The 72,089-nt window shown below is 35.5% G+C and overlaps 2 protein-coding genes across 3 annotated transcripts; both read left to right on the top strand.

Annotated features, from left to right (window-relative positions):
• Window positions 1–4,132: 4,132 nt before the first annotated feature.
• On the top strand, window positions 4,133–4,966 carry LOC125825372 (uncharacterized). The gene has a single exon (XM_049504713.1). It carries the CDS (start codon window positions 4,133–4,135, stop codon window positions 4,964–4,966), a length of 834 nt encoding a protein of 277 aa, XP_049360670.1.
• A 22,124-nt stretch (window positions 4,967–27,090) lies between these two features.
• Window positions 27,091–46,619, top strand: LOC125825327 (ferrochelatase-2, chloroplastic). Of its 2 annotated transcripts, XM_049504671.1 has the most exons (9): window positions 27,092–27,499; window positions 27,744–27,887; window positions 28,266–28,367; window positions 33,671–33,774; window positions 33,865–33,991; window positions 34,645–34,797; window positions 38,369–38,469; window positions 38,572–38,773; window positions 45,760–46,619. In XM_049504671.1, the coding sequence occupies exons 1-9, from the start codon at window positions 27,161–27,163 to the stop codon at window positions 45,982–45,984; spliced, it is 1,497 nt and encodes a 498-aa protein (XP_049360628.1). In that variant the 5' UTR covers window positions 27,092–27,160; the 3' UTR covers window positions 45,985–46,619. The 2 variants fall into 2 exon arrangements, with proteins under 2 accessions (XP_049360629.1, XP_049360628.1); XM_049504672.1 differs by lacking the exons at window positions 33,671–33,774; window positions 33,865–33,991 and having other exon boundaries at window positions 27,091–27,499.
• Window positions 46,620–72,089: the final 25,470 nt, after the last annotated feature.

Raw genomic sequence — 72,089 nt, 5'->3', positions numbered from 1 at the left:
CCCCTTCTTACCAAATCTCATAAAACCCTTCATGGGTGAAATCTTCAAGTATACCCAATCATCTACTTCAAACTCTAAGTCTCTTCTCCTAACATCCATATAGAATTTCTAACGACTATGCACTATTTTCAACCTTTCTTGAATAACTCTCACTTTCTCCATAGCTTGATGAACTAAGTCTGGTCCTATCAACCCAGCTACACCAACTTCAAACCATCCAATAGGAAATCTGTATCTTCTCCCATAAAGAGCTTCATAAGGAGCCATCTAGATGCTAGAATGGTAACTATTGTTGTAAGCAAACTCAATGAGAAGTAGGCGATCATCCCAATTTCCTTTGAAATCAATCACACAAGCCCTCAATATATCTTCTAAAAGTTTGAATACTATGCTCTGTTTGACCATTTGTCTGAGGATGAAAAACAGTACTCAAGTTCACCTTTGAACCCAAGCCTTTCTGAAATGACTTCCAAAACTGCGCAGTAAATTGTGCACCTTTATCTGAAATAATGGAAATTGGAACTCCATGAAGTCTTACTACCTCTTAAATATATAACTTGCCATAATCCTCTGTTGAGTGGGTAGTCTTTACCGTTAAAAGTGGGTTGATTTTGTCATTCGGTCCACAATCACCCAAATCGAATCATGTTGCCTACGAGACCATGGAAAGCCAGTAATGAAATCCATATTGATCATCTCCTAATTCTATTATGTAAGTTCTTTCTGAACCATACCACCGGGCCTTTGGTGCTCTACTTTAACTTGTTGACAATTTGGGCATTTAGCAACGAACTCAGCAATACCTTTCTTCATACTATTCCACTAATATACTTCCCTCAAATCACGATACATCTTTGTGAAACCCAGATGGATAGAATACCTAGAGTTATGAGCTTTCTCCATGATCCGCTCTTGGGGTTCATCCACCCTTGGTACACATAACCTACCTTGATACCCCAATACACCATCTCCCCCTTGTTCAAAAGCCACTAATTTTTTCTTAAGAACATTTGTCTTCAATTCAAGCAAAATAGTATCTTGGTCTTGTTTCTCTTTCACTTCTGACACTAATGATGACTCAGCCCCATTCATAGATATATCGTGAGATTACGGTATTTTTGATACATTTCACTTAAGAGTTGTGTGTGTCTAGGGCCATATTGTAGTAGGAATTAATGTTTTTGTGTCATATTTGCAGGAAATAGGGTTGGACGTGGAAGTGTGAGATGACAACTAAAAATCTGTAGAATGAGCCACCCATGGAGGTGACCTATGGACTGTAGGTCCAGTCACGGTCCGTAGATGGGTGGCGTAGATGGAGCATCAGGGAAGTCTTGACCAAGTGTGGAACTACAGCTGCAAGTGATGAATTATAGGTCGATCCACGGACTATCCTGCACATTAGTCAAATGATTCAGAGAAGTTGAAGTTCTAGTACTTGATGAAATTCCTAAGTGTGGAGCCACAGAAGAGGACCCACGGACCGTAGGTTGTCCCATGGTCCATAGGTCGAGTCGTTGATCAAAGCCGCATCCAGAAAGTTTATTTTCTTATTTTGTTTCCTTTTTATGTAGGACATATTTTTCTATAAATAGGGTATGTAAACCTCATTTTTGGTGGGTGAGACACCATTGTATACTTTTATTTCTTGGTATTTTCTTGGGAATTAAACTTGCAAACTTTTGTAATTTGATTTCCTAATTTCGGTTTATAAGATTTTTGCTTTGAATTTCAATAGGAGATTGCGGGTTTCTTCTACTCAATACGTAAGTTCATGAATTCTTCTTCTAAAGATATGAATTGTGTTCTTTCAAGCATGAGTAGCTAAATCCACAACTAGGATTGTGGGAACCATGAGCAATTAACAACGTATGAATAATAACTAAGTAAATCTTGAATAGTGTTGATGCATACATTGGTAATTCTTTTGTTTAGAAGTCTTTTTAACGGTGGCCAACATTAGAACTCGCCTTATTGCTACTTGTCGGACCAAGGAGGTAGTAATAAGAAAAGAATTATCAACAGCGATTTAGTGTGATACTATATAATAGTCTAATGTCAATTGGTGCGAGGGTGAAAATTAAGCCATACATTAAGGTAAGGGTTAGTAAATTATACACACGTAGCCGGACCAAGGTGTGGAGTGAAATTCTCTATTTGGCGGACCAATCTTAGGGATACATATCTTACCACTTTGCATGTGATACACTAGGAAAGGACTACTATTATTAGGATTAGCGCGTTAAGAGCTTATGGGGAACACATACACCCTAGTTTCTCTCTCTCATTGATAACAACAAAGTTCAAATCTTGCTCACTTGTTACTTGACAACATTCAGTTATTTGTTTCACAACCCCCCCCCCCTTTACTTAATTGTCTCGGCAATAACTTGACTAAATAGATATAATAGTAAGTTAAGTTTAAGTCTAAACCATATTCCTCGTTGGATCAACCCCAACCTACAAGTTGGGTTCTTTATTTGACAATGATCGCTTCTACTTCTTTAGGGAGGTGTAATTTGAGCATATCAAATTTTGGCGCCGTTACTGAATAAGGCTTTTGGATTAAGTTTAACTACATTATTGAACTTTAGTAAATTATTTCCTAATTTTACATTTTTTTGTTTTAGTTTTCTTCGGGTTTCCACTCTAGTTATGCCAAATACACGGAGTCGAGGCGAACCATTGACCCCATACGATCCAGAGTTGAGCAAACCTTTGAGAAATATGAATAATCAAGGGGTCCGTGACAATCCACTCATAAAGGATCATGAGGAACAAGTGAATAATGAGAATGCTCAGGTTCATGGTGATAAACTACTTGGAGATGCATTGAGGGTGCAGGATCTTCTAGAACCAAGACTGTGTGATAATTACAGGGTCGAATTCAACACTGTCGAATCTGAAGGACCCATTGTTCTCCCTCCTCTACCTTCTGGGCATACATTTGTGGTGACTAGCAGTTTGATGCAGATGCTTACAGCGAGAGGTTTGTTTTCTGGTATGGCTTCGGAAGATCTGCATGGACATATGGCCAAGTTGAGGAGTGTCTGCAAGATTTGTGTGGGGCGACCGGAGTTGGATATGAATAACATCGGGTTGAGAGACTTCCCTTTATCATTGACCGGTGATGATGTTGTATGGTTTTCTGAGCTTCCGTACAACTCAATTCATACATGGGACCAATTGCACAAGGTGTTCATGGCCAAGTATTTCCCGTTGTCAAAGAAGCTGAACCACAAAGATAAACTCAACAACTTTGTGGCACTACTTGGAGAGTTTGTGATTAGTTCATGGGACAGGTTCACTGCATTCATAAGAAGTGTTCTGAACTACAGTATTGATGATGAGTCACTAAAGGAGTATTTCTACAGAGGTCAGGATGACAATGGTAAAGTTGTGCTTCATACTATCACCGGAGGATCATATGGTGAGTGTACTTTTGAGGAGATCGCTGAGAAATTGGAGAAGATTTGCCAAAATAATAAAGCATTGAGCACTAGAAAGTCAGACACCGAAAGAAACACTTTTGAAGTTCAAGCTGCAGCTAGTCAATCTGTCGATGACATTCGTGAGGAAATGGCTCATATGAGGACATAACTTGGGTTGGTGTTGAAGTGAGCGGAGGTGCAGAAAAGGTGAATGCGGTAAACTACTTGACTAGAACTCCACCACCACCAGTTGAGGAATGCTACTATGATGAAGATGCTTATTTGGTGAATGATCAGACAGGGGGTTTCCAAACCAACGCCCAAGGTTCCAACTAGGATAATTAGCGCCAAGGTCAAGGAAACCAAGGTCGGAACTATGGAAACTATAACAAAGAAGGAAACTATGTCCGGGATGGGAACCACAACCATGATAACAACTACAACCGGAATAACTATGGTAATAGGAATGAGAGGGCTGGGCCCTACATTCCACCTAGAATAGGGAATCTGGTAAAAGAGAAGTTGGGGGTAGTATGTCGCGCGTTGAGGATATGATGCAAAAGATGATGAAGAGGTTTGACGCTACTGATCAAAATGTGAAAGAGATGTGCACTGAGTTGTCCGAAATTGGTCAGAAAGTTGATGCTCACGCAGTGTCAATAAAGCAACTTGAGCAGTAGTTTAGTCAGTTATCTGCTACTATGAATACACGCCAACTGGGCACACTTTCCAACAACACCATCCAGAATCCGAAAAATGATGGGCATTGTATGGCAATTACTACTCGTGGAGAAAAGCAAACTATTGATCCCCCCATGCCATCTGATATGGAAAAAATGGTAGAAATAGAGGATGATGAGATTGAGGTTATTGGAGAGTCTAAAAATGCTACAAAAAAGGAAGCAGAGGTAACCCAAAAGGTTGTTCCCATGCCTAGACCTCTACCTCCATTCCCACAGAGGTTAGTGCAAAAGACCGAAGAAGGAAAATATCACAGGTTTATAACTATGTTGAAACAACTTTCCATCAATGTCCCGTTGATAGAAGCTTTAGAGCAAATGCATGGGTATGCAAAGATCATGAAGGACTTGGTGACCAAAAAGAGGGTTGTCAGTTGTGAGAATAATGAGAGGTTGCAGCATTGTAGTACCATTTCTACGAGATCATTGGTGCAAAAGAAAGAGGATCCTGGAGCATTCATTATTATGTGCACCATCGGTAAGATTCACTTTTCAAAGGCCTTATGTGATTTAGGAGCCAGCATTAATCTGATTCCATTGTCTATCTACAAGAAGTTGGGTTTAGGGGCTCCAAATTCAACTGCGATACGGCTACTCATTGCCGATAGAACTGTGAAGAAGCCCATTGGTGTTCTCCAAGATGTCCTTGTAAAGGTGGGGTCATTCATCTTACAGGTGGACTTTGTGATACTAGATTGTGAAGTTGACTTTGAGGTTCCCATAAACTTAGGGAGACCATTCCTTGCTACTGGGCGTGCCTTAGTTTATATGGAGAAAGGGCAGATGAAGTTCTGACTGAATAAGAAGGAGGTGAACTTTAACATCTGTAAGTCTATGAAGAAGGAAAGTGATCTTAAACCGGTATGTTTGGTGAGTCATATTTTTTAAAAAGCTGTTGAAGTGTCTAGTAAGGAGAAGTTAGGTGCAGCCTTGTGCACAGAGAAAAGCACCAGGATCAAAAGACAAAAAAGCGCAAATTAGCTCCTCGGGATCTGGTGTTGTTGTTAAATCAATGTTGCACTAGTTTCCTGGCAGATTTAGGTCTCAGTGGATCGGACCATTCAGAGTGACTCAAGTGTCCCCACATGAAGTGGTTGAGCTCGAGAAAAAGAGGGGAACAAGGTTGAAGGCCAACCATCAGAGGATAAAAGGCTACATGGGAAATTCTGAGAGTGTAAATGTAGTGATAAAGGCATGGAATCTTGACGAAGTCTGAGTAATCAAGGGGTCTGCGTCGTGTCACGACGTTAAATCAAGCGTTGCTTGGGAGGTAACCCAAGATGTACAATCTAGCCAACTATAGGGTTTTCTTTTCGATATAGGAGTTTTCTTCTTTTATTTTGATTTTTGTCACTCTTTAGATAGGTGTTTTATTTTGTATTAGTGTTGGCTAGATATAAATTAGGGTCTGTGTCTAAAAAGTGTCCAGAAAATGTAAAAAGAAAGTCCTAATGGTTGCTATGTGTTCAGGGACGAAAGGCAAAATCTACAGAAAAATAATTGTGCAGTGGCCTACGGAACCTATCGATGGTCCGTAGGTCGACCCATGGACCGTCAACGTGGGTCCAAAATTAGGGTTTGATATGAGCACTACTGATGGTGCTGAGATAGTTGATGGGAGAGCTACTGATGGCGTTCCTAATGTTGATCCAGCGAGTTTTAGGAAATCAGACCCACCCGCTTCTTGAGTGGTCTTCGGCGCATATGCGCCACAGGTTTGCTTCACCTGATCCTTTGCTTTTTACTGTTTGTGCATTGGGGACAATTGCATTGTTTGGGGTGGGGTAAAAGGATTGTGAGTGATAGAGTGGAGTCTGAGTAACCCAACTCATAATCCTCTCTTGGGGTTTTCTTGCATGTGTTCTTTTCCCCCAAAAGATTGTTTAATTTTTGTTGAACCAACATGTTTAGGAATGTATGTATAGGAGTAAGTAAAAAAAATGATGAAAGCATGATGGCATAAAAAGCATGAAAAAATGATCCCTGTCCAAAAATGTTGAAATGTGCTAGATCGATAGTCTTGATGAGTTGAATGTGTTGGATCCCAATGTGACATGATAACCGATTTGACCTCATGACTTAAGATAAAACTTGAACTGGGTAATCTGATAATCTGATAATGAAACAATGTGCCAAGAGTGTGTGAGAAAATATGAATGTTCAGACAGTGTGTGTCAATCTAGAACTTGCCCCGTTGGTCCTGCTAAGATGATCTAGGCTAGAAGTTGGGAAGTGACCATAGGCCCTTGTTCAAATTAGTCCACTTAAGCCTAAAATGATCCAACCAAATGAAATCAATGTTCCCTTTGATCCGAAAGTTTGAGCCTTAAAAGACCATTTCTTTTGATTCACCTAACTCACCTTCCCTAAAATAATTGTCTTTGCCTCGGTCCCTCCTTGGACATATGCACCTTGACTTAGGCCAAAAGCCTAAGTTGAGGGTGGCTAATGCAAAAATTTACCTGATCTTGGCCCTGGTCCGACATCGGATATTGTGCATCTCAACTAATGCAAAATCCATAAGTTGAGGGTGTCTATGAAAGAGGAAACCAAAAGAAAAAGGGTATGAAAAGAGTTTTGTGTTGGAAAGTGAAAAGAAAGAAAAGATAGAAGAAGATGTGACTTTGTGCAAAAGAAGCAAAAAAAATGATAAATAAAGTGAAATAAAAAGAAGAAAGTGAAAACTAAGAGCCACAAAGTCAAAAGTCACATCCATGTTGAAACGAGTCATGGGAAAGAAAGTAAAATGTAAGTATCTCAAAAATAGGTTGACAAGAGAGGTAAAAAGCCAATGTAATGTGAAGGAGGGCAGAAAGTTACTAAAAAGTACCCAAATGTACCACACCTGACCCTGAGCCTATGTTACAAGTTAAGAAAGTCTTATAGTGATCCTAGCAACTAGTTTGGAGAGTCTAAGCAGTGAAAATAAGGACAAGCCTATGGTATTGAGCACTAACTGTACTTTAAGTCGCCTCTGAGCGTGAGTGTTGCATCAATCCTAAAATTTAAAATTCATACTTCTGTGTGGAAAGGATTTCATTTGAAGTGAGGGCACTAGTTATATTGTCGGAAAGTTGGTACCTTGGTGATTATAAAAGTGTATGTTGTGGTGTCTGTTGGTCGATCTTTGTCATATCTTGATCCGCATGAGTTAGCTTGTTGAGCCTAAGAGAAGAGATTTGCACTAATAAAATGGAATGGATTGAAATAGCCATGTGATTGCTTGAGTTTGTATGTGTGCTTCTACACAAGTGTCGTTTAGAGTTTTAGTGTGTTGCTTGAGGACAAACAACGAATTTAAGTTGAGGGTGTTCATATACCGTGAGTTTACGCTATTTTTGATACATTTCACGTAAGAGTTGTGTGTGTCTAGGGACATATTGTAGTAGGAACTAATGATTTTGTGTCATATTTGCAGGAAATAGGCTTGGACGTGGAAGTGTGAGATGACAGCTGAAAAACTGTAGAAGGAGCCACCCACAGAGGTGACCTATGGACCGTAGGTCCAGTCACGGTCCATAGATGGGTGGCGTAGATGGAGAATCAGAGAAATCTTGACCAAGTGTGGAACTACGAATGCAAGTAACAGATCGTAGGAGGACCCACGGACCGTAGGCAACCTACAATCCATGTTGCACGTCCGTCGATTGTATCTGGGAGTGAAGGTTCCAGCTTCTACAAGAAAAAGTTTAAGTGTTAACCCACGGTCCGTAGGTCGAGTCGTCGATCAAAGCTGCGTCCAAAAAGTTTATTTCCTTATTTTGTTTCCTTTTTGTTTAGGACATGTTTTTCTATAAATAGGGTATGTAAACCTCATTTTTGGAGGGTGAGACACCAGTGTATACTTTTAGTTCTTGGTATTTTCTTGGGAATTAAACTTGCAAACTTTGGCAATTTGATTTCCTAATTTCGGTTTATAAGATTTTTGCTTTGAATTTCAATTGGAGATTATGGGTTTCTTCTACTCAATACATAAGTTCATGAATTTTTCTTCTAAAAATATGAATTGTGTTCTTTCAAGCATGAGTAGCTAAATCCATAACTAGGGTTGTGGGAACCATGAGCAATTAACAATGTATGAATAATAACTAAGTAAATCTTGAATAGTGTTGATGCATGCATTGGTAATTCTTTCGTTTAGAAGTCTTTTTAACGATGGCCAACGTTAGAACTCGTCTTGTTGCTACTTGTTGGACCAAGGAGGTAGTTAATAAGAAAGGAATTATCAACAGAGATTTAGTGTGATACTATCTAATAGTCTAATGTAAATTGGTGCGAGGGTGAAAACTAAGCCATACATTGATGTGATGTCTAATATGAGGTAAAGGTAAGGGTTAGTAAATTATACACACGTAGCCGGACCAAGGTACGGAATGAAATTCCCTATTTGGCGGACCAAGCACTTAGGGATACATATCTTACCACTTTGCATGTGATACACTAGGAAATGATTACTATTATTAGGATTACCGTGTTAATAGCTTATGTGGAACACATACACCCTAGTTTCTCTCTCTCATTGATAACAACAAAGTTCAAATCTTTCTCACTTGTTACTTGACAACATTCAGTTATTTGTTTCACAACCCCCCCCCCCTTTACCTACTTGTCTCGAAAATAACTTGACTAAACGGATATAATAGTGAGTTAAGTTTAAGTCTAAACCATACTCCTCGTGGGATCGACCCAACCTACAAGTTGGGTTCTTTATTTGACAACGATCACTTATACTTCTTTAGGGAAGTGTAATTTGAGCGTATCATTCATCACCACTACTCCTCCTTCTGGGGAATCCATTAGTCGAACTCCTAATCGTGCAAGTCTGTGCACATCTTTCGCTAACTCTCTCTTTTCTTTGTCAACATGGGCGGTACTACCCATGGACAACATGCTTAAAGCATCAGCAACCACATTAGCCTTACCTGGGTGATATAAAATACTCATGTCATAATCCTTGAGTAACTCTAACCACCTCCTCTGTCTGAGATTAAGCTCTTTCTGACTAAACACATATGGGAGACTTTTGTGATCGGTGAACACATCCACATGAACACCATAAAGATAGTGACGCCATATTTTCAAAGCAAATACTACGGCAGCCAACTCTAGATCATGGTTTGGGTAATTCTTCTCGTGAACTTTCAACTGTCTGGAGGCATAAGCTATAACTTTACCATTATGCATTAACACACAACCCAGTCCAACTCGGGACGCATCACAATATACAACAAAACCTTGTGTACCTTCTGGTAAGGTTAATACTGGAGAAGTAGTCAACCTAGTTTTCAATTCCTAGAAGCTTTCTCACAAGCTTCAGACCATTGAAACTTTACTATTTTTTTAGTCAACTTGGTCAAAGGGGGCGAAATAGATGAGAACCCCTCGATGAACCTTCTATAATATCCAGCCAACCCCAAGAAACTCCTAATATCAGTTGGAGCTATGGGTCTAGTCCAATTCTGTACTACCTCTATTTTCTAAGTATCAACTCAAATTCCATCACCGGGAACAATGTGGCCTAAGAATGCCACAGACTCAAGACAAACTCACACTTAGAGAATTTAGCATACAACTCTCTATCCTTAAGAGTTTAGAGAACTACTTTGAGATTACTAGCACGATCTTCCTCATTCCTCAAATAGAATAGTATGTCATCAATGAATACGATAACAAACATATCTAAATAAGTCTTGAATACTCTGTTCATAAGGTCCATGAATGTTGCAGGAGCATAGGTCAAACCAAAGGACATAACTAGGAACTCATGATGACCATAATGGGTCCTGAAAGTTGTCTTTGGAATATCACATTCCCTTACTCTCAACTGATGGTAGCCTGATTTGAGGTCTATTTTCAAAAAGCAAGTGGCACCCTGAAGTTGATCGAAGAGATCATCAATTATTGAAAGAGGATACGTATTCTTGATAGTAACCTTGTTCAACTGATGGTAATATTTACACACTCTAAGAGAACCAGCCTTCTTTCTCACAAATAGGACCGAAGCGCCCCAAGGTGAGATACTTGGTCGAACGAAACTTTTCTCTAGGAGATCTTTCAACTGCTCTTTTAACTCTTTCAACTCTGCTGGTGCTATCTTAAATGGCGAAATAGATATAGGACGAGTATCGGGAAGAAAATCGATACCGAAGTCTATTTCTCTCTCAGGAGGAACTCCGGAAAGATCATTTGAAAAGACTTCTTAAAACTCTTTTACTACTAAAACTGACTGAATATGAGGTATCTCAACACTAAATTCATTAGCTCGGACTAAGTGATAGACACACCCCTTGGAAACTAACTTTCTCGCCTTAAGGTACGAAATAAAACGACCCTTAAGCACTGTTGAACTACGCTTCCACTCTATAACTGGCTCATTAGGTAACTAGAACTTAACAACTCGAGTTCTACAATCAACTGAGACATAACAGGCATGAAGTTAGTCCATTCCTAGAATGACATCAAAATCTACCATGTCTAACTCAACTAAGTCAGTTATGGTGCTCTTGTGATTGACGGAAATTGTACAATCATGATAGACTCTCTCTGCTAGAATAGACTAACCAACAGGTGTGGAAACACTGAAGGGCTCAAGAAGTTTCTCAGGAAGAACATCAAAATTCATCGCAACATAAGGAGTCACAAAAGATAGACTCGCTCCTAGATCTAGCAAAGCATAAACATCAAAGTTAAAGACTTGGATCATACCAGTAACAACATCTGGCGAATACTCTTGCTCTTGGTGACTAGTGATAGCATAAAGTGGTTTGCTCCTCCTGCCCCTGAAGTAGCTCTTCCATATGCAGCTCTGTCTGGTGGAGCAACTGAAGAAGATTGGGCTCTATTGCCCCCATACCAATACCTTGCATGTTCTTAGGACACTCTCTCATAAAATGAACTTTTTGACCACACTTGAAGCAACCAATTGAGCCATCATGACACACCCCTGAGTGGCTCTTACCATACTTAGCACATGTACGAGTCTTATTACCCCCTTGTGCCATACTACCCTGAGAATGCGCAAGTCTAGCTCTAAAATTATTTGAATTCTGATTATTGTACTCACATTTGTTCCTTGGTACAGGTGCACTAGCAGATGATGGAGCATGTCCCTTTTGTTTCTGTTGGAAAGATGATCGGTTGGCATTACTCTTCTGCTGCCCGGACTCATTCCCTGTCTTAGCTCTTTTGTTTCAAAATTCCTCTCGATCTTTTAGATTCTCTTCCTCAACCTGTTGCACATGGATCATCAGCCTTGCTATGTCCATATCTCCTATCAACATAGTTGTCTTGCCTTTCTTACTTGACAGACGAGACAACCCAGCAACAAACAAACTCATCCTGCCTCTCATGTCCACAACCATCTCCGAAGCATAGCGGGAAAGTTGGTTGACCTTCGGATTGTACTCATGAACATTCATAAATCCTGCTTAAGAGTAAGGAATTCTCGTACCTTGCCTTCTCTTAATTCACGGGGAAAGAAGCGCCGCAAGAAGGCCTCCTCAAACATATCCCAACTCACATTCGGTGCACCTTCAGCCCTGTTCTTTTTCCATTGATCAAACCAAATTCTAGCGGCACCCTTCAATTGGTATGCAGCTAGTTCCATCCTCTCAGCATCAGCAACATGCATAATCTCAAAAACTTTCTGAAGCTCTTCAACAAATTTTTCTGGATCCTCAGTGACACTTGAACCAGTGAAGGTTGGAGGATTCATCCTTAAGAACTCACGGACCCTTGAAGTATTAGCCCACTTCCTATCGAGTCTCTCTCTGTCCAACTTGATTCGTCACAGCTTGACTCAACATCCGGATAGCTTCACAGAATTCAGCATTGGTGACCTCTCCTTGGGGTTGCACTTTAGGTGCATTAGGTACCCCTTGATCCTGTGGTTCATCATTTCTCCTAGCGGGAAGACCTCTCACAGCTCTTCGTGCAGGCATGATCTGAAAGACACGCACAAGCACGAATTAGAAGAAAGTTTTATAGAGATAACTCTATCGCACGAAATGATTATGAAAGAAATGAGATAGTTCTTAAGTGTTGCAGCCTCTTAATTATACATGTGACGCATTTCACACCAATAACTAGGACTCTACAGACATAGCTTCATAGACTCCCTAGGACTTTTGAACTCTGTGCTCTGACACCAAGTTTTTCATACCCCGAGCCTACACCCTGGGCGGAATTGGCACTTGAGAACTATTGTTGGCCCCATGCAAACCTTTGGCCTGTCTTAACTCTTAGCGGAAGACTTACTCATGATTAAAGAAAGTATTGAAATACAATCAAACTAAATTGTCTCAACAAATAACTTAGAATGTTTTAAAGATCCACATTCATCTGGCCAAAATGGCAACTTAAGTCTCAACATAACTAAAATGGAAAAGACTCAAGAACTAGCATCAACTAACTATCTATGAAACCCCTAACAACTGAGATGGACGTCGGGACAAAACCCACAACATCCTAATGAACTAAAATGATAAAGTAATAAAAAGGGGTCTTTCGAAAGCAAGGAGACTCACCAACAACTCTGAAGCTCAACTAGATCAACGATGCGCTGGATGCTGATCCTGGTTACCTGAATCTACATCATAAGAAGATGCAGGTGAACTGACATCAGTACATTGAATGTACGAGCATGTAAGAGGAATACTAAAACAAGATATAAGCTTGAAAGGAACTGAAGGAACATACCTGGTCTCAACTCAACCCAACTTAACTCAATTCAATATAAAGCAATAATATAAATGCAATATAAAGAACAACTTTTAAAACATGGATAACAACTCTATGTATGTAGAAATACAATGATAACTCAGTTTGTATACAAGGATACAATTCAAACTCTGTTATTGTATGTGAAAATACAAATAATATCTGTGTATATGGGAATATAAAATATAATTGTGGGAGTTTCTCTAACCGACAACCATCACTTAAGAGATATGTGATGATACAACATTTTGCCTCACACTGCCAGGGTTGTTCTATACCTTGTCAGGGATATAGAACCTAACTACTAAGTGGATCCACTAGTCTATGCTAAAAAACACTAAGGAATCATCTAAAAAGTATGACCCTTTTCTACCCATGTTGGCTACATGGTTTATGGGGGTTGTGAGTTGTCTGAACTCTCCCCCATATCGGTACTCAATACTACTCCTAAAACATAACTAGCTCATATGTTTAAAAACATAACTATTTTTGTGATTTGAGATAATTGCTCAAAAACTAACCCAAAGGTTCTCTTGGAAATCAGTGTTTCCTCTCTTGATTAAATGTGAAAACATTTACTCTTTACTGAAAATTAGCTCAAAGACTCTTTTGGAAATCGATGTTTCCTTTCTTGATTTAAAGGTGAAAACATTTACTCTATGGGAATACATAGTCCCCAGATACTCTTTTGAAGAAAGGAACTTCACTCTTTACTCTTCACTCAACTCAAAACTCAAGTCTTGAAACACGTTTAAAGCATTTGCAAAAGACTTTTGAAAAGACTCTAAGAACTCTCTAGACTTGGCTCTTAACTTTCCTTGAATTTGAATTTATGGATTCAAGGTTATGATTCATGTTTATGGATGATATCATGATGTTTAGGCATACCTTAGAGTGTAGAAATCAACTAGAAAACATAGGTACGATTCAAGGGAACTCAAACAGAAAGATGTGGAAAACGGTAGAAGGCATGGCGTCCCTGGCGCTCTGAGTGTCGCCGAGCGCCAGAGCCCAAACTTCAAAGTCTAGGATGGGGCGCTCTGAGTGGCGTGGCGCCCCATGTCCCTGCCCAGAAAATCCCCAATTTTTCTTGCTCATTTTTCAATTCTAAACCCTCTAGTTTCAATTGATTTCTTCCCCCAAAACACTTAGATTCGAATACAAAACCAAAATATGCAAGAATCTACTAAATACAACCTTAAATCTCATGCAATTAACTCAAGAACTCCTCCAAAACTCAACAATTAAGATTCAAACGAAACTTTCGACAATATTCATCAAGAACTCATAAACTCTTCTTTCAAGAACACAAACACGCTGAAATAAATCATGATTGGCGCTTGGGTGAACGAACCCAACGCTATGTGATCTCACATACCTCGTAGGGATTAACCCTTGGTGAAATCCACAAACGAAATCTCAAGAACGATGAACTTTGGCTCTTTCTCATCTTGCGTTCTTATTCTAAAAACCCTAGCGTAAAATCTTTGAGTGCGTAAACTGACCCAATTCAGTTTAGACCCCTAAGTAATTACCAAAAATGAAATAAATTAATTGGGTATGGAAAAGTCAAAATACCCCTTCAAAATTTGGTTACTTTCCTTATTCAGACAGTCCGACTTCAAACGGGAATATCTCCCTCATATGAACTCGAAAATGAGCAAACTCGATAGCGATGGAAAGATAATTCCAAGACCTTTCATATGGAATCTTGTAGCCCACCTAATTCATCATGTGCTAGGAGTTATGGTCGTTTGAAATTGACCCAAAACTTATACTTAGCTTGATTTGCCAAAATTTCCAAATTTAATTATTTCGAAAAATGATTTCTTTCTAATTCTAGTTCGTTCAAAAAGTGGGGTGTTACAAAATTTTAGTATTTTAGACGAAGAAAAGTTCCTATGACTTGTAATAACGCTAGTTGAAGTTTGTATTAGTTTAATTTAATTTATTTATTTAATAGATAATTTTGGTGAGATAAATATTTTCATTAATGCAAATACATAGTTATATTTGGGTAGATATTTGTATTTAAATTAAACTATTATATGTGTCACAAATGTATTATCAAGTTAACATGATCTTCTAACTTCAAAATATATTATTTTAAAATCTTCCGAGTCCTTTTTTAGAAAAAAAACTCACAACAAATGTGAAAATATGTGAATATATATGAATCATATGTGAATATGTGTTAAGTATAAAATTTATTAGAAATTAAGTTATTGCACATTAGTTGTTTAATTATAACATTATAAATTCTCTTAGTTATTACTAATTATTGCAAACGTTCTTCACACTCTTTTACATTCTTAGTTATAATATTATAAATTTCATAGTTATTACATTAATTGTTTTTGTCTTTCAACTTTCTCTATATAAACGTTTGACCAATAATTTTCCATATTATTATATTTCCCCTATATATGTGATAATACAGTGCTGTTATTTTTCCTTTGATGAATACTGCTTGGTTGAATAAATTAAAATCATTTACAAGTATATGAATTATATCTTTGTTGAGTGTAAGATGGACATGTGATTATATATACGATTTCACAGATAGAATATATTCTTTAATTTTTATTTTTCATTTTTCCAGTAAAAAAAGGAAACCTATCTTTGATTTATGTACATAGTCAATCGAGAAGTCAAATATGAGAGCCAACAACAAGAACGTCATCTATTATGTTATAACTTATAAAATAAAAATTAATATACAAAAAATAGTTCTAAAAGATAAAATGTAGTTGTTCTCTTCACATGTTCATATGAAATCTAAATAATTTAACGTGGAATACATGTGCAAAGCACATCTGGTTAGATGACAAGAAAAATACAAAACAAATATCGTCTTAAGGTAATATTAGTGAAATACAACTAATTACATGATTGAACCTCATCAAATTGAAATAAATATATACATTATTGCATTTAACTAATAAAATTTTTCATTGACCATCTTCATAGGTTCGCGTGAATAAGAGATATATATGACGATCCACATTGAACATTCACAAAAGAATCTGCATAATTATTTTGTGCTAAGCTTATTATTCAAATCTTCTCTTAAATAAGCAATACTATTTACTATGACATATATTTTCAGAATTGGTAATTACGTGCAACACACGTGTCAAAGAACTAGTTAGATAAAAAGTGTCAAGATATCATTTGATACATCCTTCAAATATCCAAATAAAAACAAAGAAGACAAAAATAAAATAAAAATATCTTTTTGTTGTAAAACTTAAGAACAAAAGAACAATATAAAGATGAAGACAAGAAGAATATAAGACAAGAGGAACAATATAATATAACTTTCTTTCTTTCATGTATTCATCAAATCTTCAAGTGTATACAATATGAACTTTTATGCCTCTATTTATACTGTAACATAGAGACATACAAAAGGTTAGTCATAAACATGACATTAACATGAATATAATGGAGGAGGTTATGGAAGTGAAAAGTTACAAGAATAATGGTTATAAAGTTGGAGGTTATGGAGGTTATGGTTATCTTCATAATGGAGGAAAGTAATAGAGATAATGGGTGAGAGAGTAACTTCTTGGTGTAGTGGACATCCACACTATAATTTTTTATAACTCTCCTTCTTGGATGTGCATAGATAATATGCCTCGTTAAAAACTTAATAGGAAAAAAGAGTACACATATCTTTTAATACGCTTTGAATGTTACCTCGTTAAAAACCTTATCAGGAAAACTCAAGTGGGATAAAATCATGGTTAAGGAAAAGAGTACAACGCGTAATTTTCTCCCCTTGATAAAAACTTTACTTGATATCTCGGAGAGATGCATTCCAATCTTATATCACAACTTCTCAAATATTGATGTTGACAATCCTTAGTGAATAAGTTTACAAGATTATTACTTGAATGGGTGTGAAAAAGACTTTTGGTGAAATATACTTTGTTTGATCTCCTTTGATTGTATCCTCCCTTCAATTGAGTTATATATCATTTTCGTATATGGTGGCTGGAATATTATTTTCAAAAGAAAATCACATATTTTCTTAATATGATAGATCATGATTCCAACCAAACACACTCCCGACTTTCTTTATAGATCAATATTATTTCTGCATGATTTGATTCTTTGAATGCCAAGATTTTGTTGTGCCTCCATATATAAATAAATAGTCCATTTGCGATCGAGCTTTATGCGGATCAAATAAATATTATGCATCTACATAATCAAATTATTTCTGACTCAGAGATTGATCATTTCAATTTTATTGAAGCTCTTCTATTCTTCGCAAAGAAAATCACACATCTTCTATGTGTTGAGTCACTTACTTTGTTAGTTTCTTGTCATAACTTGAATGATAATATGACAATCCTTTCACATAACTTTTGTTATGTATATCAAATAATCTTCTAGCATTTGCATAACCAACAATCTTTAAGTGTACCAATTGCACTAATACATGGCATTTTAAATCATTTTCATGAGATCAAAAAGATTCTTTCTTTGTGTTAAGCAGTCTCAAAATCATTGGGTACTCAATGGAATTGCTTTAAGACCTTTTAAATCCTTCAAGGATTTTCATATAACATTCATCGTCTAGTTAGACATAATAATCATTCATTATACATATTCAAGTATTTCATCTATTGCCAGACTGAAATAAGTCTCATTGCATCCACCACTGGAGAATATATCTCCATTTAATAAGGTCATAATTTTTGCGAAAACTCTTTATGCCCCGAGGCACAAACTGTACTTTATATCTTACGGTTATACTTTCGCACAATGATTCATTTGTACCCACTAACATATATTTTGATCTATGAATTATAAGTTCAAAAAAATCACTTTCTAAGTGAAACAAAATATACTTGAATAGTGCATTTTATTTGGCCAATCATTTATCTGTCACACTATATGACATATTTGAATTTAAGATACTCGTAACCATTTATAGCATTAAGTGCTACTTCATATCAAAGATACAGTCGACTGTCATTTTGATTTGATTCCAATACGACATAACTTATCGAGATCTCTTCATTTTTCATCATTTTCAGGTACCTGAACCTTTTGCCAAGGTTTTATGAAGTGTTATGTCATAGTGATTTTTCAAAGCATTTACCTCATTATCATGACCATTTTGATAATTTGCTCCTCTCCTTCCTCAAGGAGTTTTACGTTTGGAATTGGTCTATCACGCTTCTGGCGTACAATAGACTTTGTCTTTCAAGGACTATTTATTGGAGCATTTGCAGCTTCATTAAAATATTGGCTCAGCAAATACATCTGACATATTATTTGCAACATTTTGCAAATGAATTTCTCTTGAACTTCAAGTTTACATTTTTTTTAACGAGGATCTAGATAATTCACCCCACGCATAATTTTCAGTTGCTAAACATATCTCCCCCTAATGTTAGGAAATCTAACATTTACCCCCAACCTCATTTGGTGATTCATCTTTGTGCGTGGTGGAGCAATAAAATCATATGTATTAAATTTTTATATGGAAATTATTTGGTTCCTGACCCTGAACCAATTGTGATGGGAGAACCTTGTTGGCTTGATGCATACATGTAAAATAAACCCATCTCATACCAAATTTTATTTGAGAGATTTGTTCTCATAATCAATGGTCTAGCTATAATTGGAGGCATACAATTTCTGCTAAACCAACCAGTATTATTAACATGATTTTATAGTTTGGAACTGTGCTCTTAATTTAATAATTCGAGCAAACAACCTTACAAAAACCAATTTGTAAGTTGATACAAATGCACATGTGACCATACCATAGATGCATCTATTAAATTATAATAGTAAACGGTCCACATGGTAGATGAATGAGCCCATATTTACCTTTTATATGTTCCAAATAATTTCAGGGGATACAATCCCAACCTTAGCTGGTACAATGATCATTTTATCACGAGAACAAGATACAAAAGAGAATTATTGAAGAATCTTTTATTTCTTCAACATATAGCCACGTGAATTCTCAATTTCTTTTGCATCTCATTTGAATCAGAATGGCCAACCGATTATGCCAACTGATATTCATTCTAGTAAACTTCTAATTTACTTTTGCATGTGATTCCATCATTATGCTCATGTTTGTATACAACAAACAATAGGGAAAAATGGGTAATCTTATACACAATTATTTATAACCCACTTTGATTGTAGTAATTTGAAGATATTAAATCTTCCCATAATTTATAGTCTCAATATAATAATTTTATTCTTTTGAATTCCTCCGAAACTTAAAAAAATATTCTTTTGAGACTTACTACAATCCCAATATTATGAACAATTTCATTCCTTCGGATAGTAACAAATTAGCCCTTTCGGAACTCTCAATTAATTTTGTGTACAATCACAAATTTCACAACACCATTCTTATGATAACTATCTCCATCAAGGAGAAAATTATTATTATTGTCATAGTTAAAAGATTATTACATGCAAGACTTATTTCTTGACAACCAATGACAAATTTGTGTTGCCACACAACAATATTTATTTTGGTCATGGCCACAACATTTATAGGAAAGAATCATTTCTTTCTTTTGTCCTGCATACCACAATATTTGTGATGTACTCAAAGTATATAACCAAATAATCAGCTATGTCAAAATATTTTTTCAATCTCTCAGACCTCTCGTAGAGGTAAGATGTGACATTTATCCAACAATACATGAACATGTTCTTATCCATACGAACACAAGTCACATTTTCTTCAAGAAATGGACCATAACCATTTGTACATGCTCCATAAATTTTTATCAGAAACTCATTGTCATGCTTTCGCATTTATCAAATTTATGTGACTCACCTCAACATTACTTTAAGAGGTCAAATGTACCAAATGTACAACCACTTTGTATTCCTTTATTTTGATGGAGGATTTACAAAACTTTTCAAATTGGGTTGCACCAACAACAATGTGCCCAATAACTTTTCATACCACTTTGATGGATAAAAATTACCTTCACATTTGAAGGACCATCTTAAGAACCCATAATGTTCTTTCTTTTAATTACCACAATGATGACCATTAACATTTTACCACACCCATATTCATGCATTCAACCACTTGTCATTTTTCAGACATATTATGCACTGCTACCACATTCACATAAGAGAATGAAGCAAATTAATTGGGCAAATTTCATGACTTTCAGTCAAAAGTATACAACTTTGTGTTAGTCATCATCATATCATCACTAGAGTGCATTAGGACTTAAACCCAATGTCTTACCCATATAAAAACGTCTTTGGTCATAAATCAATGGGACTTGAACCCAAATTCTTATTATCATGGTGCACCGAGACTTTAACTTTGTGTCTTACCCACTTTGTGCGGTGACACTTGAATTCACCATCTTATCCTCAATCAATGTCTTGATAAACCAAATACGTTACCAAATTTTTTTTTTATCGAAAACCATAAATATAATCTAAATTACTTAAAGCATAAGAAAAATGAACAAAATCAATTAATTAGAACAACATGTTGGAATCATACAAAAGTCCCAAGTTAAAATAAATTAAAACCTTTTAACATTCCTTCTCAATATTGTTACGAAGATTACATAATTTACTAACCATTTTAAAATAACCACAAAATAAACTTTGTTAGTACAAATAATATATTAATAACTCAACAAGTAAATGTTTAGATAAAGAAAAATAAAGAGGTGCAAAAGTAACCAATAATGATAATCCAATCAATATGTATGCCACATAACTCAATAACTTATCTTTTAATAAAACAAGATCATAAAGAACAATTTCTTTACAAATTATTAACTTACAAAACTAATTTTACTTTTTAAATATATAAGTGATCAAATTAAAAGTTTTCTCAAAGTAAAAGTAACTTGCTGGACTCATATGATTTTGAGATGGTAAGAAAGCTAATGATGCATAATCAAAAGTAAAATATAAAATATATTATATAGTAATTAACCTTGTTTCCGAGAGAAAAATAAACACAATTTATTTTTTTTACCTTTTTTATATTTACTTTGCTTCAATCCTTCAATAATAGAACAATCGTGCTGATAACGTGTTGTAAAACTTAAGAACAAAAGAACAATATAAAGATGAAGACAAGAAGAATATAAGACAAGAGGAACAATATAATATAACTTTCTTTCTTTCATGTATTCACCAAATCTTCAAGTGTATACAATATGAACTCTTATGCCTCTATTTATAGTGTAACATAGAGGCATACAAAATGTTAGTCATAAACATGAATATAATGGAGGAGGTTATGGAAGTAAAATGTTACAAGAATAATGGTTATAAAGTTGGAGGTTATGGAGGTTATGATTATCTTCATAACGAAGGAAAATAATGGAGATAATGGGTGAGAGTAACTTCTTGGTGTAGTGGACATCCACACTATAATATTTTATAACACTTTTGGCCTTTACTCATTTTGAATGAAACTCCTAAATTGCATAAAAAGAAAAAGTATTGTCTGATGGTGTTTCGAATTTCAAAATGCTTATTAAATTTTTGTGTGACATCAAAATCAATTGCCCAAAAAAGAGAGACCATACTAATATCTAAAGAAGAATTTTAACAATTATGATGTTTCCTTGTAATCACAAAAATTGGACTATAGTCTTAACAAACTGTCAGTACTTCATATGGTGTATACAAATAGAGTATATTACTACAATGCAATTAAATTGGATACACAAATTATTGAACAGTTTTCAAAAATATTAAATACATCAAATGATATTTTAATAAGAGTAGACAAAAAGATTTACCTAATATATTGCTCTTTTAAGTACTTCTTCCATTTTTATTTTTATAAGTATGATTTTTAAGAATTTCAATAAGATTAGATGAAACAAATTGGTATTATTTATTTATTGCTTCATAAAGTATCATTTAATTTTTTTAAAAGTTTATTTTGAATATGTCTAAGGAATAATATTTATTAGCAAGATATATATTTATATTTTTATACCAAAATAACATAGGTTCAGTGACAATATTTAAGATTTACATGCAATTTTTTTATTTACATTTTCATTTGTTATTATTTAAGAAATAAGTTATTTAGGGTATAAAGGTTCATCAACTTTTGATGTGTATTTTAGTAATTTAATTTTTAAACTTTATGACTTCTTGTTTATTCACCCTTTATGTAATTTGAATACTATTATTAAATTATATATTTAACTAGGGATCAGATGAATGAAGTCAAAAAAGTTATTACATCTTCATATAATTAAAATGATTGTTTTAATATTCAAATAATTATATGTTTTATACGTACAATTAACACATTTGAATAGCTTACTACTAAAAAAGAATTGAATTTAATAATGGATAAATTTTGTAGCTAAATAACAAAATCATCATTAATCCTAGTTAGCGACAAAGTAGCGATGAATGTTTGTTAACTATAGCGAAATAGCAACGGACAAACAATGAAGTTCATAGCTAATTCCAATATTTTAAGTAATACTCATGGATGGAAATTTTTGTGCATAGAACCTGAAAAGTTGAAATATAATTTAATTAAGAAGCATATTCATATACAATATATATTTGTAATGAAAAAAACTTGTTTACCATATAATATGAATGAGACAAGTTTTCTTAACACAAGCAACGACTTCAAATGATAATAGGCATGAATATATCAAAGGTGCATCCAAAGATCACAAAAAACTTAATCTCTTTATATTTAACTCGAGTTAGTTTCAGATAAACATACAATACTTAAAATTTAATAATGAAGAGATTTTTTAAAAAAATTGTACTATCAATATTTTCAAACAAATGCATATAGGGTTAGGCTCAGATTTGCGTGAAACTCCTCTCTGATAGTGTATTGTCATTGATCAATTGAAACGTTGTTGGCCTACATTTGATAGTCATCCGATACTATGCTTCACTATCCCTTTAATACTAAAAATGATTAAAAAAAAGACATAAAATGAAGACTATAAAGAGGACCAATATAATGTCTGATTAAAGAAAAAACTACTTATTAATAATCTTTGCTTGAATTAGTAGTAAATTTTGTAAGTTTTGGGTCGTGGGTCGCCATGTAGACCAATCGATCTGATCTGACTAGATTTGATTTGAAGTTATTTTTTCTGAAAAAGAGATAAGTATATTTGAAAGGGGTGGGAAGAGTTGCAAAGTAACTGCTCTACCGTAAACTGATTTTCTTTTTTAAATGAGTGTTAAACGTTTTTTAAAGAAGAGAGTGAGGAACACAAAAACAAAAAAATAGAATAACAAAAGTCTATCTTCTTCACTGATATCAACAAAACAAAATTGACACTTAAGGTGTGTTTGGTATGAAGGAAAATGTTTTCCATGAAAAATGTTTTCCTAGAAAATATTTTCTTGAAAACAAGTGGATTTCAAACTTATTTTCTCATGTTTGGTTGGCAAGTAGAAAATATTATCTGGAAAATATTTTTTAATGTTTGGTTGGTGAATGAATAATATTTTTCAGAAAATATCTTTTATTTTTTACTTGAGACTAAAAAACACTCTTTAGAAAAATAATTTTTGATCGAAAATCAACTCTGATAATTGGTCTAGGACCCGATCCCGACACTCAAACTAGGACAAGACCCCGATGACCGTTCCAAAATCTGACCTTGAGATTTGACCCAGGACCTGACCCAGGAATTTTTTTTTCAAAAATAGTTTACTTTTAAAAAAATAATTGATAGCGTAAAAAATGAAAATTTTAAAATTTGAAATAGTTTTCAAAAGTAATTTTTTAAAACTTTTTTTTATGGGAGTGACCTGGGTGGAGGTGGGGGGGGGGGTATGGGGGTTGGTGTAAAAATGAAATATTTCCCAAAAATATTTTTTTTAAAATAAAATAAAATTGACTGGGGTGGCGGGAGATAGGGGTGGCATGGGTGGGTAGGGGGAGTGACGTAAAAATTAAAAAATAAAATTTGAAATATTTTTCAAAGGCATTTTTTTTTGGGGGGAGGGGGGGTATGGAGTAGGAGTGGTAGGGATTGAGTGAGGTAATTTTATTTTTTTATAAATTTAATGTATTTTCAAAAACATCATATAAAATTTTCATTTTTTTTGTTTGGGGGGGGGGGGGGGGGAGGGGGGGGAGGGGAGGGAGGGAGCTGGTTTGGTGGTAGGGTTAAAAATATATTTGAAATTTAAAGAATTAGAAAAATAAAAAATTATTTTTTTATTTTTTTTAATAGGGAGGGTTGAGTACAGGGTATGGGTATGGTAAGAAAAAAAATTAAAGGATGAAGTAGAGTTTTGTAAAATGTTTTCCTTAATTTTGGATGGGAAGTCATTTTCCTTAAATCTGAGGAAAATGAGTTGATTTGAAAAACATTTTTCAAACATTTAAGCCAACCAAACATGGGAAAATTGAAAAACATCTCCACACCAAACACACCCCTAGTTTGTGAAACATAACTTTGATTCCTTGAGACTCAAAATCAGACTTGGAGCAACTCTTTCACTAGATTCGATTATCATTCCGTTGTTGTTAATAGGTAAACAACCTTGTATTTGTTATGAAATTCGTACATTGGTAGCAGAACCATGGATGTTTGCTCTTTGTTTGAATATTGTTTCATGTAATTTGTCAACTACAAATAGTGCTTAACACTTTTTTTGTCAAATTTTGTGGAAAAAAAAATCTTAAAATAAATGATAGAGTATATGTTACTCACTTGTTAGAAAGCATTGGAGAACATATATAGATTAAAAATCGTGAATTTGGAGTTTATTTTTTTTCTCCATGAATTTACATAGAAGTAGAATCCATAGATATTGTAGATCACTTTTTGGATAATATTAAAGAGAAAAATAAGATAATTATTTTAGATTATTCCCTTTCTATACTCATAATCAAAATAAGTATATAACTAAAAGCCAAACATACTGCAAATATAAAAAAAAAACATATTATTTTATTCTATTTTTCTCCTTTTTCTTGACTTTTATTTTTAATTATTTTATTTGAAAAAAGTTATTTTTACAACTCACACATTTTCATCTTCATAACTCAGTTTTCACGGTAAACTAATAATATTTGTAACTTAAATTAAATACCTTAATTGTAAAAAAAAATACCTCCTTCTTCAATCATATAAGAAAAAGTTTATTAATTTTTTTTCCTCAAAATTTCCCATAAAAATTAGTAGAAGGATAACAACAAACAAACTTGATTATTTTAAGGAAAGGATAATGATAATTACAATTTTTTTAAAGGATTGAATAAACAAAAATAAAGAAATGAAAAACGAGTAGGTAATGTTAGAACGTGAATATAAAGAAGCATAAAATTACATAAGAAAATTATTAAAATGAAAAACAGTAGGGAAAAATAAGATGAAAAAAATAGGAAATCAAGAAAATCAACAAAAAGGGGGAAAAATTTCAAAATAAAAGAGGAAAAAGATTTAAAAAATATTAATAAGGCAGTGAGAATATGATCAAATAAAAACAATTTTTATTTTGTTTTTTCTTTATTTTAATTATATTCCTAAAACTATTAAATAAATCTTTCAAACTTTTTTATATTAGAAATCTGCAGAAAATAATGAAGATATGGGGATTAAAATTATGCACAATTATCAAATTAGTGAATAATAGTGTTGTAATTAAAGGATAGAGAAGAAAAAATTGATCAACCAGTAAAGATTGATTCTTTTTATATAAAAAAATAATAATAATTACTTAGTTTTATTTTAGTGACCATGCGAAACGCGGATAAATTCATTAGTTATATAAATAAATCTCAAAAATTAAAATTATTTACTGCTTTGTAATTAAAAAAGTATATGTATATTTTGTTAATTGAAGTCTTAAATAATACATTTTTATAATTTTTACTTATTTTTATTGAAAAAGTTCTCAGTTATATGCCATATAATAAAAGCTCAACTCATTTTACTCTTTTAATCACACTAAATATATTATGTTAAAACTAAGAAAATATTATTTCTTTGACTTCTCTTAATTATTACAACTTTTTTTTTCAAATGCTCTCATATAATTCTCCCAATAACATATCTATGTAACATGATCGAATACATAAATTAGTTTTCTTTATGACATTGTAAATGAGATGTACATATATAATAAAAAAATATTTTATGGTTCTGCTATAACAAATGTGCATATGTGATTAATGTGTATTTATATAATTATTTAAAACAAAAATTATTTATCTTAATTTTTCATATTGAAGAAATAGTTATTTTTTGAAGAGTTATTATCATAGGTTTTTTTTTCAGTAATGACTACAATAATAATTTGATTAATGTTATAAAACTCTTTCATTGCTCTATATGTATTAGGGACAAATATTGATCCAACTCTTGTTATATCTTTTTATAACTTGTCACTATATGTACTCTTAAAAATTTAATATTTTGTCACTCTATGATAAATTTTATATAATTGAGTAGATAAGTAACACATCAAATTACTAATGATATCATCAAAATACTAATGATATCATGTTTTACCATCACAATTTACGACTCATATAATATGCAAGTACACATTAAATGAATTTCAACATGAAAAATCATATATTAAAGAAAATCAAACAAAAAGAAGAAGATCTTAGTAACTTCTTAATTTCGTGTATAACTATGTTGAAACATATTTCAAGTATATATTTTCTTACTTTTATGTGTCACAAATATATTTTTAATTTATTTGTATTAAAAATCAAGTAGTTTAAACAAAAATAAAGTTATGTAATTTTTAATCAATTAAATTTAATGTTACTTTAATTGAACTAATATTATTGTTATAAAATTCATTGAATCTAATAAAAAAATTACGATAATTAGATGGTCAATTATTTAAACTTTTTATGTTTTTCTTCTTTTTATCGACAATGTTAAATGTACATTACAATTTAAAAATATCTTTCTAGCAATTTTTTAAATCGATAATATCAAGACTATGACTTGATTTATATTATTTTCTTTATACTCCTTATTTAAAAATAAAAAATAAAAAATAAATTAGCAATATCAGTTATTCGAAAACATATTTAATTTCGGAAAAGAGCGGATAAGTACACTAGTATAAATATAGACAGATTTTTTCACAATTTTAGATATTTTTTTTACACTGTTGTGAGTTACATAGCATAACTGGGTTGATTATTATCTTGAACTTGTGGAGGAGAGACTAACACTCCAAAAATAAGAAAACAAGCCAAACTATCTACTCGAAGCAAGCATTTCAAACATCACTGTTCCTTGCAGTCCAGCAATGGCGCCGCCGGTGATTTTCTGCCGTGAAATATCTCCGTCGCCGGCCAACTGCACATCCTATTCACCTTTTCTTCAACTGGATACTCAGTGTACTTCATCTTTCGCCGCTTCTTGTTTAAGGCTACCTAAGAATTGTTCATTAGTAGCTAGATGCTCCTTGAAATGGTCTGAGAAGCCATCTATAATGCCTGGAGCATTGCTCACTTCTAACCCTCAACAACTCTCCACAAATCCTGTTTTTGGTGAAGGCAAAATTGGTGTTTTGTTGCTTAATCTTGGTGGACCTGAAACTCTTGAAGATGTGCAGCCATTTTTATTCAATCTTTTTGCTGATCCAGTAAGTTAAATGTTGTTTCCTTTTTTCTGAGATTATTTACCCTTTTGCCATTTAGGTATAGCAAATACAATTTAACCATGTCCAATTCAAAAGGAACTGAACAGCTTAAGTGTATGCTTGAAATTAGTAGTGATTCTAAGAAACAAAATGCAATTTAGAGTGGAACCATCCTTTTGTGGTTTGGAAATAACACCTTCCACTATTTGTTTAATGGTTCTTAACTTGGATTGTTTGGTTTGAATAGGATATTATTCGATTGCCAAGATTGTTTCGGTTTTTGCAAAGGCCACTGGCGCAGTTCATATCTGTTGCTAGAGCACCCAAGAGCAAAGAAGGTTATGCTTCAATTGGTGGTGGTTCTCCTCTACGACGGATAACTGATGCTCAGGCATGAATTTATATGGTTTGATAAAAATTGCTGATTGTTGATTAATTGTTAAGTACTTAAGTAGGAATAAATGAATATGTTGATCCGACTGTGGCTACGAGATGCTTATGATGGTAGATTTCTAGATTTTCTTTGTTAAGTGACAGTGTTATACCATAGTGTTGAAATGTTTTGGACCATGCTGAATTCTAGTGCTTAAGGGTGGAAACACTTGCTAAGGCTATTCTTAGTATGACTTTTGCCATTTATTTTCAACTGAGAGATCTCTTTTGCTGTGGTTGATTTGTATATGAGCAGTACAATGTTTTTCTGCATTTATTTTCATGGCTCCTCTATTCAATTCTTCCTTTTTTTTATTTTATAATATTTGATTTTTAGGCTGAAGCCTTGAGAAAAGCTCTGTGGGAAAAGAATGTGCCTGCAAAGGTGTATGTTGGTATGCGCTACTGGCATCCATTCACAGAGGAAGCCATTGAGCAGGTATCTTGTTTCTTTCCTTTTTATTTGTAACCTTTTCTTTTTCCTTTGACTTCTATGGCTGTTTATGTGTTTTGGGTGCATTTAGCTGTTTTCTTGAGTCTCTGCAATCATCTCATTGAGCAAAATAAGTGGTAGCATATTTACACAACACTCTTATCCCTTGAATTTGAAGTATTAGCTTGCTACAAGTTTGCATAACCCCTTTGCGCCATGGGGATTTTCTGTAGGAGCTGTGTTTACACTACTGTAGAATCATATCATATTGGGTTTAGATGATAGATCGACAGTAATCAAATTTTCCAACAACTATATTGTAGGATCTCTAGAATCTATTGGAGGATTATAATTTTAAAGCTAATTAATAAATAAGCATATATTAACTAGGCATGAATTCACGACTGAGTGTAATAAACAACAACAAAAAATTGTTGCAATGTTCTTAAGTGGAGCTTATGGTGGTACTAAGAAGCAAGACCGGTGGGGAAGGATTACTGCCTTGTTAATTGGAAAACAGTAATGTTAACTAAAGGAAGAGGGAGACTAGGAGTCAGAAATCTCAAACTGCAGAATGAGAGCTTACTTGTGAAGTGGCTATGGAGATACACTAAAGAGAGGACTCTATGGAGGAAAGTAATTGTGACAAAGTTTGGTGACCTTAATCCATGGTGCTCCAACTTTGTATCTGATCCTTATGGTATGGCAGTGTGGAGAACAATCAGAAACTTTTGGCCACTGGTGGAAGCCAATCTTAGCTTTAAGATAGGCAATAGAAACAAGAAATTTTTTGGCATGATGGATGGATTGATCAATTACCATTTCCAGATCTGTGGAAACACTGAGGCTAGAGTAAGTGAGTGCTGGACAACACAGAGGTGGGACATTTCCTTCAGAAGAATGCTTAATGATTGGGAGGTTGATAGAGTGGTTTCATAGCTTGGAAAGCTAGGAGGAAACAACATTGTCACAACAGAGGCAGATAGGGTGCTGTGGAAACACAACAAAGATGGGAACTTCTCTGTAGGCAGTGCATAGAAGCTTTTGTACTAGATCTTGCAAGTATATTTTGTTTCTTACTTTTTCAAGAAACCAGATTTACTAGAATTTAGTATCCAAAGGCAGATAGTTTGTCAGAGGGTGATCCCGCCAAATCTTCACCAACATATTTAGATCCTTGTAAAATAGTCATCAGATTTTATGTATCAAAGACTGCGTATTTGCATTCTAATGACTGTCATAAAGAAAATCCAAAAACTTACTTACAACACTTACTGTGAAGGTAACGTTAGATCGAGTTCCAGTGAGATAATTTAACTTGCCTACCAACCTCCTATATGTTTTAGAATCACTAAGGGGTCGTTTGGTAGCTGGTTAGAATTATGCAGGAATTAGTAATGCATGTATTCGTTATGCATGTATTAGTTATGTGGGTATTAGCTATTCCATCTCCCCCCCGCATAAGATAATACACCAATTCCCTCATAACTTATACATGTATTAGCTATGTGGGTTTCTAAATTGCAAACCAAACGTCGTATTAATTTTATTCATGAATACTTACTTCCTAACTAGCTACCAAACGTTGTATAACTTGTACATAAATTAATACAGGGATAAGTTACCTCTTTACTAGTTACCGAACAACCCCAAACAGGTTCCTCCTGACTTGCTAGAAGTTTAATTTGGATCCATTAGAGTATTAATAGACCTACAATTTATCATTTATGTTTCCTCGAGAATATCATGAGCATACTTCCTCTTTGAAATGGTAATTACTGATCTAGATTGAGCAACCTCAATACCTATAGTTCGTCAATCAGCGAAGGTCCTTGGTCAGAAACTGCTGAAAAAGATGATGCTTCAATTTGATAATTTCTTCTTCATCATTACTTGTATATATCATCAACATGGACCACCAAAATCATATTAAATCTGAATCTAAGTGACGTAATCAGTTTCACTACGAACCATGCCAAGTTCATGAATAATTGTGCTGGATTTGCCAAACCATGCTCAACGGGACCGCTTTAGGCAATAAAGTGATTGCTGTAGCCTACAGACCATGATACTGGACTCTACCCTGAGCAACAAAACCTGCTGGTTGCTCCATATATATACCTCTTCTTCAAGGTCCCCATGAAAAGGCCAATGGCGAAAGATAACCAGAGATAAAAAGAGACGGACTAAAGCAATCTCAGCCATGTGAGAGACAATATCACCATAATCAAGTTCAAAAAATCGTCTCTAACCTTTACTAAAAATTCATATCAAGAGTCTTTTAATGAAGTGCTTGTGGAGATATAATAGTGAAGAGAGTCTTATGGAATGATGTAGTGATGGAGCTAGTAACTGGAGATTGCAGTAACCTAATTTGCTGATAAAGTGGGATTTATAGTGGGAAATAGGAGGAAACTTTCATTTTGGAGGGAAAATTGGTTGGGACATGGCCCTCTAAATGATGTTCTCTCAGATCTCTTTAGCTTTGCAGGATACCGGATGCTTCTATTGAAAAGACTTGGATCTTACAAGGCTGGAACATACCTTTTAGGAAAATGCTGAATGACTAGTCAGGAAGTGGATAGGATTACTGAGTTCTTCAAGGTGTTGGACATTTTCAAAGGCACAACTGACACTGAAGATTCTACCATATGGAATGGTGATGGCAGGAAGTGTTTCACAGTTAAATCAACATATAATGCATTAGTTGCTATTGAACAACAAGATACTAGATTGCCTTGGAAGAATAATATTTGGAAAGCCAGTGGTTTGGGCTTGGGACTTCCATGTTGGAGGTCTAAAGTTTGAAACCCCTTGCCAACAAAAGCAAGGGGTTTTCCTTCTGGGTCGAGCTCGTCGCACTTGGCTTGCGTAGTGCGGGTTACCTCTCATGTGTGATTTGCGAGCTATTGCATAGGAGCGGGGGTTTTACCCTGTGCGCACCCAAAGGATAGCGGCTGCAAATTTCCTTTGTCATAAAAAAAATAATATTCGAAAAGCCAGGGCTCCTTCTAAAGTGAGTTTTTCCTTATCAGTTAGTTAGGAGAGCATGCCTTACTCATGAAAACCTGCAAAGAAGGGGAATAAGGTTAGGTTCAAGATGGTTTTTATGTTAGGAGAACGCTAAAAATAACAGTCATTTGTTTTTACACTGCAAAATAATTGGTCAACTGCGGCAGATTATCTTGAGCATGTTTGGCTTGAAATAGGTCATGCCAGAGTCCACTATTGATAGGTTGAAGGGCTGGAACAAAGCGTGAGATGGTACAAGGCAAAGGGGTGGGTAAAATCTATCCCAGCTTTTATATGGTATGGTGGATTGTATGAAAGGATTTTTTTTTTGTTTTGGCTTCCTATACCTGAACCCAACTTGTTTGGACCAAGGAGTAGTTGTTGTTTTGGAGATATAAATAGATCTACACAAAGACTTAGGAAGAATTGTGTCATATTCTTCCATGGAAGACAAGATGTGGGAAGCGAGGTTTAGATGGTTCGGTCATGTGATGAGGAGATGCCCGGATTCCTCAGTGCGGAGGTGTTGAGAGGTTGGCTATGGATAGATCCAGGAGAGGTGGAGGTAGATTGAACAAGTATTGGGGATAGGTGATTAGATAGGACAAAACGCAGTTGCAACTTACTCAAGGACATGACCTTAGATAGGAAGGTATGGAGGACGCGAATCAGGGTAGATGGTTAGTAGGTAGGAGTGTGTCCATGCTAGTACGGAGGAGTGCATTGTCTTGTTTCCCTTACTAGTAGTCGTAGTGCTACACTTGTAGTCTCTTGTTCTTCGATTTTTGTTGTTATTTGTTATTTCGTGTAGTTCAATTGCAATAATGTTTTGCTTTAGTATTGTTCGGCTACTATATGTTGTTTTGTTACTACCTATTGTCTGTTGTACCTTCATTACATCTTTTTCTAGTATGTTTTTGGCTTGTGCCGAGGGTCTATCTGTACCTTACTCCTAAGGTAGAGGTAAGGTCTGCATACACTCTACCTTCTTAGCCCCACTTTGTGGTAATAAACTGGATATGTTGTTGTATAATATAGGCAGAATGATCAAGGAGACCCTTGTACTTGTCTCCGTTTGTCAGTTGAGCCCTTATACTCACGATTTTGCCAATTGAACCCTTAAACTCACTAAAACACACAATTTTAGACCCTTTGACCTTGACCCATCCAATGTGGCAACTTGATGGTTGAGCTGGACCAAATGCATTAATTTCACGGGTTTAATACGCGTACACAAACAATTTTGGACTAAAAATTAATTAAAATAAACAAATAAAAAGATAATTAAAAAACTGACACCTATTGCTCTTCTTTCCCCCACCCACCCCTCGTTTCTTTACCCCCACTCTTTGTTCTTCCTCTATTTTCACCACCAAGGCTTGAGGAAAATATTTGAGAAAAACAATCAAAAGCTTCTATGAATAGCAACTATTTGAACAAAGAAGAACAATTTCATTTCTCTTTCATCATTTTGACACATTATAATAAATTATTTTGACAAAAATCTCAACATTCAATATAATCAATTATTTTGGAACATTATTAACATCAAATTGAGAATACCCAAAAGCCAAATTAAAGTGAAAATAAGAGAAAATAATAAGAAAAATCAACCCCTGTCGATCAACGAAGGATGTTATGAACATCAAAGAACACCATAATTTTTTTTTATAGGCTTTTTTATCAGTGAGATTTTCAGTTATTTTTCTGCTATTATTAGTTTGAAACATTTTAAATATCTCTTGTTTGCTTCATCGGTTCTTCTTGTAGTTTTGAATGGAGTAGAGAAAATAGAAAATGAAAATGGGAAAGGTAAAAGGATCTGAAGAAGGAGGGAGAGGGCGATTTTGATGAAGAAGAGAGGAAGGGGTGGAAGGGAGAAGGGGGATCTGTTGAAGAAGAAGAGTGGTGTGTGTGTGTGTTGGGGGGTGGGGTCTGAGGAAGATGAAGAAGGGAACTGTATTTGATTTTTTTTATATTAAGTTCTTATGTGGCATTGTAAAATGACATAGAATCCCATGTGTATTTGTTTGTATCACACACACATTTATCGGATGCAAAAAGGGTTTAAAAGATTGAGTTTCATTAGGTTTAAGTGTCCAGTTGACAAAACCATGAGTATAAGTGTCTAGGTGACAATCTGATCCAAGTATAAGAGTCTCTCAGGTTATTCCGCTTTTAATATAGTTTCTCCCTATTTCCAGTTTTTTCTTGAAGCACATTTGAGTTACTTAGGATAGAGTGGAAGTTGAGCTGTTGGTTTTCATATCCTTCTCCCTTTTCTGTTCATTTTGCAGATTAAAAGAGATGGAATCACAAAGCTTGTTGTGCTCCCTCTTTATCCACAGTTTTCAATATCTACGAGTGGTTCAAGCCTTCGCCTATTAGAGAGTATATTTAGGTAATAAACATACCCTATGTTCCTGCTCAGAAAATACATTCCATTTTCGATTGTCAAACTGATATGTGGAGCAATGAGTACTAACTTCAGGGAGGATGAGTATCTTGTTAACATGCAACACACAGTAATACCCTCATGGTATCAACGGGAAGGATATATCAAAGCCATGGCAGATTTGATGGAAAAAGAGTTGAAAAGTTTTGAACATCCGGAGGAGGTAGTATTGTCTCTATTCTTTGAAGTCTCATGCTATACTTACCTCGTGAAAAGAGGTTCTTCTTTTTCCTAATAAGGTCTCATCTTTCTGATAGTATTATACTTGAGGCACATAAAGTCTTTGTGCATTTTTATTTTTGTTTTCATTACTTAAACTATAAAAATTCTCGCACAAAGTATATGCCTTCTCAGTTTTGCTTTCTTCTGTAATAACTGCTTTAAGATTTTTTTTTTTTTGATAAAAATAAATGCTTAAAGATTTAATTTTACCAGTTTCAAAAAAGTAAATGAGAAAAGACTCTTGTCATGAATACTGTGATACTCTTGATTTAGTGTATCATTGTCCATCAAGTCTTTTGCTTGGAGGCCTTCTCTTGAAACTCTATCAAGTTGGTTAGGGTAGAAATACAGAGTCACGAAAAGATCTCTGTACAGCAGAAGATATTAAGGATCAAAAACAAAGGAAAACTACAGCACTCTGGAGCAAAGTTTTCTTCAGATTTGACACTGTTCTGTTCCTGCCTCTACTCCTCTACATTTCATATTTATGAAATTATTTCAGATATTTTATAATGAAAATAAAAGCAGGGTCTTCCCAAGAAGTACAAAGTCTCTCTAATTTGTCTCCTGCATTGACTAGCTTCATATACACAGGTGATGATATTCTTCAGTGCTCATGGTGTACCACTTGCATATGTAGAGGAAGCAGGTGATCCATACAAGGCTGAGATGGAGGAATGTGTGGACTTAATAATGGAAGAACTTGAGAAGAGAAGGGTACATAATGCATATACTTTGGCCTATCAGGTACCTTTGCAGATCTATTAGCATACTTACATTTCACAAATGATTATATTTAAACACACTTGCACAGGTAACATTGTCTATTTTATGCATTAAAACATTCTTGTAATGAAGATAAGACTCTAGCTTCTTGCACATTTTGTATTTGGGCTCATCTTTATGATCATTTATAAGAAAGCTCAAGAGTTCAGTTGGTGTTCAGTTGAGTACACATGGATTGCACTTACCGTTTCGTACCTTCGGCTTACAAAGCATATCCTTGTTCTTAGACATAACTTTTAGGTAGAAAGGTGTCAGTTTTGATATGTACGACATTAGACATATCCATGAGGAGCAAATGAACTTGGCCATGAAGGTATGGAGACATAAGGCAATGAATACAACTACTAAGAAACATATTGACATGAAAGATTTATCACATAGAGTAATCATTGTATAATATGGAATAGGAAATCCATAAGCTCATGAACAAGGGGAATGTATCGAAAGAAAGATCATGTCATGACAAGGGTAGAGGGGCGGGCCACAAAGACCGACTACTCAGATAAGACCTTAATCTACAAGAAAACAATGATAGGAAGCTAAAATTATTCAAGGCTAATAGTATAGTTTGACATGCCCCCAAGGCCTAGCTCGAGTGGCAAAAGGTGGAGGAATTGTGGCTTAGGTCGCAGGTTCAAGCCCCACTCCATGCAAAGCGAAGCTCGGTATTTAAGTGGAGTTGGTAGAGGGGCGGGCCCATCATCCATGTAGTTTAGAAGGCTGTGATTGGGTCCAAAGGGTGGGTCATAGACGAATTTCTCGGTAATAAAAATAAAATAAAAAAATAGTATAAATTGACATGAAAGATTTATCACATAGAGTACTCATAGTATAATTTGGAACATGAAATCCATAAGCTCATGAACAAGGGGAAAATATCGAAAGAAAGATCATGAGATCATGTCATGATAGGGAAAAGAGGGTCTTAGCCTTACTTTCCTTGATTCCGACCTTAAGTGTACCACAAAGGCCGACTACTCCGATAAGACCTTAATCTACAAGTAAAACAATAAGAGGAAGCTAAAATTAGCAAAAGAGATTCAAGACAAAGACACTTAAGCAATTTATCGCACATAAGGTGAGCTAAAACTCTAAAATCCTCCTTCATTGGCATATCCACAACCAACTTTCTCCTTGCAAACTGTAAAATTAGGTCTTGCTATCTAGGGCCTAACTCACACCCCAAAAGCTAGCTCAAAGGAAAGAGGATTGTCCAAGCCTTATAAGGAGACCACCAGTGTGAGACTTTTTCATTCTTCAACACCTCACCTCATGCCTAGGGCTGGACATCTTGTGCGAGGGAAAATTTTAATTTGGGGCTCAACATTGGGTGAAATGGGTCCTGCTCTAAAACCATGTAAAAATTAGGTCTTGGGCCTATCTCATACCCCAAAAGATAGCTCAAAGGAAAGAGCATTGCGAAGCCTTATAAGTAGATCAACCATCTCATTAACCACCGATGTGAGACTTTTTCATTCTTCAACACAATCAGTAACACAACAACCCTCCTATGAGGTCATCCAAACCCCTCCGGGCAGCAGCATATCAAGAACTCTCTACCATAACAAACCCCATCTTCTCACAAAATTATCCAAAACCCGAGCTCATGGCTTTCGATCACCATCCCATGAGTCCCTTCCCTAAAACATTCCTAATACATCAATAATAGTCCATGCATGAGCTTAGGAGAAGATTCTTACCTTGAATGATGAAGAAAAACCAAAAATCTCCGCTTCAGCGCTAGATGATAAAACCCTCTAGAATTTGAAGAGGAATAGGTGTTAGAGTTGCGTAATCATTGAAGAAACACTCATGAAAGACAGTAGGGATCAGTGACAACTTACCTTGAATTGGGGGGAGTGGAGCTGAGAGAATCTATTTCAAGTCAAGTCAAAGTGAGAAAATGAAGTAAACCCTCAGAGTTTGGTGTATTTAAAGAAGTTGATAGATGGCCACATATGGTCGTAGGTGGGCACCCAAATGTTTCTGTGGCTGCCTCAAACTTGAATCCACATACTGTTCCTACGGCAACCTATGCCCCTACATGGTATCCACTGATAGCACTAGCGTAAAATGTACATAGCTTCTTGTACATAGCTCAGATTGACGAACAATTTGATTCATTGGAAACTAAATTCAGTGATCTTTTAATTGTGGTAGGAAATTCATCACATAAATCTTTATACATGGGAGATATGCTTGCTAGAAGTTACACCTTGTGCGAGCTTATTTGAAAACTTAATTTGTGGAGAAGCTTCCATGCTGACTTTGTGCTAGAGTTTCTGTTAGACTTTAATTCACATCCAACACAACCGCATACTTAAACATTGACTTTTACACATGTGCACAACCAAATTCTCCAGGTTCGGGTCCAATTACATATGTCGAACCATTTAAACCTTAGACCAAAAGTACGGGGCGTTACAGAAATGATATGTATAATAGTATCATGCATGACATGTATTGTTGGCAAAAGTATCTCCATATCACCTCTTCAATCTATAAGGTTGATAAGACAGTTAAATTATATGGCGAACTTGAAAATAACATATTAAAGCACTCCATCTTACTTTGTAAAGGAGTACGTGCATAACTATTGGTATGAACGTGAAGAAGCTTTTTTCTTTTGTACACACTTTTTCCACAACAATAGTTGGGGGACTAATTGCTACTTTCTATTGAAGTATCATGTTGTACCATATGAACTTTCTAAGTTGCATTACAAATATAATTAGCTAATATCGAGTGTGAGACACGAGTACTAAACACTTTCATGTTATAAGCATAATACCTCTATGTATGAAAGGTAATGTAGCCTTTTATTGGTGTCAATTTTATGAACTTAGAGGGTGCTCCATTCCATGTCGTATTATGTGTTCCCATCGGCACAAAAATGATTTTTATTTGATGCTTATTATTATTTGATTAATACATTTCTTAAGGGAAAGGCGATTCGTATTTATGATGTTGTTGTCAAGTGATACACTATTGGACGAGAAAAATAGATGATGCTCGGATGCTCATTTGCTAGCACATAACATATAGCTTTTGTAACATTGATTCTCCAATTTGCTTGGGCGATAGAGTATGTGGTCAAGTAATGTTGATTCTATCTGGCATTGATAAGTTATTTGGATGCAAAAAAACAAGTCATTTTCTTGAGGTCTCAAAGTTCAAATCTCAGTACAGGCAAAAGCACTAGGTGATTTCTTTCCATCTACCTAAGTGTTGGTGGTCAGAGTTAACCGGTGCATGTGTTGGTGGAAGGTAGCAGGTTGTGATGGAGTAGTTGGGAGTGTGCGCAAGCTGTACGGACACCACTGTCATAAAAATAAAAGTTATTTTCTTGGATCAACTACAAAACAAATAATGTTCACTGGTGGCATTTCGGATACATGACTTCCTGAACTGCTGTGCTTTACTGTGATTCTTATGCATATGGATGCACCTTTTTTCACTTAAGAGTATAATGATTGAGTTTTGTAAATGTTTTTACTTAGCCATTCCATGAAGTTATTTTGCTCTGATGCAGAGTAGGGTTGGACCTGTTGAATGGCTTAAACCATATACTGATGAGACAATAATTGAGCTTGGGAAGAAAGGGGTGAAGAGTATTCTTGCCGTGCCAATAAGGTAAGCAAAGTTGGCTGTTTAAGCAGTACAAATGATGATGCCTAGTTTGTTCGACTTTTGTTTTAGTTATTTGTATTCTCTAATTTTTAAATGTTATCACAGTTTTGTAAGTGAGCATATTGAGACATTAGAGGAAATTGATGTTGAATACAAGGAGCTAGCATTGGAGTCTGGAATACAGAACTGGGCGCGTGTTCCTGCCCTAGGTGTTGAACCCACTTTCATTTCAGATTTGGCAGATGCAGTGATTGAAAGTCTTCCATATGTAGGAGCAATGGCAGTCTCAAATCTTGAAGCTCGCCAGGTGCTTTTTAACTCCACTATGATTAAGAAATTATTAAATTTTTTGTTAAGTAGATGGTACCAATGACCTGAAATAGAGAAGCTTGCAAACGTTTAATTGAAGGGATTATCTAACATAGGCACTAAGCACTGTAACTTAGTTGGATGGTATGTGAAAAGGCTGGTGATAGATGTTGGAAATCAAACCTTGTGTTGGAAAAATAAAAGGTTTTTAAGATTTGTTTGATTCATGAATTTTTATATAAATTGGCTCATGGTTAGCTTATTAGCAAGTTCATGTACTAGGAAAAAAGAGTAGATTATATGTCACGACCCAAATGGCTTTGGGTCGTGAGTGACACTCATACCAACCCTATACCAACCCTCCAGTGGGAGAACCATCTAACCTGAACCTTAACCAAATTCATCAACCATCCAAGACAGAATTATAATTAAATCCAACTAAAACATAATATTTTGAAAACCGACTTAAATAAGTGCGGAAACGAATCAACTACTAAAATTCCCAAGACCCGAAAGCCATCATACAAGAACTTCTAAACAAAACCAAACCTAACAGAAGTATCCAAAAACTAAATAAAAGATAAGATTGTCTCATTGTTCGGAAGATACAAATACTACTATGATGGTCCACGACAACCTGAAAATGGAGCGCTCACCCTTGGATCGGAAACTGCTTGCACACGATAGAAATGGGATCTCGAATGGGCCTCTGGAACACGTTCTGCACTCAACAAAAGAAGAGTACAGGGAAGTATTAGTCAATACAAACCACTATGTACTGGTGGACATAATATGCTGACTCAATTTAGGAAGCATGCAACACATGAGTCAAACAACAAGTAGACCTGACATTCAGCACATAGCAAGTAATTTCAACACCCAACAAGTACCATCACAGCAGGTTATGCGTATCAGATAAACAATCTCAATCATCAAGGAAATAAAGAATCAATGATTTCAATTTACGTGGGTCTATGCCCACTCCATCTTACCACAATAATTTCATTTAAACTCATTATCAGTACATAACACAAATAAACTCACACATCAAATGCTAAGGTGTACAAATATGCTAAGGGTCTAATTTATGCCCATCTAGCCATGACCTACAGGTTGTGGTGGCAAATGGGCGGGATGGGTCAAATTTGAGCGGGTTGAAAATGGGCCAACATAAAATGGGTAACAATTCAACCCGCCCATATTTCATATGGGTGAAAATGGGTTGGGTAAAATACATGTTGACCCATGTTTACCCATATTTTCACAAGTAAATAGTACTCTACTTTAGAATTCAATATGAAGAAAATATTTTCGTCTTTTTTTGGATGAAACATGTTGAAAATACTTTATTTAGTTTTATTGTATCATAAAACTAAACTTGACATATAATGTGGGATCCGACTACCAAATCATGACCCGACCTCGAAACTCGACCCGGGATCTCTCTTCCAAATCTAGACCCGAACTAGACTCTCGACTCAGGACCTGACTTTTGACCCGAAATCCAACCTCAACATCCAACTCAAGACCCGACGTCCGAATTTGGATTCCACCCCGATGCCTGAATCAGGATATAATCCCAGTACTCAATTTCGGACTCGACTTTCAAATTAGGATTCGACCTCGACACTCGATAATTTATTTAGTTTTATTGTATTAAAATTTGAAATTTGAACAACTTGTCTCTTAATTTAAAGTCTTGTGTTTTGGTGGATTCTCCTCACACTAGCCATGTTTACGGTTTTGGTCTCCCTAAATTTGTTAGGGTGGTGTCTATCACATCAAGTTGAGCGGCAATCATTGTGAGCACCTCAGTTAAGTTGTTGTCATTGTGAGAAAGAAAGAGTTTGAGAGAGAACTCAACTTGGTTATTCCCTCAAGCTATTGGGGTTTAAATAACTATGTTTAGACTGACTTTGTTGTATGGGATTGAGTGTTGGCCAGTCAAGAAATCCCATGTCCATAAAATGCATGTTGCACATATGAGGATGTTAAGGTGGATGTGTGGTCATACTAGGAGTGATGGGATTAGATATGAGGATATTTGGAATAAGGTGGGTGTGGCCTCCGTGGTTGACAAGATGAGGGAAGTGAGACTGAGATGGTTTGGACATGTGAAGAGGAGATGCATAGATGCACCAGTGAGAAGTTGTGAGTGGTTGGTTATACAGGGTACGAGGAGAGGTAGAGGCAGGCCGAAGAAGTATTGGGGAGAGGTGATAGGACAGGATATGACGCGACTTCAGGTTGTCAAGGACATGACCCTAGATAGGAGGGTGTGGAGGACTCTTATTAGGATAGAAGGGTAGCAGTTAATGTGGTGTTGTCTTGCTTAGGGTGGCTAGTGTTTGTAGTGGCACTACTTGTATTATTATAGATCTTGTTTTGTATTTTTATCATTGTTTATTGTTGTTTGTTAATAATAATCTACCCTAGTATGTTGTTTATGACATTTCGATTATCACATGATTTTATTGCTGTTTTTGCTACTTTTCTCTGTTTCTTGTTTCAATTTCTCTTCATTGTCTTCTTCATTATATCGAGATTTGTTGCACTTGAGCAGAGGGTCTTTCGGAAACCTCTACTTCCATGGGGTAGTGTTAAGGTCTGCCTACATTCTACCCTCCCTAGAGCTTACTTGTTCACTGTGTATGTTATTGTTGTTGTAAATTAAGCTACTTACTATATTTACATATATGCTAGAATTTTCAGAGAGATTCTAATAGTCATCTTGTGTCCCTGCTTCAGTCTCTTTAAGTGCTAGAAACCTCATAAGAAAAATATCAAAGAAATTAGTATCTCTCACTCTGGCTTTTCCCCTCTATTGATCTCATCCTCTCTTGCCTTTTCCACTCAAATTATTATTTTTTGTTGGTTTAAATCCTACTATTAACAATCCTTAAGAGGTAAGATGTAGAAATAAGTTAATTTTTACCCAACTTCTTGACAAATTGAGTTTGATGAGACAAGAAAAGATCAATTTGTGTACAAGGAACTCCAAATTTTCCCTCTTCTTGGTTTTCCTTGATGGTGTTGGAAACAAAGAAAAACAATAAATCTAATGTTTCTAAATATAACTTGATTTTCAAACACTAGCTTACCTTTTATTTAAGCTACTAAAAAACAATTTAGGTTTTAGGGAGAAAATGCACAAAAACACCCTCAAACTTTTTTTGGGATTTACAGCAACACAATTAATTCTATGCGAGGTTCCTATTGCCCCTTGAACTATTTTAAAGTGGAATAAACATCACTCTAAAATTTGATGTGGCATGAATGACCAAAAATACCTGATGATGCTCTACATGCGCCTTTATTTTCATTTTATCACTTAAACCCCTTTTCTCTTCTTTTTCTTTTATCATTAAGAGATTTTTTCTCTTTCTTCTCCACTTCAATAGCTGATGTTTAACCCCTTTCTTTGTTTCTGTTATCCTTACTTCTCAACCTTACCATTCTTTTATTTCATTCTTTATTGTTTTGCTTTCACTTTCTTCCTCTACATATTTTTTTTTTCTTCTTTTCGGTTTTCTTTCAGTGATAGCAAAGATTATCTCTTTTTAGTTTCTTAAAACTAAATCCAATTTTCTACAATAATTTATTTGGGTTCAATCTCTTTTACACACAAAAATAATATAAAAATTCTTGGCCTATTTTTGAAAAAGGATCCCAGAAAGTTGATCCTTTATACTCCCTCTGTTTCAAAAAGAATGGTCTCCTTTCGTTTATAGTCTGTTTCAAAAAGAATGACCTCTTTCCTTTTTTGGTAACATTATAATTTCAGCTTTCCACATGGCATGTTTAAGGCCACAAGATTAGAGGGCAATTTAGTACATTTGACATAACTTTAATTTAGGACCACAAGATTCAAAAGTTCTTTATTTTCTAAAACTCTGTGCCAAGTCAAACTAGGCCACTCTTTTTGAAACGGAGGGAGGGAGTATTAGTGTAGCAAATTTGTTATTGGGTTTTTTGTTTTCGGACATGAAATCTGTGATGCAACTGTGTACATATAAATCTAAGGTTGCTGGACTTAATTGATAAGAAGTTATTGGGTTTCTTTCATAAACTATAATAATGGTTCTGATTCACTGGTGGAGGAGGGAAGAGGTTTGGAAAGGGAAGTGGTAGCACTGGTTAAGCAAGTTATGGTGGAGATGGTAAGCCCATAAGGAGGGCATGAGTGCAGGAAAGGTTGCAGATTTTTCCAAAAATATTGAAGACGGTCCTTTTAAAATATGTTGTTTTTTAATATTTTGGACACATGGTGTAAAAAGGTTCTACTTTGAGCTGCTATTTGTTTTTGCACATGCTTGAGCGATGCGCTTACACTACTTGTGCCACAACGTTTAGGGTGATGTTTATTCTGCTTTAAAATTGTTCCGGGGGTAACAGGACTCTCGCTAAGATTAAGTGTGTTACTAAAATTCGAGACAAGATTGAAGGTGTTTTTATGTATTTTCTCCTTTTTTTGCCTTGTAAAGAAATGCCTACTACTATCAAGAACGAAATCTTGATAGAACCGCTTTGATATCACTTGATAAGAATTGGGTTACTTGAAAGAAAAATGAGAAAATAATGTGGAAGCGAAAATATTAAGATTAAACACAATAATTTAAGATATGCAAAATTCAAGAATAAAATTTCCAAATTTTAATATTAAGTGGTAAGAGTCCTAATTGATCTTAGTAATAAAAAATTAGTGCATCAAAGCTAGTTATGATACTAGTAGAGTCAATTCAAGAACTAACATGGCATAGTGATCTAGATCCTATTTCGAAGAATTAGAGACAATAATTAGTACTAGAAAAATTACCTTCATTTACTTTAATACCAAAGATATCAAGTTAAAAATAAATCTTACCTCCTAAAAGAATCGTTCTTGTGATGTTGTAAGATAAACCTCAAGAAGCCAATACACAAAGATGTAAAGAAAACAATCTCTCAATAATGTTAATAATAATGTTGTTTGAAATATTTTTTGTTGAAAATTGCTTTTAGTTACTGCATTAATTTTCTTTTCAACCTAATAATTAAGCTGCTGATGTTTAGGATGATTTGAATTTTGAATTTTAAATTTTAAATTTTTATTAGGCTGTTTTAGTTTGTTGAGATATTTTAAGGTTTTTGAATTTTGAATTTTGAATTTTGAATTATGCAAATCTTTTGTTGTAAGTTCGCTATTTAAAGCCCTCCAATGCTTAAGAAAAATATTGAGAGACATTTTCGATTAATAATTTCAACCCTTTTTGCTGCACCATCTTTTAAGAAAACCAACAAAAATCCAGCCCTATATCTAGGGGAAACATATCCAATATAACATGGGATTTGAATCCTTCTATGGAAATTATTAAGATTAAAACCTACCTAGGAAATTTTAAACGAGGAAAACAAGTAAAAATTAATATCACACTTCTTCCCAATACAGCTAACAAAAAAAGGGAATAACTGACTTTGTTTTTGGCTCCAAAATTTCACGTGAACTTGGCACGTAAACTACCCATGTTGGCCGTGAAAATCATCTTTTTTGGTAGAATTTTAGCTCATTTGTTGGGCATTTTCAACTCCTTTCTTGGGCTACATGTGGGCCCCACCTCTTGGACTCCAAGTGGCCTCAATCTTCCTCGTCTTAAATTTGGACTTGGACTATGAAATTTGCATATAACTTACTCCACTCTTTGCCATTACTCTTGGGCTTTTCTTCCACGATAAGCACTTTCTGATCTGATCTCCCATTGAAGCTCATCAACCTTGTCGTGCATCTCCTTAACTTCCCAAGTTTTACCAAATCCTTTAATGGAAGCATGTCACCATTGATGCTATCAGAGGATCTTCTGAGATTTTTTGAACAAGTTTGACGATGGATTTGAGTTTGAGTTAGTTCGTTTCTGACGGCAATTTTAGATAGGTTCTTCCCATGGTTTATAAGGAACTCTAGTTTCTAGACGTGCTAGAGATATCAAGACAGAGGTTTAGACAATGTGTACCTTCTGTTTATATGACCCTCCAACATTTGGTCATCATTGCTGAAAGTGTAACTTCTTTGATACACTTCATCATCCATATAGATTTCTAATATGAATACCATTTGACAAGGATGGGTTATTCCAACTCTGTTGAGCAGAATCTACATTTCTAAGGCCTTATTGCGTAAATGATCACTTGTTTGACAATTTCATTTCTTCAGTCTGAGCAAAGTATAATTCATTTCTCATAACTTTTTCTTCTTGGGCGAGGTATGATTGATTTTCCAACTGTTGGGCAGCATCTACCAGTCCGAGGCTTATTGGATAGATTGTCCCTAATTTTACAATTCCATTTCTTCCGTCTCCGAAGAGTTTAATTCATTCTCATTTTGAGATATGACAATTTTTTTTCTGCTAGACCAAATATGATTGATTGTGAATTATATTAAGTAAATAATAATAATAGGATTTATGCTTGTGGGATGGGGAGCTGATGTTTACTTGTGATTCATCAGTTTATCCAAATGGATTTCATTTCATTTTAGTTGATCGGCACAAGTGAGGCTTAGTCCTCATGGTTTGTCCTACTTGTCAAGCACATTAGTTCCATTATGATATATGCAACAAGATCTTTGGCACTTCTATGTACCAAGTGAAGAATTTGAACAACTTACTCAGCCCTAAGAGGTTGATCAACTAACACATACCCTTGACTTGTTGGGACATTGGTGTGTTCTCAGCCATGCTCAAATGTTTTGTAAGACTTGCTCCAGTTTCTTAGTCGATTTGCATACTTTCAGGTTCTTTCATTTACTGCAGAAAATATGGCACCTGGCTTTTATTATGCAACTGCCGAAAGTGATTGAAATAAAGGGCACCCCCTCCTTGTTTTATTTGTATGTGGATAACTGGTTTCTGGTTGAATAATGTTATCAAAGTTTGAACAAAAAAGGTCAATGCTGTTTTCAAAGATGAGTGGTGAAATGAACCTAATATATGCTGAGGTGTTTATTTGCAGTCATTGGTCCCTCTTGGCAGCGTGGAAGAGTTATTGGCAGCATATGATTCACAGCGCAGGGAGCTTCCACCTCCTGTAACAGTCTGGGAATGGGGTTGGACAAAAAGTGCTGAAACGTGGAATGGAAGAGCAGCTATGTTGGCAGTTCTTGTGCTGCTGGTGCTAGAAGTAACAACTGGAGAAGGCTTCCTGCACCAGTGGGGCATATTGCCCTTATTCCGTTAGCCCCTTACGTCGTACTCTCTCGCTGCTCGTCCTATTTGAGAAGGAAACTTCTTCCCTCCCGTCCCTGCTGTCTCTCTTTCACATGCATTATACACATACATACACATAAAGGTGGCTGGCTGTTGAGATGTTGAAAAATGACTGAAATCGGGAATGAATTAAGAAGTTGTACATTGTCTTTCACTTAGAATGAGCACCCACTCTTGTGCTACCATATACTTCTTTAATCTATGTAGCAAAACGGCCTCTATTTCATTCCCTAGAGGCCAAGTGAGCAGGTTTTGTGGGACATAGAGTACATTTTTACTGAAGATAGAGAAGGGTGAGAAAGATCAAGGAAGAGAAGAAACAGAAGGGCAAACTCATCTTCGAAGGTTTATCATACTTGTTTTACTTTTGGCATCAACACCCTACCTGTAAATTTTCCTCTGTTGCTCCAATTTTCTGAAACAATTCTATGTATTAAGTTACATTTGCATACAGTGTTAAGATTGGAGCATTACTGTGGCAGATATCTACAATAATCTTGTATTTGCATAATCTAGATGCTGAAAGTGTGAACAACTGGAAAGTAACTTTCAACATTGTAAAAAAAGACTAAGATGCTGCTGGATTTATGTAATGTCCATAGTTGCGCTACCTCTTACATGACTAGGTCCAACAAACGGAGAAGCTAAAGTGATGAGTATATCCTGTTTGTTTAGGATGTCTCAAGGAAAAATTGCATAATTTCAATGTTAGTTTACTCGAGACTTGGGTTATCGGTTTGCTGCATTAGTTTACTCAAGAGTTCATTGGAGTATATAGTATCTCATTCAATATGAGCAAAGTTTTGGCACACACATCTTTCTCTTCTACTTGTGTAACAAAGATACATTGAAAGATTTTGTAGTTGCCTCCTTTTTCTCAACCTTCTTTGAGTCAAGTCGATTCCAGGAAAAGTTAATAGATAGTGCTTGTGGATAACATTCAACTATACATGCAAATTCAATACGTAGACGATTGCAAACTGCAACTTTCAGTCATATTTTGTTTGATCGGCAATATGCCGAGTCACACTGGGTGATGCTCAACATTGCCTTTGCCTATTTTTTCAAGGCTTTTGGCTTCTTTTGATCTCTTTTATCTCCATGCTTTTGCTCTCATTGCTGAAATACAAACACATTCTGATCATAAAAGGATATAATTAAGCATGGAGGACACTACTTTGGTGAACTAGAAGTCTAAAATGAGTCCAAAATCTTCAACTCATTACTTACCGGTAGGGGTGTACATAGAAAACTAACAAACCACACCAAACTCTCTATCAAATTCATAATCCGAGTCGAACTGGAAAAAAAATAATCCAACTATGGTTTGATATTGAAAAAAGAATCTCACACATAATTGGTTTGGTTTAACTAAAAAGAAAGTCTAATCAAAATCAAATCAACCCCACTTTACATGTATACGAATTTAAAAATAATTTATTATAATGTAATTCAAATATTTCTTAAGATTTTTCATAGATTTTGTCTTTTAGCGTATTATTTCAAGTTTGGATTTAGATGTTTTTAATGATCTGATAAACTTTATAGCTCATAAATGTTGGTATTTTAAATAAAGCTCTAACTTATGGGCATATCAAACTGCATTCAAGACTCCCATAGGTATGTCTCTTTACCAACTTGTGTTTGGGAATCGAAGTCTTGCCACCTGGCATGTAGAGTTAGAGCACAAAGTCATGTGGGCGCTCGAAAAGCTGAATGTAGACTAGGGTGCTACATCAAATTAGAGGTTGAATCAAATTAATGAGCTTGATGAGTTTCACCTAAACACATATGAAAGTTAAGACTTGTACAAAGAGAGAATGAAGAAGTATCATAACCAAAAGATTGAAAAGCGATTTCTTTGCGCCTGGAGATTTTGTCCTCCTCGTTCAACTCAAGGTTGCACTTATTTCCTGGTAAACTCAAGTCAAAATGGCTGGGACCGTTACAAGTAGTTCAAGTATTCCCATACAGAGTGGTTGAACTATAAATAAATGATGAAACGAGGTTCAAGGTGAATGGACAAATGGTAAAGCTTTACATGGGAAATGTGGAAGAAGTTAAGGTGGGGGAGATATGGGCTCTTGGTGAAGTTTAAGTAACTAAGGATCCCGTGTTGTGCTGCGACGTTAAATCAAACGCTTCTTGGGAGGCAACCCAAGATATTTTGTCTGGTTTCCTTAGCTTTAGTTTTAGGATAGTATAGGCTAAATTAGGGTTCGTGTCAAATTAGAGTCAAGAAAGAGAAAAGGTAGACCTAATGTTTGTTACATATGCAGGGATCAAAAGAGAAATCTGAAAAAAATTTAAGTGCAGAGGTTTCCTACGAATGGGTTCTACGGGTCATAGAACATTCTACGGTATATAGACCCTGCTCGTAAAATCCTGGATAAATGGTAACTTGTAGGACTTGTTCTACGAGCTCCACTTGCAAGCCATATGTCATTTGATGGATCGTAGCTGGTGTGCATAGAATTCAAAGTTCAAAGGCCTACTGCAACTTTAACTCTACGAGAGCACAGTATGGATCGTATAAAGAACTAAGGTCCGTGGTCTGTACTTGTAGACCCCAAGTATGTTTTCTATATTTGTCTAACTGTTATGAAGACCTACAAAACCCTTCCACTGATCGTAGACGTGCCTACGGTCCATAGATGGGCTTCGTGAAGGCCTAGTGAACATAAAAATATCCAATCCGACCCACAACCCACAAGTTTAAAACCAAACATTTTTAATTTTCCCCAATTCCAATCTCCCAATAGTTACGTTCCCTCGTTCACTCCCCTTTCCCAACAATTACTCTTCCATCCCTTCCAACCATCACAACCCCTCACTCCCCTACCCTATAAACCCTTTCCCACTGTTCATCACCATATTTCATCCAAAATCCCCAAATCCTCAAACAAATCCTCTGAAATTCTGTGGGTCAATCACGTGGGCCTGTGAAGGGGAAATTGAGATCATTGAAGTTATATTTAATTGAACAACACTCACACAACATCAACTCGACACATTAAGGTATGAGTTTTGCATTAGCCATAGTTTTTTTTTTTGTCGAAATTGAGTTGCTAAACTCAACTTACGATTTAATTGAGGTGAACTATTTGAGTTTTAGTGGTAAACCCTAAGAATGATTGTGTTTGAGTGTGTCTGGAAGTTATTTTTATATGAATTGAAATTGATTCACTCGGCTCAGGATCGAAAAATTGATTTTTTTTGTATCTAAAAGCCTAAGGATGACAGTGATAAAGAGTTTGTTTGCCTACCAATGTTTATTTGTGCATATGAATCTAGGTTGGGCTTCTAGAATTACAAATTTGAAGGCATTGAAGTGATTTGGACATTAACCTAGGTAGTTCTCATGCCTACAAAGGTCTTCTATGGGCTGTGGTTCATTCCACCACCCTTAGTTACCCTTCATAGGAATAGCTTGAGGGTCCAGTGTTTGAAATATCAAATTCTTTGCCATTATGAGTGCCACCAATGAGTTGTAAAACCTTCTACAGTCCATAGATAACATTCGTGCATAGAGTCCTGAATGTATGAATTTAAAATATAGGATTATGAACATGTGAACGATTTGTAGAATCTTCTCTGACGCGTACATCAGCCTCGTAGTCCAATATATATATCAAACTCCAGTAGCTAAGTTTGGGAACTACAGTCTATAGTATATTTGATGGACCGTACTGTCAGTCCATAGTTCGAGCTTCTGAGACTTGATTTTAGGCCTGCCATCCTATGATAGGGTTCTACGGCTCGTAGTCTCTTCTACGGTCCATAGATACCCCCTCATAGGACCAAAAACAATAGATAACCTTTGATTTTTTTTTGTTTTCGTTGAGTTTCTTTTCTTCATTTTTGCTTTCTTACTTAGTGTATAGTATCTAAGAATTGGCCCGCAGGTACCACGCCTCCTAAAGGAAATCCGAAGTGTGGGGGAAAGGCCACCATACCATCTAAAAAGGTCGGTTCTCAGGTCAAGTCTGGATTGATGAACCATCAGATACTGAGTAGAGTGGGACATAGGATAATTACACTATCAAGTTGGATTCACTTGCCGATCCCCGTAACACTCAGAATACCAAACAACTGACACCGATGCCTGACTTGGTAAATGTTGCTGAACCCCCCTCACCTACTTCTCCTTAATCTGAAGAGGGAGAACAATCGTCGGGAGAAGAGAGTGGCAGTGAAGAGTCGGGATCACAATTCAAATCACGTTCCAACTCCAACACTTCACCTACAGCGTCAGCTTCATACGATGACCCACATGGCCCCGCTCAACCTGTACATGTAGAGGGGATGCCTAACATATGATATGTGCAAGGGATGTTTGAGATATACAAACAAGGGCTTGCACAAAATGATAAAGGAAAGTAAAATCGAGGCATTACTGAGGAACCTCGCATTGATAACACTCAAAATTACTCTAAAAACAATTAGAAGAATAAGCGGTCGTTGTCAATCAAATTACCCAAATAAGAGTCAGGGTTGAGTTCCACGAGGAGTGATGTAAGGATAAGAATTCAAAGAGGAAATTAAAATGTGAGTAATTCTTTTTAGTGATTAAAACGAGTGGGTGAATTATTCCCCCAATTTAATCAAGAAACTTCTGAATCAGTTATAAACAACTAACTAAATAAAACATGGGTTTAGACAATTTAGATTGAATCTAGGGTGTGGGGGTTTGCATTGATATTAACTAGGGGTATGATTGCTTGTTCAATAAAGCTCAACAACCATGGATAAGCTGGGTAATCATTAGTAACACTAATCGTCTTTCGATCTCATAACATTAGTTCATAGAATCTCTTTTTGGTCTTATCTATGTAATTCACAAATGAATCCATTACCTTTATTTTGCAACTAAAATCATCCCTAAGTTGCACACAATGAGTTAATCACACTCTTATTGACACACTCCTATTAGTCTTTTTCAAGCACCAATTGGAGATCTAAAGCAAGATTAAGATGGCCACTTTAATCCCTAAATTAAGTTCATCCTAAATAACTCAAATCCATGGATGAACAACAAAAAAAGAGCAAGGAAAAAGACCAACTAATTTAAATCAACACCCAATCCCATAATCACACCCCTAGAATTGGGGTTTTAGCCACACATCACAAAAAGCAAAGAGATACATATGATGTTAGCAACCATTAATGTGTTGAAATTAAGCAATAATATTCAACATCCACTTCGATTTAAATGTTTAATTGTCAATTACAAGATCAACCGAAACCCCAAAACTAAGAACTGAGATGAATACTCTATTTATCTATGTTTAAAGAAACCAAAAAGCTGTCAAAACATGCACTGAGGAACCTCGTATTGCTAACACTCAAAATTACTCTAAAAATGATTAGAAGAGTAAGCGGTCGTTGTCAATAAATTTACCCAAATAAGAGTCAGGGTCGAATCCCACAAGGAGTGATGTAAGGATAAGAATTCGAAGAGGAAATTAAAATGTGACTAATTCTTTTTAGTGATTAAAGCAAGTGGGTGGATTATTCCCCCAAATTTAATCAAGAAACTTCGGAATCAGTTATAAACAACTAACTAAAGAAAACTAGGTTAAGACAATTTCGATTGAATTTAGGATGTGGGGAGGTTTGCATTGATAATAACTAGGGGTACAATTGCTTGTTCAATAAAGCTCAACAACCATGGATAAGCTGGGTAATCATTAGTAATACTAATCTATTTTTTTAATCTCATAACATTAGTTCATAGAATCTCTTTTTGGTCTTATCTATGTAATTCACAAATGAACTCATTACCTTGCTTTTGCAACTAAAATCATCCCTAAGTTGCACACAATGAGTTAATCACACAGTCTTATTGGTTTTTTTCAAGCACCAATTGGAGATGTAAAGCAAGATTAAATTGGCCACATTAATCCCTAAATTAATTTCATGCTAAATAACTCAAATCCATGGATGAACAACAAAAAAAGAGCAAGGCAAATGACCAACTAATTTAAATCAACACCCAACCCCATAATCACACCCCCTAGAATTGGGGTTTTAGCCACACATCACAAAAAGTAAAGAGATGCCTATGATGTTAGCAGCCATTAATGTGTTGAAATTAATCAATAATCTTCAACATCCACTTCGATTTCAATCTTTAATTGTCGATTACAAGATCAACCGAAACCCCAAAACTAAGAACTGAGATGAATACTCTATTTATCTATGTTTAAAGAAACCAAAAAGCTGTCAAAACATGCACTGAGGAACCTCATATTGATACACTCAAAATTACTCTAAAAATGATTAGAATAGTAAGCGGTCGTTGTCAATAAATTACCCAAATAAGAGTCAGGGTCGAATCCCACAAGGAGTGATGTAAGGACAAGAATTCCAAGATGAAATTAAAACGTGACTAATTCTTTTTAGTGATTAAAGCAAGTGGGTGGATTATTCCCCCAAAATTAATCAAGAAACTTTAGAATCAGATATAAACAACTAACTAAAGAAAACATGGTTTAGACAATTTCGATTGAATCTAGGGTGTGGGGGTTTGCATAAATATTAACCAGGGGTACAATTGCTTGTTCAATAAAGCTCAACAACCATGGATAAGCTGGGTAATCATTAGTAATACTAATCTATTTTTTTAATCTCATAACATTAGTTCATAGAATCTCTTTTTGGTCTTATCTATGTAATTCACAAATGAACTCATTACCTTGCTTTTGCAACTAAAATCATCCCTAAGTTGCACACAATGAGTTAATCACACACTCTTATTGGTTTTTTTCAAGCACCAATTGGAGATGTAAAGCAAGATTAAATTGGCCACATTAATCCCTAAATTAATTTCATGCTAAATAACTCAAATCCATGGATGAACAACAAAAAAAGAGCAAGGCAAATGACCAACTAATTTAAATCAACACCCAACCCCATAATCACACCCCTAGAATTGGGGTTTTAGCCACACATCACAAAAAGTAAAGAGATGCCTATGATGTTAGCAGCCATTAATGTGTTGAAATTAATCAATAATCTTCAACATCCACTTCGATTTCAATCTTTAATTGTCGATTACAAGATCAACCGAAACCCCAAAACTAAGAACTGAGATGAATACTCTATTTATCTATGTTTAAAGAAACCAAAAAGCTGTCAAAACATGCACTGAGGAACCTCATATTGATAACACTCAAAATTACTCTAAAAAGATTAGAAGAGTAAGCGGTCGTTGTCAATAAATTTACCCAAATAAGAGTCAGGGTCGAATCCCACAGGAGTGATGTAAGGATAAGAATTCCAAGATGAAATTAAAATGTGACTAATTCTTTTTAGTGATTAAAGCAAGTGGGTGGATTATTCCCCCAAATTAATCAAGAAACTTTAGAATCAGATATAAACAACTAACTAAAGAAAACATGGTTTAGACAATTTCGATTGAATCTAGGGTGTGGGGGTTTGCATAAATATTAACCAGGGGTACAATTGCTTGTTCAATAAAGCTCAACAACCATGGATAAGCTGGGTAATCATTAGTAATACTAATCTATTTTTTTAATCTCATAACATTAGTTCATAGAATCTCTTTTTGGTCTTATCTATGTAATTCACAAATGAACTCATTACCTTGCTTTTGCAACTAAAATCATCCCTAAGTTGCACACAATGAGTTAATCACACACTCTTATTGGTTTTTTTCAAGCACCAATTGGAGATGTAAAGCAAGATTAAATTGGCCACATTAATCCCTAAATTAATTTCATGCTAAATAACTCAAATCCATGGATGAACAACAAAAAAAGAGCAAGGCAAATGACCAACTAATTTAAATCAACACCCAACCCCATAATCACACCCCCTAGAATTGGGGTTTTAGCCACACATCACAAAAAGTAAAGAGATGCCTATGATGTTAGCAGCCATTAATGTGTTGAAATTAATCAATAATCTTCAACATCCACTTCGATTTCAATCTTTAATTGTCGATTACAAGATCAACCGAAACCCCAAAACTAAGAACTGAGATGAATACTCTATTTATCTATGTTTAAAGAAACCAAAAAGCTGTCAAAACATGCACTGAGGAACCTCATATTGATAACACTCAAAATTACTCTAAAAACGATTAGAATAGTAAGCGGTCGTTGTCAATAAATTACCCAAATAAGAGTCAGGGTCGAATCCCACAAGGAGTGATGTAAGGATAAGAATTCCAAGAGGAAATTAAAATGTGACTAATTCTTTTTAGTGATTAAAGCAAGTGGGTGGATTATTCCCCCAAATTTAATCAAGAAACTTCGGAATCAGTTATAAACAACTAACTAAAGAAAACTAGGTTAAGACAATTTCGATTGAATCTAGGGTGTGGGGAGGTTTGCATTGATAATAACTAGGGGTACAATTGCTTGTTCAATAAAGCTCAACAACCATGGATAAGCTGGGTAATCATTAGTAATACTAATCTATTTTTTTAATCTCATAACATTAGTTCATAGAATCTCTTTTTGGTCTTATCTATGTAATTCACAAATGAACTCATTACCTTGCTTTTGCAACTAAAATCATCCCTAAGTTGCACACAATGAGTTAATCACACACTCTTATTGGTTTTTTTCAAGCACCAATTGGAGATGTAAAGCAAGATTAAATTGGCCACATTAATCCCTAAATTAATTTCATGCTAAATAACTCAAATCCATGGATGAACAACAAAAAAAGAGCAAGGCAAATGACCAACTAATTTAAATCAACACCCAACCCCATAATCACACCCCCTAGAATTGGGGTTTTAGCCACACATCACAAAAAGTAAAGAGATGCCTATGATGTTAGCAGCCATTAATGTGTTGAAATTAATCAATAATCTTCAACATCCACTTCGATTTCAATCTTTAATTGTCGATTACAAGATCAACCGAAACCCCAAAACTAAGAACTGAGATGAATACTCTATTTATCTATGTTTAAAGAAACCAAAAAGCTGTCAAAACATGCACTGAGGAACCTCATATTGATAACACTCAAAATTACTCTAAAAATAATTAGAAGAGTAAGCGGTCGTTGTCAATAAATTTACCCAAATAAGAGTCAGGGTCGAATCCCACAAGGAGTGATGTAAGGATAAGAATTCGAAGAGGAAATTAAAATGTGACTAATTCTTTTTAGTGATTAAAGCAAGTGGGTGGATTATTCCCCCAAATTTAATCAAGAAACTTTAGAATCAGTTATAAACAACTAACTAAAGAAAACATGGGTTTAGACAATTTCGATTGAATCTAGGGTGTGGGGGTTTGCATAAATATTAACCAGGGGTACAATTGCTTGTTCAATAAAGCTCAACAACCATGGATAAGCTGGGTAATCATTAGTAATACTAATCTATTTTTTTAATCTCATAACATTAGTTCATAGAATCTCTTTTTGGTCTTATCTATGTAATTCACAAATGAACTCATTACCTTGCTTTTGCAACTAAAATCATCCCTAAGTTGCACACAATGAGTTAATCACACACTCTTATTGGTTTTTTTCAAGCACCAATTGGAGATGTAAAGCAAGATTAAATTGGCCACATTAATCCCTAAATTAATTTCATGCTAAATAACTCAAATCCATGGATGAACAACAAAAAAAGAGCAAGGCAAATGACCAACTAATTTAAATCAACACCCAACCCCATAATCACACCCCTAGAATTGGGGTTTTAGCCACACATCACAAAAAGTAAAGAGATGCCTATGATGTTAGCAGCCATTAATGTGTTGAAATTAATAATAGAAATTAATCAATAATCTTCAACATCCACTTCGATTTCAATCTTTAATTGTCGATTACAAGATCAACCGAAACCCCAAAACTAAGAACTGAGATGAATACTCTATTTATCTATGTTTAAAGAAACCAAAAAGCTGTCAAAACATGCACTGAGGAACCTCATATTGATAACACTCAAAATTACTCTAAAAACAATTAGAATAGTAAGCGGTCGTTGTCAATAAAATTACCCAAATAAGTGTCAGGGTCGAATCCCTCAGGAGTGATGTAAGGAAAGAATTCCAAGATGAAATTAAAACGTGACTAATTCTTTTTAGTGATTAAAGCAAGTGGGTGGATTATTCCCCCAAATTTAATCAAGAAACTTCGGAATCAGTTATAAACAACTAACTAAAGAAAACATGGTTTAGACAATTTCGATTGAATCTAGGGTGTGGGGGGTTTGCATGATAATAACCAGGGGTACAATTGCTTGTTCAATAAAGCTCAACAACCATGGATAAGCTGGGTAATCATTAGTAATACTAATCTATTTTTTTAATCTCATAACATTAGTTCATAGAATCTCTTTTTGGTCTTATCTATGTAATTCACAAATGAACTCATTACCTTGCTTTTGCAACTAAAATCATCCCTAAGTTGCACACAATGAGTTAATCACACAGTCTTATTGGTTTTTTTCAAGCACCAATTGGAGATGTAAAGCAAGATTAAATTGGCCACATTAATCCCTAAATTAATTTCATGCTAAATAACTCAAATCCATGGATGAACAACAAAAAAAGAGCAAGGCAAATGACCAACTAATTTAAATCAACACCCAACCCCATAATCACACCCCCTAGAATTGGGGTTTTAGCCACACATCACAAAAAGTAAAGAGATGCCTATGATGTTAGCAGCCATTAATGTGTTGAAATTAATCAAATAATCTTCAACATCCACTTCGATTTCAATCTTTAATTGTCGATTACAAGATCAACCGAAACCCAAAACTAAGAACTGAGATGAATACTCTATTTATCTATGTTTAAAGAAACCAAAAAGCTGTCAAAACATGCACTGAGGAACCTCATATTGATAACACTCAAAATTACTCTAAAAACAATTAGAATAGTAAGCGGTCGTTGTCAATAAAATTACCCAAATAAGTGTCAGGGTCGAATCCCTCAGGAGTGATGTAAGGAAAAGAATTCCAAGATGAAATTAAAACGTGACTAATTCTTTTTAGTGATTAAAGCAAGTGGGTGGATTATTCCCCCAAAATTAATCAAGAAACTTTAGAATCAGATATAAACAACTAACTAAAGAAAACATGGGTTTAGACAATTTCGATTGAATCTAGGGTGTGGGGGTTTGCATAAATATTAACCAGGGGTACAATTGCTTGTTCAATAAAGCTCAACAACCATGGATAAGCTGGGTTATCATTAGTAATACTAATCTATTTTTTTAATCTCATAACATTAGTTCATAGAATCTCTTTTTGGTCTTATCTATGTAATTCACAAATGAACTCATTACCTTGCTTTTGCAACTAAAATCATCCCTAAGTTGCACACAATGAGTTAATCACACACTCTTATTGGTTTTTTTCAAGCACCAATTGGAGATGTAAAGCAAGATTAAATTGGCCACATTAATCCCTAAATTAATTTCATGCTAAATAACTCAAATCCATGGATGAACAGCAAAAAAAGAGCAAGGCAAATGACCAACTAATTTAAATCAACAACCAACCCCATAATCACACCCCCTAGAATTGGGGTTTTAGCCACACATCACAAAAAGTAAAGAGATGCCTATGATGTTAGCAGCCATTAATGTGTTGAAATTAATCAATAATGTTCAACATCCACTTCGATTTCAATCTTTAATTGTCGATTACAAGATCAACCGAAACCCTAAAACTAAGAACTGAGATGAATACTCTATTTATCTATGTTTAAAGAAACCAAAAAGCTGTCAAAACATGCACTGAGGAACCTCATATTGATAACACTCAAAATTACTCTAAAAATGATTAGAAGAGTAAGCGGTCGTTGTCAATAAATTTACCCAAATAAGAGTCAGGGTCGAATCCCACAAGGAGTGATGTAAGGATAAGAATTCGAAGAGGAAATTAAAATGTGACTAATTCTTTTTAGTGATTAAAGCAAGTGGGTGGATTAATCCCCCAAATTTAATCAAGAAACTTTAGAATCAGTTATAAATAACTAACTAAAGAAAACATGGGTTTAGACAATTTCGATTGAATCTAGGGTGTGGGGGTTTGCATAAATATTAACCAGGGGTACAATTGCTTGTTCAATAAAGCTCAACAACCATGGATAAGCTGGGTTATAATTAGTAATACTAATCTTCTTTCGATCTCATAACATTAGTTCATAGAATCTCTTTTTGGTCTTATCTATGTAATTCACAAATGAACCCATTACCTTGCTTTTGCAACTAAATCATCCCTAAGTTGCACACAATGATTTAATCACACATTCCTATTGGTTTTTTTCAAGCACCAATTGGAGATGTAAAGCAAGATTAAATTGGCCACATTAATCCCTAAATTAATTTCATGCTAAATAACTCAAATCAATGGATGAACAACATAAAAAATAGTGAGGCAAAAGACCAACTGATTTAAATCAACACCCATCCCCATAATCACACCCATAGAATTGGGGTTTTAGCCACACATCACAAAAAGTAAAGAGATGCCTATGATGTTAGCAGCCATTAATGTGTTGAAATTAATAATAATCTTCAACATCCACTTCGATTTCAATCTTTAATTGTCGATTACAAGATCAACCGAAACCCTAAAACTAAGAACTGAGATGAATACTCTATTTATCTATGTTTAAAGAAACCAAAAAGCTGTCAAAACATGCACTGAGGAACCTCATATTGATAACACTCAAAATTACTCTAAAAACGTTTAGAATAGTAAGCGATCGTTGTCAATAAAATTACCCAAATAAGTGTCAGGGTCGAATCCCTCAGGAGTGATGTAAGGACAAGAATTCCAAGATGAAATTAAAACGTGACTAATTCTTTTTAGTGATTAAAGCAAGTGGGTGGATTATTCCCCCATAATTAATCAAGAAACTTTAGAATCAGATATAAACAACTAACTAAAGAAAACATGGGTTTAGACAATTTCGATTGAATCTAGGGTGTGGGGGTTTGCATAAATATTAACCAGGGGTACAATTGCTTGTTCAATAAAGCTCAACAACCATGGATAAGCTGGGTTATAATTAGTAACACTAATCTTCTTTGATCTTATAACATTTGTTCATAGAATCTCTTTTTGGTCTTATCTATGTAATTCACAAATCAACCCATTACCTTGCTTTTGCAACTAAAGTCATCCCTAAGTTGCACACAATGAGTTAATCACACATTCCTATTGGTCTTTTTCAAGCACCAATTGGAGATCTAAAGCAAGATTAAGTTGGCCACCTTAATCCCTAAATTAAGTTCATGCTAAATAACTCAAATCAATGGATGAACAACATAAAAAAGAGTGAGACAAAAGACCAACTAATTTAAATCAACACCCATCCCCATAATCACACCCCCTAGAATTGGGGTTTTAGCCACACATCACAAAAAGTAAAGAGATGCCTATGATGTTAGCAGCCATTAATGTGTTGAAATTAATCAATAATCTTCAACATCCACTTCGATTTCAATCTTTAATTGTCGATTACAAGATCAACCGAAACCCCAAAACTAAGAACTGAGATGAATACTCTATTTATCTATGTTTAAAGAAACCAAAAAGCTGTCAAAACATGCACTGAGGAACCTCATATTGATATCACTCAAAATTACTATAAAAACGATTAGAATAGTAAGCGGTCGTTGTCAATAAAATTACCCAAATAAGTGTCAGGGTCGAATCCCTCAGGAGTGATGTAAGGACAAGAATTCCAAGATGAAATTAAAACGTGACTAATTCTTTTTAGTGATTAAAGCAAGTGGGTGGATTATTCCCCCAAAATTAATCAAGAAACTTTAGAATCAAATATAAACAACTAACTAAAGAAAACATGGGTTTAGACAATTTCGATTGAATCCAGGGTGTGGGGGTTTGCATAAATATTAACCAGGGGTACAATTGCTTGTTCAATAAAGCTCAACAACCATGGATAAGCTGGGTTATAATTAGTAACACTAATGTTCTTTCGATCTTATAACATTTGTTCATAGAATCTCTTTTTGGTCTTATCTATGTAATTCACAAATCAACCCATTACCTTGCTTTTGCAACTAAAGTCATCCCTAAGTTGCACACAATGAGTTAATCACACACTCCTATTGGTCTTTTTCAAGCACCAATTGGAGATCTAAAGCAAGATTAAGTTGGCCACCTTAGTCCCTAAATTAAGTTCATGCTAAATAACTCAAATCAATGGATGAACAACATAAAAAAGAGTGAGACAAAAGACCAACTAATTTAAATCAACACCCATCCCCATAATCACACCCATAGAATTGGGGTTTTAGCCACACATCACAAAAAGCAAAGAGATACCTATGATGTTGGCATCCATTAATGTGTTGAAATTAAGCAATAAAGTTCAACACCCACTTCGATTTCAATCTTTAATTGTCGATTACAAGATCATCCGAAACCCCAAATCTAAGACTGAGACGAGTACTCTATTTCTCAACGTTTAAAGAAATCAAAAAACTGTCAGAATATGCACTTTCTCTCTCTTCAAAGCTATTTATTCTTTCCCCTGATTTCTTTTCACACCTTATTCGGCGAGATTAGTCAGGATCGCCAAGCTCAATCAGTGAATCACCATTTTATCTTTCTGCTCACCCTTTACTGGCTTCACACTTCATGTGTTTGAACTCCAATCGGAGGAATTGTAGAATATGCCTTTCACGATCAGCGAATCACCGAATTCCACTTTGTTTGCCTAGTTTAGCCTTCATTTTCACTCAACTGCCTGCCATTTTCAGCAATGAAATTGGGGTCACCTTTATTCATTCGTTGGATCACCCGATATGACCTCTATTCTCCAATCTTCCTTGATACTTGGATATCAAATACTGTCAACTTTGGCGATATTCAGCCTATTGGATTTTTACTTGTTTTAGTGTCTTTGACATTTTTTATCATTCATTCATCCCTGCCTTGTCCTTTAGCCTTCATACCTGCAAGTCATCAAAATATCATTAGAATATGACATAATTGGACATCGAGGACACTAATTGTTGAACTAACAAGCCTCAAATGTCTGCAAATCTGTCACTCATCAACACCCCCAACTTAAACTTTTGCTTATCCTAAAGTAAATCAAAAACATAATTAGTTCAACAAGAGTGTCTACAACACTTCTCAATGAGAGTTAACATGCAAGTGTCACCAAAAAACTACTATCAAGTGTATGCAACACTTAATCATGCTAATAAAGCTTCAAATGATGACAAGCCGATATCAACCCAAGCTCAAGCTCACTAATGCTTTCTTTTTAATGCAAAACCATGGTTCAACAAATGCATTCAAGTGCTCACACCAAGAATGATTCCGTGCTCTCACAAAGCAAATCAATAAAGAAGTTAGGAATCAATAGAACTCTCACTCTGAGAAATACATGCAAGCTTCATCCCATACGCTTGCCCATATTTTCCAATCATCATACAACCTAGTTTATGCAAGATCTCAAAGGTCTTTTTAGGCTTGTAATGCGGCTGAGGGTAAATGTATGGTCAATTTGGCTCAACCTTTTCAAAGCATTGTTGCACTCATCTTCACATCTTCTCAAGTTCTTTTCATTCTTTTCACTTGGAGACTCAAACTTCAATTTTTCACTCAATTTGTTGGCGACAACTTTTATTTCATCACACTTTCTTTTTAGTTTCAATTTTCAAGATTTTGTACATTTCTTTTTTTTTTATAAGGAGGGGTTCATTCTTTTTGTCACAAATCTCAGAGTTGAGTCTCCCTGGTCTTTCTTCACTTTCCACTTGGTTTTATTTCCTTCTTTCTTTCCACACCCCCAACTTTGGCCTAAGTTGACTATTCAAACAGACCAATGCTTAGAAAATGATTTTATGGGTGAGAAGTTTGGGATAATTTGGCTCAAAAGGTTTCAACAAGGTTGAAAAAAGATGGTTAAGGCTCAAATGGTGCCAAGATGGGTGCACACCCTCACAAGGTAGTCACAAAGGGTATGCACATTTGGGTTCCCTCTCAAAATTCATGCCTAAGATCATTTCTTGCATTCACCAAGGTAGACCATTAGACTAACAAGGCAAATTCTAGGACTCAACAAATATGATTTCAAGTCGGACCTTATTTCAAACACAATAATTTAGCACAACTCTACAAAATCAAAAGGCTTGCATGTAATGTTCATTGCAAGGCTCACATCAATACATAACTAGACATCACATGAATAAAAAAGATCATTCAAAAGCAAAGCCACACCGATTTCATCTTGCAACAACCACAAAACACATTTCTCATCATGAGTATTATCCAAGACATCAATATTGGACATAATCGATCCTCGAACATGAATGATGAAAAATCAAGAATTCTCAATCAGTTCAAAAGTTCAAAAATCATGGGGCAAAGAGAGATATGAATGGAATCAAGCACACAAAGAGTAAGGGAAGAGTAAGGGTTTAAGCACTAGAAGTGCTCCTCACCCCACCAAAAAGAAAACAAAATTGTCCTCAATGCTAGAAGTAAAGAAAAACATAGGGTGAGAGACTTTCTGTTAGAAGTGATTAGTTATCCCTGAGCTTGCCTATCAAGTTAGGCAAATTGCGGAACATGCCCAACTCATCGATTGTGCTTATAGTGACCACTATTTTTTCTGCCCTGTTTGGTGAACTCACTGATGAGCACCTTGTGGGATAGGCGCATCACCGAAACATCCCACTAATTGCCCAAAGTAACAATGCATTTGCTTGAAATCTCAGTTCAAGAAGGCAAATTGAATTAGGTACGTCGATTGTTCTCAGCGAAAGTCCCTTTTGTACTTCACTCCGTTGAAGTTGACATAACCTTCATCATCTGGAATTATCCCAAGGGAGAATTTTGAAGTAGCTTGCCCTTTAGGATCAATGAATCACGGTCATGTCTGCGCTCACTTAATACTCCTTGCCTCTGCACAAGTGACACACATTTTTGAAAACAACTAACATTTGGGTTGCTTCCCAAAAAATGCTTGATTTAACTTTGTGGCACGACGTGGGCATGCTCTCAAGCATCATCCAAGTACACCACTTAAATAACTCTTATATCATGACCCTTCCAAAAAGTATACTTTCAATTATTGGCCGTTGACTTTTAATTTGATGCCCTTGGTACCTTCGATCTCAATTGTTCCATTTCCATACACTCTAGTCACCTTGTATGTACTAGTCCACTTTGATTTTAACTTTCCTAGGAAAAGTTTCAATCATGAATTGAAGAGGAGAACTGGCTCACCTACTCTAAACTCCCAGTGCAAGATCTTAGCGTCATGCCAACGTCTAAATTTCTCCTTGTAGAGCGCGAAGCTCTCATACACCTTCAATCAAAACTCGTCTAATTCAAGTAGCTGATCAACATGATTCTTCGAGGCCAATTACCAATTTAGGTTCACCCTCTTCAACCCCCATAAGGCCTTGTGCTCTAATTCAACATGCTAGTGACAGGCCTTCCCAAACACCAATTGGTATGGAGAGATGCCAATAGGAGATCTGAAGCCTGTTCGATAGATCCAAAATGCATCGTCAAGCTTGCTAGCCTAATCGGTACGGCTGAAATTTATTCTTTTAGCCAATATGTTATTTATTTTCCGGTTGGACACTTCAACTTGTCCACTTGATTGCGGGTGGTACGGTGTGCAACCTTGTGTATTACCCCATACTTAGACAAAAGTGCTTAAAATTTACGATTACATAGATGAGAACCACCATCACTTATAATGGCTCTTGGGGTACCAAACCTTGTGAAAATATACTTCTTGAGGGACTTTGTGGCACTTCTCCGTTCATTGTTAGGAAAATCCACGACTTCTACCCATTTTGACACAAAATCAACTACCACTAGGATGTATTTGTTCCCGAAATAGCTAGGAAAGTGTCCCATGAAATCAGTTCCCCACACATCAAATAGCTCAACTCCGAGAATTTGCGAAAGAGACAACTCATGCCTCCTTGAAATACTCCCTTGCATTTGACACTGCACACAAGTCTTACAAAATGCAAGAGCATCCCTATACGGATACCTCCATGATGCCCTCATGCAGGTGAAACGTGGAAAGCCTCCAAGATTTATCGCGCCTCAACTTTAGGCACACAACCCCGAATAATATGATCGACACATATGTTGAAAATATAGGGTTCATCCCAAACATACTTTTTTCATGTCAAACAAGAACATTCTCTTTTGATGGCTACTTAATCCCTCAGGCAACAACCCAAACACGATGAAATTTGCATAATAGGCATACAAAGGTATTGAGGTTTCAGAGACAAACATCACTGATCAGGGAAAACATCATATATGTCTCTTCTTTCAGCCAACACAACACTTGCTTCTAGCCTCGACAGGTGTTCAACCACTTGGTTTTCACAACCCTTCTTATTTCTCACCTCAAATTTAACTGTTGGAGAAGAAGCACCCATCAAATTAATCGAGGCTTCGCCTCCTTCCTTGTCATCAAGTATTGCAGGGTGGCATGATCAGTATGCACAACAACTTTAGTACCCAAAAAGTATGCTTTAAACTTTTCAAAACCGTGCATGACGACTAGTAGCTCTTGTTCCATCACAATGTAGTTCCTTTGGGCATAATTTAAAGTCTTGCTATCATAATAGATGGGGTGAAAGAATTTATTCACACATTGTCTAAGAACAGCGCCAAACGCCATTCCACTTGCATCACACATAATTTCAAATGGAAGACTCCAATTAGGTGCTATAATGATAAGGGCTGAAATAAGCTTTCTTTTAAACTCACAAATGCCTTCAAACAAGCAACATCAAACTCGAAAGCACTTTCTTTTTCAAGAAGTCAAAACAATGGGTTATCTAACTTTGAGAAATCTTCAGTAGAATCTGACATGGACTGGAAATCTTCACACTCCCTTCACCGAAATTGGAGGGGGTAGCTTGGCAATAACCTCAATTTTAGTCTGATCTACTTTAATTCCTTTTTCGGAGATTTTATGCCCAAGAACTTTCCCTTCCTTTACCATGAAATGACACTTCTCATGTAACACCTCTGATTTAAGAAAGCCTAGAAAGGTGTCAAAAGGGTAATTCAAGAACCTAAAAGTGGAAAATGGAACCCTTCATGTAGCCCTAGATGGGCCGTGATGGGGAACACGGTCCGTTATGGTGCTCGTGAGGATTTTCTTAAACTTGCTCCAGGCCGATGTCACCTAGATGGATGCCCAAACGGCCCATGGTGACTTGGACGACCCGCCTAGTGGGTCGTACAAGTCACCCAGTTCGTAACGTCTCACCCCAATTCACTGTTAAGGACCACAAACGTATAATTGACCCGTGAAGCTTTACACAGGCCGTGAAGTCGTGCGTTAAGGAGGTTTATTAGATTTAGAGTTTAGGGTCAACTTCAAACGATCAAATATTTTAGCATAAAATGAATTAGGTGGCCCGTGACCTATCAAATTAAAGATCTCTGAGTCCTCTTTCCAACGCCACTGTGTTTGCCTAATTCAAAGCTTGAAGTAAAAAGTTATGCTTGAAATTATGAAGCCCTATTGGGCAGAGCATATTCACGACCCACTTGACGGGCCGTGGTGTTCTAGATAACCCGTGAAGTCTTTCTAGAGAGTCAATTTGGCAGTTTTATGTTAGGGTCATTCCAGTCTTTTTGCAATTATTTTAACTGAATACTATGCTATTTAACTTCCACCCAAAGCCCTATATTATGATTTTTACTCCCAAAATCACTCAATTCAATTCATTCTCTCAAATTCCCAAAAGAAGATCAAGCCATCCTCTCAAATATTTCTTTCTCCAGGGAAGAAGAAGAAGTCTAGGGTTTTCAAGGTCAAGTATCCAATTCACCAATTGCTTTAGGTCTTTGAACTCCAAGGTATGATAGTGTTCACCTATGGAGCTCTTTTCTTCATAGGGTTCCTAAATTCTCTAATTGAGTTGGGGTTTTCTTCCATATCATGTGTTCCTTTCAATGTTGATCTAATTGATTATTTTATGAACTATTATGCATGAATTGAGATAATTCCATGTTTTTAAGATGAATCCCCATGAACCCATGCATAACCTATGTTTTTTAAGGTATGATGATATAATGTGGGTTTTGAACTATGAAACATGAGTTTGTGAAGATATGCATGTTCTTTATGAAGTTGATGAAAATTATTTAAGATTGCTTTGAGAGTGAAGCATAAATGTTGTTATTTTAGTTGTTGTGAAAGGGTTTCTCACATACTATTCAATACATGAATGTGAAAGGGTTTTATCACATAAGGATTCTTAGAGTTGAAAGATTTTCTCAACCAAACTTTGAATCAAGTTTTAGGAGCTATTCTAATGAAACCTAGCTTTGATTGGCTACTTTATGTGCCTTCCATGAATGATAAGACAAGTTAAGAATTATGACTATTCCATGGGATTTATGCTTAGCACTGAGAAGATATTGAGATGGAAGCTCTCCCGTAGCTAGAGGATTGGTTTCTAGTAGCAATCCCCTTATCCCACACCTATGTGCCACCATGGGATGATTTTCTTATATAGATATTAGCTAGTTGATCCACGTACGCTATAAGTTCATGGTCCTTACCTTTGAAAGTAGGAAACCCCTTATCGGTGTGGGGAGGACACCAGATTCCATGTTATAGCTCACATAATCTCTATGTTGGTTAAGGCTACTTCCCACAATAATGATGAACTAAGGTTACTTCTAGAAGTATCTCACATATGTTGAAAGATGATTTACTGGCATTGACCATGATCATGATTATGATTTTAACCTCTTATCTTATGCTTTAACTTGGTCTTTGCGTATCACGAAAATGTCCATTTAGCATGATTTTATAACTCTATGCATTTCTATTATACTTGGCACATTTTTGTATTAACACATACTCTTGCCTACATGGTTTCCCAAATGTAGGGTCTGACGTTCCGATTCAGCATCCCCGTGGCTAGTGATCACTCTAGTAGTTTCGAGAAGTGGGGAGTCCTCATGCTCTAAGGATCAAACCTTTTATTGCTTATTGTCTTTACTTTTTAGATATTGTATGTGATTATGGGTTATGTCCCGATCACTCTTGATGTAATAGATGGCTTTTGAGACTATGTAGACTTCCGCTTCATTTTTTGACAAACTATTTTATGATATAAGCTTTCTTTTAAACTCGTTAGATTATATTATCTTGTTTATGTATGCTAAGTGGTTTATGTAGGGCCTCTTGGGGGTGTTATATGCCATGTCACGTCTAGGGTGTACTTTGGGTCGTGATATCTCCCAATTGAGAACCAAGTTTGATTCAACAAATTACTGTAGTACCATCTCTAAGTGGTTCAAACACTCTTCAAATGAGTCACTAATGACATAAAAGTTATCAATGAACACCTCCATAGACTCCTCTACTATATCAACAAATATAGACAACATGTATCTTTTGAAAGTGGCCGGTGCATTGCACAATCCAAAGGGCATCCGCTTGAAAGAAAAAGTCCCATAGGGGCAAATGAATTGGGTTTTTTTCTTGATCCTCCAATGCTATGGAGATTTGATTGTAACCAGAATACCCGTCTAAGAAACAATAGCACCCCTTTCTCGCAAGTTTATCAAGCATTTGGTTAATGAAAGGCATAGGGAAATGGTCATTTTTGATTCATGAATTTAGCTTCCGGTGATCCACACACACTCACCACCGATCACGGGCCGAGTAGCCACAAGCTCAACTTTCTCATTTGAAACTACTGTCATGCCACCTTTTTTAGGAACACATTGAATCAGACTCACCCATTTGCTATCCGCAATAGGAAAAAATACTCCCGCGTCCAATGATATATATATATATATATATATATATATATATATATATATCTTTATTACTTCTTGCATTGGAGGATTTAACCTCCTTTGGTGCTCAATGCTTGGCTTACACCCTTAAGTTAGATGTATCTTGTGAATACACCCCCCAAATAAATTCCCACAATGTCCACAATTGACCAACCCAATACTCTAATATGCTTCTTCAATACTTTGATCAATAGCTCCATTTTCATTTTTTCTAGCTCATTTGCAATTATTACCGGCGATTATGTTGTCGGATATCATGAAGATATCTAAGACGAGGAGGGAGTACCTTCAACCTCTGATTTTGGGGGTTCTACAATGGATGGTTTAGGTGGTGGAGCCTCTTGACTAGCCAAGTCAAGGTCCAATTTTTTCTGATATGATGCGTATGATCCCACACCAAGAAGAGAAGCAACCACTTCTCCATAATTGCTTATTTTTTCATCGTCATAATTTAGCAAACAACCACCAACAATTTTGCACTACATACTACCTCACCAATACTCACCACCGTCTTATCGATTTGATGAAAGTGAGGTACAACGTGGATGTCACTTGGATACTTCATAGATTTGCAAATATTTAAATTAACCTCTTCTTCATTTACCCTGAATTTTGACTAACCCCCTTCAACATCAACCAATGCCTTGCCGGTAGCGAAGAATTGCCTACCAAGTGTAACCGGGATCTCAATATCAATTTTGCAGTCCAATATCAAAAAATCTTCTGGGAACACAAATTTGTCCACCTTTACTAGGACATCATATTCCAAACCAACCAGCTTTTTAATTGAACGATCAGCCATCAATAGTCTCATATTTGTCGTTTTCGGTTCTTCAAGCCCAAGTCTTTTAAAGATCTTCAATGGCATTAGGTTTATGGTTGCACCAAGATCGTACAAAGCTTTGTCAAGTGTGCACGCACCAATGTACATGGTATAGTGAAAGCTTCCGGATCATCTCTTTTTAGGACTGTATTTTTATTCAGGACCGCACTACAAGTTTGCAGGATTTCGATGGTTTCACAACCTATCAACCGTTTCTTTGTTACCAACTCCTTCATGTACTTTGCATAACCTGAAATTTTGATAAGTGCATCCACCAAAGGGATATTTACCTTCATGTCTTTCACTATCCCAAAAAACTTTTGAAACTTTGCATTATCATATTTCTTCCTGAATCATTGAGGAAAGGAAAGCATTACTTTGATTGGAGGTTGAATGGTTGGAGCTATCATGTCACCATCATTATCATTTGACTTTGGATCAGTTTCAACATCATTCACTTGTGTTTCAGCCCTCTCTTTAGGTGGTTCATGATTGACAACCACCTTTTTGTTACCAATTTTGTTAATCACTAGTTCATTTCAAAACATCTTTCTACTACGAGTTTCTATTGCTGACATTTGAGTAGCATTCATTTAGCCTTTATTCATACGATCTACCAATTCTTCCTTCAGATTTGAATACAAAAGTGCAACCAACTGACCCATCATCTCTTCAAGCAAATTAATGGACGATGAATGAGAAATCGCTGTAGTTCACAATGCTGAAACATCGCTCTTCATCTCTTGTAAGATAATATCGGACCTTTGCACTTTATCAAGAATCTTGGCTAGCAATTTTTCGGTCTTAGTGCTTTCTGAATTAGTTAAGTCATGAAGTGACACATATTTTCCTTTATCACATTCACTTCCTTCCCAACTTTCCCTTATTTCACACCTATCAAGGTCTTCCTAAATCCCATCACTACTCCCGTTCCAACCTTGATTTCTAGAAAGCTTTGAATAACTTAACCAAAAACCGTCCAATCAGTTGCCTCTCGAGTGAAGTTTCTTATTATATGCATTTCGATATGTAGCATTCCCATGACTCACCTAAATTGCATTTAATGCATTTATACCACTTTCCATGACATGTTTAGACAACATATTGAGGTGAGCCATCAACTTAGCAATGCTTTCCTCGCTCATTATTTTTTTCTTCTTGTTCCTTGAACATTCCCAAATGTGGAAGCGATACATGATCTTCGCTAGTATGCCAAGCTTGATTAATCTTTGTCATTTGATCAAGTAATCTTGATGCCACCATGAATGGTTGCCTCACTATACCACCTTGAATGAAATAGTTAGCCAATCCTTTACTTATCGCATCAAGACTCTGATAGAAGTATTGTAACAACAACTTGTCCAAACAACCGTGGTTTGGGCATTGTAATAATACCTTTTTGAAGTGTAGACTTGCTTTATGCATGGGTTCCCCATTTAATCTTTTGAAATTCTGAATGACGTCCTCAATTTCTTAGTCTTTGAAGGGGAAAAAATCTGTCGAGAAATGCCTCAGTTAATTCTTCTCATGAAGTGATGAAATTAGGTGGTAGGTCGATTAACCACTTTGTAACTTCGCACATCAAAGAAAAAAGGAACAACCTTAGACGAATTGACTCTTATGAGATGCCTTTAACAGTGAAAGGTCCACATACGTTCACAAATTTGTGAAGGTTTTCATGAGGGTCTTCATGTTAAAAACCTACGAATAATCCCCTCATTTTGATTAGCTACAACATTGGTTCGATTACACTGAAGGTGGCATTCTTTGAAGAAGGAGGTAACCGAATTGCTCCAAACTTCTTGATGACATTAAGAAACATGTCATCCACATCTCTGCCATAATTATCTTGCCCATGGAGAAAGTGTGTTCAACTACAAGCAAACTAGTACACAAATTAACTTCACAAATTGAATTCTTAGTTACCATTCCCGCTAGTGGCGCCATTTTTGATGACTCTCAAAATTACTCTAAAAATGACAAGAAGACTAAGAGATTGTTGTTAATAAAATTACCCAATTAAGAGTCGAAAATAGGGGTGTATACAATTTAGATTGAAGTTTGGGGTGTGAGGGTTTGCATTGATATTAACTAGGGGTACAATTTCTTTCTCAATAAAGCTCAACAATCGTGGATAAGTTGGATAATCATTAGTAATAGTTATCTTCTTTCAATCTCATAACATTAATTCATAGAATCTTCTTCAGGTCTCATCTATGTAATTCACAAATCAACCTATTACCTTGATTTTGCAATTAAAATCATCCCTAAGTTACACACATTGAGTTAATTGCCCATTCTTATTGGTACTTTTCAAGCACCAATTGGAGATCTAAAGCAAGATTAAGGTGGCCACCTTAACCCCTAAACTAAGTTCATGCTAAATAACTCAAATCCATGGATGAACAATAATCAAACAGAGCAAGGAAAAAGAACAACTAATTTAAATCAATACCCAACCCCATAATCACACCTCTAGAGTTTGGGGTTTAGCCACACATCACAAAAAGTAAAGAGATTATACGTATGATGTTAGCAACCATTAGTGTGTTGAAATTAAGTAATAATCTTCGACACCTACTTCGATTTCAATCTTTAATTGTCAATTACAAGATAAACCGAAACCCAAAAACTAAGAATTGCGATGAATACTTTATTTCTCAATGTTTAAAAAAAGTAAAAAACTATTAAAAATGCACTTTCTCTCTGTTCAAAGCTATTTATATTTTCCCAAAAAATTCTTTCGCACCCCATTCGGTGACATTAGTCAGACTCGTTGAGCTCAATCAATGACTCACCATTTTATCTTTTAGCTTAACCTTAACTGGCTCCAGGCTTCAGGTGTTCGAACTCCAATAGGAGGACTCGATATAATATGCCTTTCACAATCGATGAGTCTCCGAATTTGACCTTGTTCGCCTTGTGTAACCTTCATTTTCACTAAGTAGTCTGTCACTTTCAGTGATGAATTTGCGGTCATCTTTAATCATTGAGTGAATCATCGATAGGACCTTTCTTTGCCAATCTGCCTTGATACTTGCACATCAAATAATGTAAACTTCGGTGATATTCAACCTATTGGGAAATTTTCCCTCTATTTTGGCGATAACCAGTGTGGGGATTTCTACTTCCTTCCGTGTTTTTGGCCTCTTTTCTTATTCATTCATCCTTGCCTTATACTTTAGCCTTCATAGCTACAAATCATCAAAATATCATTAGAATATGACATAATTAGTCATCGAGGATAGTATTTGTTGAACTTAAAAACCTCAAATGAGTGCAAATCTACAACTCATCACGCATCTTGACAGCTAGCCTACCATCAATGCCTGAGATGAAGGACTTATATATTTCACCATCATTGGTGTGAGTGGATGGTATCCCTTTCGGGAAAATACATCCCCACCATGGTTCGAGAGTTTTATATTTCATAAGCGGTGACTGTGACTAATTCCAA

The sequence above is a fragment of the Solanum verrucosum genome, unplaced genomic scaffold, assembly GCF_900185275.1.
Source record: "Solanum verrucosum unplaced genomic scaffold, falcon-dt-bn FXZP01000051.1, whole genome shotgun sequence".
In the NCBI taxonomy this organism is placed as follows: domain Eukaryota; kingdom Viridiplantae; phylum Streptophyta; class Magnoliopsida; order Solanales; family Solanaceae; genus Solanum; species Solanum verrucosum.
The sequence above is the reverse complement of the archived record's forward strand: the minus strand, read 5'-3'. Positions and strand labels throughout refer to the sequence as shown.

What these genes read in the sequence shown, in the direction of transcription:
- LOC125825372 (XM_049504713.1), top strand. Translation starts at nt 4,133, where the DNA reads ATGAATACACGCCAACTGGGCACACTTTCCAACAACACCATCCAGAAT.
- LOC125825327 (XM_049504671.1), top strand. Translation starts at nt 27,161, where the DNA reads ATGGCGCCGCCGGTGATTTTCTGCCGTGAAATATCTCCGTCGCCGGCC. An exon ending in TCAATCTTTTTGCTGATCCA is followed by an intron (nt 27,500 to 27,743) that starts GTAAGTTAAATG and finishes TGGTTTGAATAG; the next exon opens with GATATTATTCGATTGCCAAG. An exon ending in ATTCTTGCCGTGCCAATAAG is followed by an intron (nt 38,470 to 38,571) that starts GTAAGCAAAGTT and finishes ATGTTATCACAG; the next exon opens with TTTTGTAAGTGAGCATATTG.